The following is a 64612-nucleotide window of genomic DNA, read 5'->3' as shown; positions in this document are numbered from 1 at the left end:
CCAGTCCACAAGCCTGGGGTACATCATCACCATAGTTTTACCCCGAAAGAATAACAGTGCTTTTATCACATTAAAGGGACAGGTCACCCAAATTAAATGCAACTCATTTAATGGGTACAAAGATTATAATTGTTTTACCTAGTTAGTTACAGTTGAACATTGACAGAACCGCTGTTAGCGTAACTAGTCGAATTTGTTTGGAGCGTTTTTCCTGTTTAGTTTGGACCAATGTTGAACACTATCCGCACTCTGGAGCACACTAAACAATGCGCCGTGGTTCGCTCAAAAGGTGTGGTCTGCCGTGGTTCGCTCAAAAGGTGTGGTCTCGGTCAGCGGTGAGGTTCACTGCAGGTGAGAATGCAGTCCGGACCAGAACACAGGAAAATAACCAAAGGCATGCAATATTATTGGTTGCTTGACAGCGAGCGTTTGATGAGAGCATCTGATGCAGATTAGGGGAGACAGGGTCTATACCGGGATAGGCCACTGAATACAGGCTATTGACGTGGCAGTAGAGTTTCCTCCCGGATGTTGTTGTTAGACCAAATCCACAATAAACAGAACACGTGGTTATGTTTAGGCATTTTCGTTCCTTTGACATGTGGCAACGTGAAACCAACCAGACCAAATGAAAAAAATACAATGTGACAAATAATCAAACTCTGATTTGAACTATAGCTCAGAAATGTGTGTGAAAGTCTCAGGCAGAGTTACCTCATCACGAGAGTGAGTCCAACTCACCTCTGAACATTAGCATCAGAGTTACCTCATCAGGAGAGTCATTAACCTGCCCTTAAAAACAAGCCTCCTTCCCTTTATGGACTACTTTCCTGAGTGTGTGACATGCATCACTGTCATACTATAAATCAAGTTTTATAATACACTCATGAGAACAGATCTCACACACACACTCCTCCCAATAGTGGTCACAGTTACAGTGGGGAAAAAAAGTATTGTGCAAGTTCTCCCACTTAAAAAGATGAGAGAGGCCTGTAATTTTCATCATAGGTACACGTCAACTATGACAGACAAAATGAGAAAAAAATATCCAGAATATCACATTGTAGGATTTTTAATGAATTTATTTGCAAATTATGGTGGAAAATAAGTATTTGGTCAATAACAAAAGTTTCTCAATACTTTGTTATATACCCTTTGTTGGCAATGACACAGGGCAAACGTTTTCTGTAAGTCTTCACAAGGTTTTCACACACTGTTGCTGGTATGTTGGCCCATTCCTCCATGCAGATCTCCTCTAGAGCAGTGATGTTTTGGGGCTGTCGCTGGGCAACACAGACTTTCAACTCCCTCCAAAGATTTTCTATGGGGTTGAGATCTGGAGACTGGCTAGGCCACTCCAGGACCTTGAAATGCTTCTTACGAAGCCACTCCTTCGTTGCCCGGGCGGTGTGTTTGGGATCATTGTCATGCTGAAAGACTCAGCCACATTTCATCTTCAATGCCCTTGCTGATGGAAGGAGGTTTTCACTCAAAATCTCACGATACATGGCCCCATTCATTCTTTCCTTTACACGGATCAGTCGTCCTGGTTCCTTTGCAGAAAAACAGCCCCAAAGCATGATGTTTCCACCCCCATGCTTCACAGTAGGTATGGTGTTCTTTGGATGCAACTCAGCATTCTTTGTCCTCCAAACACGACGAGTTGAGTTTTTACCAAAAAGTTCTATTTTGGTTTCATCTGACCATATGACATTCTCCCAATCCTCTTCTGGATCATCCAAATGCACTCTAGCAAACTTCAGACGGGCCTGGACATGTACTGGCTTAAGCAGGGGGACACGTCTGGCACTGCAGGATTTGAGTCCCTGGCGACGTAGTGTGTTACTGATGGTAGGCTTTGTTACTTTGGTCCCAGCTCTCTGCAGGTCATTCACTAGGTCCCCCTGTGTGGTTCTGGGATTTTTGCTCACCGTTCTTGTGATAATTTTGACCCCACGGGGTGAGATCTTGCGTCGAGGGATCGAGGGAGGGAGGGAGATTATCAGTGGTCTTGTATGTCTTCCATTTCCTAATAATTGCTCCCACAGTTGATTTCTTCAAACCAAGCTGCTTACCTATTGCAGATTCAGTCTTCCCAGCCTGGTGCAGGTCTACAATTTTGTTTCTGGTGTCCTTTGACAGCTCTTTGGTCTTGGCCATAGTGGAGTTTGGAGTGTGACTGTTTGAGGTTGTGGACAGGTGTCTTTTATACTGATAACAAGTTCAAACAGGTGCCATTAATACAGGTAACGAGTGGAGGACAGAGGAGCCTCTTAAAGAAGATGTTACAGGTCTGTGAGAGCCAGAAATCTTGCTTGTTTGTAGGTGACCAAATACTTATTTTCCACCATAATTTGCAAATAAATTCATAAAAAATCCTACAATGTGATTTTCTGGATATTTTTTTCTCAATTTGTCTGTCATAGCTGACGTGTACCTATGATGAAAATTACAGGCCTCTCTCATCTTTTTAAGTGGGAGAACTTGCACAATTGGTGGCTGACTAAATACTTTTTTTCCCCACTGTACCTCTGAGCCATGGAGTAGGCTGACTCCACTGGGAGAGCGCAGGGCATCAGCATGTAGGAGGACACACGCACTGGAAGCAGCTCAGTCACCTGGGAAAAACAGACTGCCTGCATGTCTCTCCCTGCATGCCTCACACAACATTACCACACGCACACGCACACACTAAACACTCACACGCACACACTAAACACCAAACGGATAACAGACAACCTGCTAACATAGGACTTCAAAAGTACCCCAGACCAGATTAAAGGTTCCGTATCCAGTACTATACTACATTTAAATGTTCCGTATCCAGTACTATACTACATTTAAATGTTCCGTATCCAGTACTATACTACATTTAAAGGTTCCGTATCCAGTACTATACTACATTTAAATGTTCCGTATCCAGTACTATACTACATTTAAATGTTCCGTATCCAGTACTATACTACATTTAAAGGTTCCGTATCCAGTACTATACTACATTTAAAGGTTCCGTATCCAGTACTATACTACATTTAAAGGTTCAGTACCCAGTACTAAACTACATTTAAAAGGTTCAGTACCCAGTACTATACTACATTTAAAGGTTCAGTACCCAGTACGATACTACATTTAAATGTTCCGTATCCAGTACTATACTACATTTAAATGTTCCGTATCCAGTACTATACTACATTTAAAGGTTTCGTATCCAGTACTATACTACATTTAAAGGTTCAGTACCCAGTACTATACTACATTTAAAGGTTCAGTACCCAGTACTAAACTACATTTAAAGGTTCAGTACCCGGTACTATACTACATTTAAAGGTTCAGTACCCAGTACTATACTACATTTAAAGGTTCAGTACCCAGTACTATACTACATTTAAATGTTCAGTATCCAGCACTATGCTACATTTAAAGGTTCAGTACCCAGTACTAAACTACATTTAAAGGTTCAGTATCCAGTACTATACTACATTTAAAGGTTCAGTATCCAGTACTATACTACATTTAAAGGTTCAGTACCCAGTACTATACTACATTTAAAGGTTCAGTATCCAGCACTATGCTACATTTAAAGGTTCAGTATCCAGTACTATACTACATTTAAAGGTTCAGTATCCAGCACTATGCTACATTTAAAGGTTCAGTATCCAGTACTATACTACATTTAAAGGTTCAGTATCCAGTACTATACTACATTTAAAGGTTCAGTATCCAGTACTATACTACATTTAAAGGTTCAGTATCCAGTACTATACTACATTTAAAGGTTCAGTATCCAGTACTATACTACATTTAAAGGTTCAGTACCCAGTACTATACTACATTTAAAGGTTCAGTATACAGTACTATACTACATTTAAAGGTTCAGTATCCAGTACTATACTACATTTAAACATTCAGTATCCAGTACTATACCACATTTAAAGGTTCAGTATCCAGTACAATACTACATTTAAAGGTTCAGTATCCAGTACAATACTACATTTAAAGGTTCAGTATCCAGTACTATACTACATTTAAAGGTTCAGTACCCAGTACTATACTACATTTAAAGGTTCAGTACCCAGTACTAAACTACATTTAAAGGTTCAGTACCCGGTACTATACTACATTTAAAGGTTCAGTACCCAGTACTATACTACATTTAAAGGTTCAGTACCCAGTACTATACTACATTTAAATGTTCAGTATCCAGCACTATGCTACATTTAAAGGTTCAGTACCCAGTACTAAACTACATTTAAAGGTTCAGTATCCAGTACTATACTACATTTAAAGGTTCAGTATCCAGTACTATACTACATTTAAAGGTTCAGTACCCAGTACTATACTACATTTAAAGGTTCAGTATCCAGCACTATGCTACATTTAAAGGTTCAGTATCCAGTACTATACTACATTTAAAGGTTCAGTATCCAGCACTATGCTACATTTAAAGGTTCAGTATCCAGTACTATACTACATTTAAAGGTTCAGTATCCAGTACTATACTACATTTAAAGGTTCAGTATCCAGCACTATGCTACATTTAAAGGTTCAGTATCCAGTACTATACTACATTTAAAGGTTCAGTATCCAGCACTATGCTACATTTAAAGGTTCAGTACCCAGTACTAAACTACATTTAAAGGTTCAGTATCCAGTACTATACTACATTTAAAGGTTCAGTATCCAGTACTATACTACATTTAAAGGTTCAGTACCCAGTACTATACTACATTTAAAGGTTCAGTATCCAGCACTATGCTACATTTAAAGGTTCAGTATCCAGTACAATACTACATTTAAAGGTTCAGTATCCAGTACTATACTACATTTAAAGGTTCAGTACCCAGTACTATACTACATTTAAAGGTTCAGTACCCAGCACTATACTACATTTAAAGGTTCAGTATCCAGTACTATACTACATTTAAAGGTTCAGTATCCAGTACTATACTACATCTAAAGGTTCAGTACACAGTACTATACTACATTTAAAGGTTCAGTACCCAGCACTATACTACATTTAAAGGTTCAGTATCCAGTACTATACTACATTTAAAGGTTCAGTATCCAGTACTATACTACATTTAAAGGTTCAGTATCCAGTACTATACTACATTTAAAGGTTCAGTATCCAGTACTATACTACATTTAAAGGTTCAGTACCCAGTACTATACTACATTTAAAGGTTCAGTATACAGTACTATACTACATTTAAAGGTTCAGTACCCAGTACTATACTACATTTAAAGGTTCAGGATCAAGTACTATACTACATTTAAAAGTTCAGTACCCAGTACTATACTACATTTAAAGGTTCAGTACCCAGTACTATGCTACATTTAAAGGTTCCGTACCCAATACTATACTACATTTAAAGGTTCAGTATACAGTACTATACTACATTTAAAAGTTCAGTATCCAGTACTATACTACATTTAAACATTCAGTATCCAGAACTATACTACATTTAAAGGTTCAGTATCCAGTACTATACCACATTTAAAGGTTCAGTATCCAGTACAATACTACATTTAAAGGTTCAGTATCCAGTACAATACTACATTTAAAGGTTCAGTATCCAGTACTATACTACATTTAAAGGTTCAGTACCCAGTACTATACTACATTTAAAGGTTCAGTACCCAGCACTATACTACATTTAAAGGTTCAGTATCCAGTACTATACTACATTTAAAGGTTCAGTATCCAGTACTATACTACATTTAAAGGTTCAGTACACAGTACTATACTACATTTAAAGGTTCAGTACCCAGCACTATTCTACATTTAAAGGTTCAGTATCCAGTACTATACTACATTTAAAGGTTCAGTATCCAGTACTATACTACATTTAAAGGTTCAGTATACAGTACTATACTACATTTAAAGGTTCAGTATACAGTACTATACTACATTTAAAGGTTCAGTACCCAGTACTATACTACATTTACAGGTTCAGTATACAGTACTATACTACATTTAAAGGTTCAGTACCCAGTACTATACTACATTTAAAGGTTCAGGATCAAGTACTATACTACATTTAAAAGTTCAGTACCCAGTACTATACTACATTTAAAGGTTCAGTACCCAGCACTATGCTACATTTAAAGGTTCCGTACCCAATACTATACTACATTTAAAGGTTCAGTATACAGTACTATACTACATTTAAACATTCAGTATCCAGTACTATACTACATTTAAACATTCAGTATCCAGTTATATACTACATTTAAAGGTTCAGTATCCAGTACTATACTACATTTAAAGGTTCAGTATCCAGTACTAAACTACATTTAAAGGTTCAGTACACTATACTACATTTAAAGGTTCAGTATCCAGTACTATACTACATTTAAAGGTTCAGTATCCAGTACTAAACTACATTTAAAGGTTCAGTACACAGCACTATACTACATTTAAAGGTTCAGTATCCAGTACTATACTACATTTAAAGGTTCAGTATCCAGTACTATACTACATTTAAAGGTTTAGCATACAGTACTATACTACATTTAAAGGTTCAGTACCCAGTACTATACTACATTTAAAGGTTCAGTACCCAGCACTATACTACATTTAAAGGTTCAGTATCCAGTACTATACTACATTTAAAGGTTCAGTATCCAGTACTATACTACATTTAAAGGTTCAGTACACAGTACTATACTACATTTAAAGGTTCAGTACCCAGCACTATTCTACATTTAAAGGTTCAGTATCCAGTACTATACTACATTTAAAGGTTCAGTATCCAGTACTATACTACATTTAAAGGTTCAGTATACAGTACTATACTACATTTAAAGGTTCAGTATACAGTACTATACTACATTTAAAGGTTCAGTACCCAGTACTATACTACATTTACAGGTTCAGTATACAGTACTATACTACATTTAAAGGTTCAGTACCCAGTACTATACTACATTTAAAGGTTCAGGATCAAGTACTATACTACATTTAAAAGTTCAGTACCCAGTACTATACTACATTTAAAGGTTCAGTACCCAGCACTATGCTACATTTAAAGGTTCCGTACCCAATACTATACTACATTTAAAGGTTCAGTATACAGTACTATACTACATTTAAACATTCAGTATCCAGTACTATACTACATTTAAACATTCAGTATCCAGTACTATACTACATTTAAAGGTTCAGTATCCAGTTATATACTACATTTAAAGGTTCAGTATCCAGTACTATACTACATTTAAAGGTTCAGTATCCAGTACTAAACTACATTTAAAGGTTCAGTACACAGCACTATACTACATTTAAAGGTTCAGTATCCAGTACTATACTACATTTAAAGGTTCAGTATCCAGTACTAAACTACATTTAAAGGTTCAGTACACAGCACTATACTACATTTAAAGGTTCAGTACCCAGTACTATACTACATTTAAAGGTTCAGTATCCAGTACTATACTACATTTAAAGGTTTAGCATACAGTACTATACTACATTTAAAGGTTCAGTACACAGTACTATACTACATTTAAAGGTTCAGTACCCAGTACTATACTACATTTAAAGGTTTAGCATACAGTACTATACTACATTTAAAGGTTAAGTATCCAGTACTATACTACATTTAAAGGTTTAGCATACAGTACTATACTACATTTAAAGGTTAAGTATCCAGTACTATACTACATTTATATACACATAGGTCAACAGATACAGCCTTGACTTTAGTACAGAAAACATTGATATGAGCAAACGCAGACAAAAATACTGATTGTTCTGTGAGTGTATCACATCTGACCTTTTTTAAATACGTACTGGTAGGTTTTCAATGCTGTGTTCATCCAGCCACCAGTGATGTTTGCGCGGATGTTTCAGTCACCATCACACCGGCAGATCGGAAGAGATCGGAAATATGATCACATCAATGAATGGAGACATTTTCAAATATACATAACCTGAATAAACAAACATTGATGCGAAATACATGTTCATTACGTGAGACTGAAAGTAATAGCAAGTAAAAGAGCTCACTGTTTTCTTGAAGGAATCGAAGTGCATCCATGTATTAATTGATGCATATCTCAGACATTATCTGTTCAACAGAAATCACAGATTAAGACTAGTCCTGAAGTAAAAGCATGTTCAATAGAGATTTCCCATATAAAGTTTTTTAAATACTTACCAGCCCTAAGAGTTTAAAGCTGGAATCCGTACTTCGTGAAAATGCCACGTCCGTTTGTGATATTACAACAACAAAGTTTTTTCATTTAACACTTATTTTACCAGGAACACTTTCTCATTTACAGCACCAACCTGGGGAATAGTTACACGGGAGAGGAGGGGGGATGAATGAGCCAATTGGAAGCTGGGGATGATTAGGTGGCCATGATGGTATGAGGGCCAGATTGGGAATTTAGCCAGTACGCCGGGGTTAAAACCCCTACTCTTACGAAAAGTGCCATGGGATCTTTAGTGACCACAGAGAGTCAAAACACCCATTTAACGTTCCAACCCAAAGACGGCACCCTACACAGGGCAATGTCCCTAATCACTGCATTGGGATATTTTTTAGAACAGAGGAAAGAGTGCCTCCTACTGGCCCTCCAACACCACTTCCAGCAGCATCTGGTCTCCCATCCAGGGACCGACCAGGACCAACCCTGCTTAGGGTGAAGTTACTTCAAACAACAAACACTTTTTTCTCTCCCCTTATGCATCATTGACCATCATTGACCATCATTGACCATCATTGCACATCATTGACCATCATTGCACATCATTGCACATCATTGACCATCATTGACCATCATTGCACATCATTGACCATCATTGCACATCATTGACCATTATTGCACATCATTGCACATCATTGACCATCATTGCACACCATTGCACATCATTGACCATCATTGCACATCATTGACCATCATTTAAAGAATCTCCAATCCAAAGTTAAATCTAGAATCGGCTTCCTATTTCGCAACAAAGCCTCCTTCACTCATGCTGCCAAACATGCCCTCGTAAAACTGACTATCCTACCGATCCTTGACTTCGGCGATGTCATTTACAAAATAGCCTCCAACACTCTACTCAGCAAATTGGATGTAGTCTATCACAGTGCCATCCGTTTTGTCTCCAAAGCCCCATACACTACCCACCACTGTGACCTGTACGCTCTTGTTGGCTGGTCCTCACTACATGTTCGTCGTCAAACCCACTGGCTCCAGGCCATCTATAAATCACTGCTAGGCAAATCCCCGCCTTATCTTAGCTCATTGGTCACCATAGCAGCACCCACCCGTAGTCTGCGCTCCAGCAGGTATATCTCACTGGTCATTCCCAAAGCCAACACCTCCTTTGGCCGCAGGTAGCTTAGTGGGTAAGAGCGTTGTGCCAGTAACCGAAAGGTCGCTGGTTCTAATCCCCGAGCCGACTAGGTGAAAAATCTGTCGATGTGCCCTTGAGCAAGGCACTTAACCCTAATTGCTCCTGTAAGTCGCTCTGGATAAGAGCGTCTGCTAAATGACAAAAAAAACAAAAAAAACAAAAACATCATTGACCATCATTGCACATCATTGACCACCATTGCACATCACTGACCATCATTGCACTTAATTGACCATCATTGCACATCATTGCACATCATTGACCATCATTGCACATAATTGACCATCATTGACCATCATTGCACATCATTGACCATCATTGCACATCATTGACCATCATTGCACATCATTGACCATCATTGCACATCATTGCACATCATTGACCATCATTGCACATCATTGCACATCATTGACAATCATTGACCATCAGTGCACATCATTGACCACCATTGCACATCATTGACCATCATTGCACAACATTGTACATCATTGACCATCATTGCACATCACTGACCATCATTGCACTTCATTGACCATCATTGCACATCATTGACCATCATTGCACATCATTGACCATCATTTTATTTTGTATTTTATTTATTTCACCTTTATTTAACCAGGTAAGCCAGTTGAGAACAGGTTCTCATTTACAACTGCGACCTGGCCAAGATAAAGCATAGTAGTGCAATAAAACAACAACACAGAGTTACATATGGGGTAAAAAACATAAAGTCAGAAATACAACAGAAAATATATATACAGTGTGTGCAAATGTAGCAAGTTATGGAGGTAAGGCAATAAATAGGCTATAGTGCAGAATAATTACAATAGTATTAACACTGGAATGCTAGATGTGCAAGAGATTATGTGCAAATAGAGATACTGGGGTGCAAATGAGCAAAATAAATAACAATATAGGGATGAGGTAGTTGGGTGGGCTAATTTCAGATGGGCTGTGTACAGGTGCAGTGATCGGTAAGGTGCTCTGACAACTGATGCTTAAAGTTATTGAGGGAGATAAGAGTCTCCAGCTTCAGAGATTTTTGCAATTCGTTCCAGTCATTGGCAGCAGAGAACTGGAAGGAATGGCGGCCAAAGGAGGTGTTGGCTTTGGGAATGACCAGTGAGATATACCTGCTGGAGCGCAGACTACGGGTGGGTGCTGCTATGGTGACCAATGAGCTAAGATAAGGCGGGGATTTGCCTAGCAGTGATTTATAGATGGCCTGGAGCCAGTGGGTTTGACGACGAACATGTAGTGAGGACCAGCCAACAAGAGCGTACAGGTCACAGTGGTGGGTAGTGTATGGGGCTTTGGAGACAAAACGGATGGCACTGTGATAGACTACATCCAATTTGCTGAGTAGAGTGTTGGAGGCTATTTTGTAAATGACATCGCCGAAGTCAAGGATCGGTAGGATAGTCAGTTTTACGAGGGCATGTTTGGCAGCATGAGTGAAGGAGGCTTTGTTGCGAAATAGGAAGCCGATTCTAGATTTAACTTTGGATTGGAGATTCTTTATGTGAGTCTGGAAGTTGAGTTTACAGTCTAACCAGACACCTAGGTATTTGTAGTTGTCCACATACTCTAGGTCAGACCCGTCGAGAGTGGTGATTCTAGTCGGGTGGGCGGGTGCCAGCAGCGTTCGATTGAAAAGCATGCATTTAGTTTTACTAGTGTTTAAGAGCAGTTGGAGGCTACTGAAGGATTGTTGTATGGCATTGAAGCTCGTTTGGAGGTTTGTTAACACAGTGTCCAATGAAGGGCCAGATGTATACAAAATGGTGTCGTCTGCGTAGAGGTGGACCATCATTGACCATCATTGCACATCATTGACCATCATTGCACATCATTGCACATCATTGACCATCATTGCACTTCATTGACCATCATTGACCATCATTGCACTTCATTGACCATCATTGCACATCATTGCACATCATTGACCATCATTGCACATCATTGACCATCATTGCACATCATTGACCATCATTGCACATCATTGACCATCATTTCACATCATTGCACATCATTGACCATCATTGCACATCATTGACCATCATTGCACATCACTGACCATCATTGCACTTCATTGACCATCATTGCACATCATTGACCATCATTGCACATCATTGCACATCATTGACCATCATTGCACATCATTGCACATCATTGCACATCATTGACCATCATTGACCATCATTGCATGCGTGATAGAACAGTAACTGCTTATTGTTTTCCCCACTCCTCTCATCCGTTTCATTAACCAAAAAACAAAAACTATAACAAATGCGCTGGGGCGAACAGTGGCGCTGTTTCACCTTATTTCTGAATTTCAGCTTTAAAGGATTTCCTGACATAACAATCAAATTTTCATGGATATGTTTTTTTGAATTGTTAGTCTTTACATTAAATGAATGAATACAGTGGCTCACCTCAAACTCCGGAGGGAAAAATGTGCTGGTCACCCGGTACATGTTATCAATGTTCACCTGGATACTGACGTTATTGTTGTTGTCAATGTTCACCTGGATACTGACATTATTGTTGTTGTCACCTCGTGGAAGTCGAGTCCCGGGGACAGACATCAATCTCCCTGGAGAATGGGGAAACGGTGATGATGTCCTTCAGATCAAAATGGGGCAGGTTGTTACTTATTGCACATCATTGACCATCATTGCACATAATTGACCATCATTGACCATCATTGACTATCATTGCACATCATTGACCATCATTGCACATCATTGACCATCATTGCACATCATTGACCATCATTGCACATCATTGACCATCATTGCACATCATTGCACATCATTGCACATCATTGACAATCATTGACCATCAGTGCACATCATTGACCACCATTGCACATCATTGACCATCATTGCACAACATTGTACATCATTGACCATCATTGCACATCACTGACCATCATTGCACTTCATTGACCATCATTGCACATCATTGACCATCATTGCACATCATTGACCATCATTGCACATCATTGACCATCATTGACCATCATTGCACATCATTGACCATCATTGCACATCATTGACCATCATTGCACTTCATTGACCATCATTGACCATCATTGCACTTCATTGACCATCATTGCACATCATTGCACATCATTGACCATCATTGCACATCATTGACCATCATTGCACATCATTGACCATCATTGCACATCATTGACCATCATTTCACATCATTGCACATCATTGACCATCATTGCACAACATTGCACATCATTGACCATCATTGCACATCACTGACCATCATTGCACTTCATTGACCATCATTGCACATCATTGACCATCATTGCACATCATTGACCATCATTGCACATCATTGCACATCATTGACCATCATTGACCATCATTGCATGCGTGATAGAACAGTAACTGCTTATTGTTTTCCCCACTCCTCTCATCCGTTTCATTAACCAAAAAACAAAAACTATAACAAATGCGCTGGGGCGAACAGTGGCGCTGTTTCACCTTATTTCTGAATTTCAGCTTTAAAGGATTTCCTGACATAACAATCAAATTTTCATGGATATGTTTTTTTGAATTGTTAGTCTTTACATTAAATGAATGAATACAGTGGCTCACCTCAAACTCCGGAGGGAAAAATGTGCTGGTCACCCGGTACATGTTATCAATGTTCACCTGGATACTGACGTTATTGTTGTTGTCAATGTTCACCTGGATACTGACATTATTGTTGTTGTCACCTCGTGGAAGTCGAGTCCCGGGGACAGACATCAATCTCCCTGGAGAACGGGGAAACGGTGATGATGTCCTTCAGATCAAAATGGGGCAGGTTGTTACTTAAGGCACCGTCAACGTAGCGCTGAACGGACAGGCATAAAAGGCTATAAGACTCCTATGACTCATAATAGTGACAAATTATTCAGTCAATGGAATATCATCAATGCTGAGTAGGTATAACAATGTTACAGGGAATGCAGGTAATTGGAATGGCAGAGGAGAGCGCAAAAAAAGTCAAGTTTGGCGGCAGAGTGTCATGAGATATTTACTCACCACTCCACTCCCTAGCACTTTCAACACCATTATCCCAGAAACCCTAGACCCACTCCAATTTACATATCACCCCAACAGATCCACAGATGATGCAATCTCTATTGCGCTCCACACTGCCTTTTACACCTGGACAAAAGGAACACCTATGTGAGAATGCTATTCATTGACTACAGCTCAGCGTTCAACACCATAGTGCCCTAAGCTAAGGACCCTGGAATTAAACACCTCCCTCTGCAACTGGATCCTGGACTTCCTGACGGGCCGCCCCCAGGTGCTAAGGGTAGGTAACAACACATCCGCCACGCTGATCCTCAACATAGGGGCCCCTCAGGGGTGCGTGCTCAGTCCCCTCCTGTACTCCCTGTTCACTCATGACTGCATGGCCAGGCACGACTCCAACACCATCATTAAGTTTGCCGATGACACAACAGTGGTAGGCCTGATCACCGACCATGACGAGACAGCCTTTAGGGAGGAGGTCAGAGACCTGGCCGTGTGGTGCCAGGACAACAACCTCTCCCTCAACGTGATCAAGACAAAGGAGATGATTGTGGACTACAGGAAAAAGAAGAGGACCGAGCACGTCCCCATTCTTATCAACGGGGCTGTAGTGGAGCAGGTTGAGAGCTTCAAGTTCCTTGGTGTCCACATCACCAACAAACTAACATGGTCCAAGCACACCAAGACAGTCGTGAAGAGGGCACGACAAAACCTATTCCCCCTAAGGAGACTGAAAAGATTTGGCATGGGTCCTCAGATCCTCAAAAGGTTCTACAGCTGCACCATCGAGAGCATCCTGACTGGTTGCATCACTGCCTGGTATGGCAACTGCTCGGCCTCCGACCGCAAGGCACTACAGAGGGTAGTGCGTACGGCCCAGTACATCACTGGGGCCAAGCTTCCTGCCATCCAGGACCTCTATACCAGGCGGTGTCAGAGGAAGACCCTAAAATTGTCAAAGACTCCAGCCACCCTAGTCATAGACTGTTCTCTCTGCTACCGCACGGCAAGCGGTACCGGAGCACCAAGTCTAGGTCCAAGACGCTTCTAAACAGCTTCTACCCCCAAGCCATTAGACCTGAATCTAGTTGATGACCCCTGACCTAGGGCCTCATTTATCAAAGGTTTGTGTTTGATACTGTAGCAACCTGAATCTAGTTGATGACCCCTGACCTAGGGCCTTATTTATCAAAGGTTTGTGTTTGATACTGTAGCAACCTGAATCTAGTTGATGACCCCTGACCTAGGGCCTTATTTATCAAAGGTTTGTGTTTGATACTGTAGCAACCTGAATCTAGTTGATGACCCCTGACCTAGGGCCTCATTTATCAAAGGTGCGTGCACATAAAAAAGACTAAACATTGCTTGCGGCATTCTTCCCACAAAGGTTGGTATTTATAAATTCTGAACTTGACGGGAAAGTGTGGGTATCTCCACGCACAGCTCAGAACATGCATACGCACAACTTCTAGTGGTTGAAGAATTGTATTACAAGCATTATAGTTATATTGGGTGAAATGGAGGCGTTTGACGAGCGGGAATTATAATAATGGTAGGCTAATAAAAATGTAATGATAAAAGAGTTGCATTTGCCGTTGGTAAGGAGATCGCATAGCAGCGTGTAGCCTCATATGTTTCTTTGACTTGTATTATATAGGCCTAAATCATAATCATATTTTCTGACATGACTGGTTTATTCCCACTGCACAACAAAAATTAGGCTACCATTTATCTATCGCTCCTTCAACAGCCAAGCAGGCTTGAAAGTAAAGTAGACCGGTAGCCTAGGGTCATTTCCATTTAAAAGGACCCACGAGCACCAACATGTGAAGTTCATAGAAGCAGGTCAAATTGGGGGTCAAATGAAAACTAAGAGTCTATATTTTTGAGAAATTAAGGCATATATACATTTTTCAACCATTCTCCATCCGAAAAATTTGGAATAAGCAAAGGCTTTGATTTCTTGTCAATCAGATGGGAAATGGGTGTTTTGAAAATATCTATTGGAAAAAAAGTCCTAAAAGGTATTCAAAATACATTAAAATGTTGAAGTAAAGACCCCTGACAACTCATATCAACACATGTTTAGTTCAGGAGATTTCTTTCTGCCTTCTGTAAGTTTAAGAAACATTTCCTTGTGCCCTGAAATTCCGTTACCAAAACCCCATATATCTTTAAGATATTTTCAAATTTCTCTCCCTCATGAGGAGGGTGGATGAAACTTTACATAAGTAACAAGGTCGACCTATCAATTAGTTAGTGTTTTTACGGATATAAATGTTGTTTAAGTGATTAAAACTTTAAATTATTTTAAGTCTGTAACAGAATTTCAGAAAAGTCGTAAAACAGATTTTCTGCAATTGAATTGAAATCATAGTAGTCACAAAATCACAGTTGGGTCACCTCCTAAAGTATTCTCTTCCACTAGCATCCTGTTATGTTCAGCTGATAACGGTCACCTCCTACAGTCTTCTCTTCCACTAGCATCCTGTTATGTTCAGCTGATAACGGTCACCTCCTACAGTCTTCTCTTCCACTAGCATCCTGTTATGTTCAGCTGATAACGGTCAACTCCTACAGTCTTCTCTTCCACTAGCATCCTGTTATGTTCAGCTGATAACGGTCACCTCCTACAGTCTTCTCTTCCACTAGCATCCTGTTATGTTCAGCTGATAACGGTCAACTCCTACAGTCTTCTCTTCCACTAGCATCCTGTTATGTTCAGCTGATAACGGTCACCTCCTACAGTCTTCTCTTCCACTAGCATACTGTTATGTTCAGCTGATAACGGTCACCTCCTACAGACTTCTCTTCCACTAGCATCCTGTTATGTTCAGCTGATAACGGTCAACTCCTACAGTCTTCTCTTCCACTAGCATACTGTTATGTTCAGCTGATAACGGTCACCTCCTACAGTCTTCTCTTCCACTAGCATACTGTTATGTTCAGCTGATAACGGTCACCTCCTACAGTCTTCTCTTCCACTAGCATCCTGTTATGTTCAGCTGATAACGGTCACCTCCTACAGTCTTCTCTTCCACTAGCATACTGTTATGTTCAGCTGATAACAGTTTTCTTTATATTTCTGTCGTCTGGTGGTCAAAGCAAGAGCGTGAAAGTCTGGACAACCCCTCACTCTCTATCTCTCTTCTCTCTCTCCATTTGATGTCACCTCTCCCGGCTCTTACTGACACCTACCCATTAACCCCCTCTCTTTCCATTTACTGTAACCAGCATCCTTATCCTCTGAGCACCGAGCAACACCGGACGTCCATGGACGTTGAAAAGTAGTTGAAATTTGGTCAGTCCGCCCTGGCCTTAATTTCAACGTCCACAAACATTGTTTTTTGGTCCGGTCCGGATCCGCCTTGATTTCAACGTCCAAAGGCCTCTGGACCATTATTAATTTGTCCCAAACATAGACATCCATGATTGGTTCAAATTTGGCCTGGTCCGGACCAAATCTGAACTAATCATAGACGTCTATATTTCACAAGTTGACAGCACAGTAAAAAAAAGTAGAGTATAGTAGAGGATAGTTCAGTACAGTAGAGTACAGTTCAGTACAGTACAATATAGTATAGTACAGTACAGTACAGCACAGTACCGTACAGTACAGTAGAGCACAGTACAGTCAAGTGGTGGAAAAAGTACCCAATTGTCATACTTGAGTAAAAGTAAAGATACCTTAATGGAAATTGACTAATGTAAAAGTGAAAGCTACCCAGTAAAATATTTACTTAAGTACTTTACACCACAGAGTACAGTAGAGTATAGTTCAGTACAGTACAGTATAGTATAGTATAGTTCAGTACAGTACAGTACAGTACAGTATAGTATAGTATAGTATAGTTCAGTACAGTTCAGTACAGTTCAGTTCAGTACAGTAGAGTACAGTATAGTATAGTTCAGTACAGCACAGCACAGCACAGTAGAGTACAGTATAGTATAGTTCAGTTCAGTTCAGTACAGTAGAGTACAGTACAGTACAGTATAGTATAGTATAGTACAGTACTGTAGAGTACAGTAGAGTATAGTCAAGGCAAGTTAGTAGTGAGACATTTACACACGATTGAAAAGGTCTAGTGGTCCTATATGCCTAATCATTATGTACTAAATAGAATAAATATTGACTATATAATAATTAAGAAGTCATTATTTCATGTATGTTATATTTATTCTGTTCGTTTCAAGAGTTTCGGCCAACTACCAATGTACAGTATTCAACATACCAATGGTGAGCACCGCTGCCATCAATGCACCTGCCGAGGCTCCAAAGATTTTGGATGCACCATGAACGAGGTGGGGGACTTGCTCAAGGATACAGCTAGAGGCTCCTATGTAGTAAATGCCCATCAACCCACAACCTGCAAAATAAATATTCTATCCTCCTTTCAAGTCGAGCATCTTTATTTTGATAAAACCACACCGACTTTAATGGTCAACAACACTTTAAAACTGTTTATGTTTGGTGTCATTCAATGACAAAATCTGTCACTCAAATGTACCAACTTTGTAAAAAGTGATAATTCAGTATTTGAGGGCTAATAAACTTGACAAAAAAACGTATTTCTCCTTCGTGAGTCAAACAAACATGAGGCGATAGCAAACTTCATATCAGACAATTAACAACATCCAAAGCTGAAATAAGAGGACTGCACAATGTGTGAAAGGGTCGCTTTCCTATTGGCTCACAGTTGTCACATGGTTCACGCACACTGAGAAAAGGGAATATGTTAAAATTCGCTCACTTAACTGGGGTGTAATCATTAGTCCAAACAGTTGCAAAAAGTGTTGCAAATAAATGAAATCAGGTAGGTCCCTCCCCGTACCTGTCCATTAGTTTCCATTTAGAAACGTTTTGCAACAGAATCGGCATAATGAATACACCCCCGGCGATCCACGGTCTGGGTGCAATCTGCTATGCATAACTCCAAACCTCGGGACATATCCTGCTCACTGGTTCATTGTTTAGCCAGATCATTGTCCCAACTTCCAACATGAAGATTTTGGAGCGTACAAGTTAGGGGAAAACGATGTTTCGGGCGAGCAGTTAGAGATCCTGAGCAGGCAGTTGAAAACGGCTTTTACTGAAGTGGGATTTGTTTATTTGAAGAATACTGGGATAGTGCAACAAGAGGTGAGCTGAGCTTTTTAAAGCTGTAGTTAGATATATTGGGCATGTCAGTGCGAGTGCATTATGTGCTTTGGGTGACCAACCTTAGGCTATTCTTCATAGGTGGACGGGGTTATGAACATATCCAATAAATTATTTCTGCAACCAGATGAAATGAAACTGCCTTTCAGCAGGAAAAGCTTCGCAAATAATCCTAACCATGGCTGGGTGTCTTCAGAGACTGAGAGGTATAGAGACACACGGTCAAGTCAAAACATTTGGCTGTGCTTTCATGTCAAAACCATTATTCTATTCTAGAGCAGGGGTAGACAACCCTGGTGCTGGAGTGCCACAGGAACTTCATGTGTTTGATTTAACCGACCTGGAAGACCAGGTGTTTTGAATTTAGGCAATCACTGAACTGATCAATTAGCTCAGTTGGTCAGGTGTGGTGCCTAGTTGGAACAAAATCCTGCAGTACTTGCGGCACTCCAGGAACAGGGTTACTACCCGTAGTATAGAGACACACTGTCAAGTCAAAACATCTGGCTGTGCTTTCATGTCAAAACTGTTCTTCTATTATATTGTATTATATTCTATGATAATATATTATATCCATAGGCTACACTCAGTATAGTGTTAATGATGACTGTTTGTTCTGTACATTGATTGAATGGTTAGGACTATCTGTTATATCTAGCCTAGTTGTAAAAGAACGGACATCTGCACAGTTTCACATTGAACATCACTCTGTCGTTTAATGACATGTGCCACGCATTCTGACAACCCATTCATCCGTAACGCAGCACACTGTCGTAAACCATAACAACGTACAGTACGACGTACAGCACGTCGTACCATACATAACACTATCTCTCTGTATTCACTGTTTAAATCCCAAGAAACCAGGAGACCTAAAGGAAGCTTTCAACACTGCATCCCTTTATCAAGTCATAGTAAAGAACCTATCTGCCTGTCTGCGTCTCCATTGTGACAGATATAGACACAGCCAACTTCTCTGCTGTGGTTGTTGTTGCTATCAGTGTTAAGGTCAAGGTACAAAGTGATTGACCTCACTCTGACCCATTTACAGAGTTCAACCACTCTGATAGACCTCCATCTTGGAACAGAACTCACCAGTCCACCCATAGGAATACATTGACAGTTGTCACAACATGTCATCTTTTATATCCTATATTGTATGTAGCTCTGATTTCACTGTCCTTACACAACTCTTCCTGGTCTATAGAAATGGCCATCGTGGGAAGGAGTGAGTAGATTCTGTGAGATCCAGTCGTTGTTCTTCCTGCGCTGTAAGGACCTGAGTCTCCGGGTGCTCCATGTGATGGCCTACAGTCTGGGCCTGGAGGCTGAGGTCTTCCTGAGTGCAGACAGACACATAGGGAGTGAGTACAGCTCTCTCTCTCTCAGGGGGTTATCTATGTACAATCACACCTGGGTGAAGGGGTGCTCAGTCCTAGGAATGTAAAACTGAAGTTCCATGGTAATAGTCAGGGGCGGTGTGTTCATTAGGGCGATATGGGCGACGCACTGCCAAACGGGAAAAGGAAGGGATTTTTTTTCTAATCAATTATATCACGGCAACAGTAGTTATCAGTGTTCTAATCTAGACGTCTGATCTGCCACTAAATGTCCAATCAGGCTAAAGTCGTGCTTCAAATGGCCCCGCCCCTTTTGGGGCGATTTCAGTCAGGTTGAAAATCACCTCCAGAAGTCTATCATAGACTGTCATGTAAAATCATTTTTTTCAAATATCAGAGCTTTCAATACAATCTCTATGGGTTTCTGAGGGCTTGCACTTACGCGCTTTCGTCATACGTAACATAACCATGAACGTAACTAAGAAAAGAGCGGGTAGCAGCGTCAATCAATTCACGTACTACTATCAAGATGGCTATCGTTCAGTGCAACTCGATTGTCTCTTTGAAAGAAGTTCACATCAAAGACCATTCAAAACGAGCTACTGGAGTGTATGCTAGCGGTCATGAGGGAACATATTGTGGAGGAGGTGAAGTCGGCGAACTTCGTAGCTATCCAAGCTGACGAGACCACGGACGTTTCTACACAGACACAGCTGGTGCTTGTGCTGAGGTACATAGATAGCAACCACAAAGTGCAGGAGCGCTTTTTTTGAGTTCCTTCCCATCTCGAATCAACCTCAGTCTCAATCGCCAGTGTGCTTTTGGAGAGACTGAACGGTCTTTTTGCGGACGACGAGAAAGTCAAACTGTGGTGCACTGGCACTGTACCAGGTTCTCATGAGCTACAACCTCCAGGAGACGTTCTCTGAGACTGTGACTCTGTTGAACATCCTCATAACTACTCCCATGACAACAGCTGAAGCTGAGAGATGTTTCTCAACTTTGACACGAGTTAAGACATTCCTGCGAAATTCAATGGGCCAGGAACGTCTGAATGCACTGGCCATGCTTTCCATGGAGAGGGAACTAGTCCTCAGCATGCCTGATTTCAATGAGAAAGTCATTGACCGCTTTGCTGCATTGAAAGAGAGAAGAGAACAGTTTCAGTACAAGTAATGTAGCCTCTCTCTCTCTTTGTCCCTCCCTGTGTCTCTTTAACACACACACGCCCAAATCAGTTCACAGTTGATGTTGTTTAAAATAGTTATTTTTCATTTTAAAAAAAGTAAAAAAAAAATAAATCTGTTCATGTTCATTTTTACAAATCTATACAATTGGCCAGAATATGGTTGTTCATTTTTACAAAGCCATACAGATAGCTGTGTTTACCTTTTCTATAAATTATTTTCAAATTCTGTTTTCAGGCAAAATGTCTATCACTGTTCATTTTCACAAATCTATACAAGAGGGCAGAATATGGAAGTCTATAAAAATGTATTATTACCAATAACTTGCATCAATGTTTTCAGTAGCCTCTATCAAAAGCTCCTGCTTGCTTGTTGTGAATTATGCTCAGGTGCACATATTTCCAATTCAACCATGAGGCAAAAAATGTGGTAAAAGCTCTTGTTGATCCTGCAATCTGAACAAATACCAAGATGCTGTATTTTCAGCTGATATTTCATTTGTTTATGGAAATGCATATTGTTTATGCAGTGTTGAGGAATGTGAAAGAACACCCTTGATTATTTTTACTGTGATAACTTATTTTGCTTTTGTAAGCCAACACTTTTGAGATCAGTCAATAAATGCTTCTGGCATTGACTTATATGCTGCCCCTGTCTTCATGTTGTTGCTGGACATATCTTTTTTAAAATGTGTGTAGGTCACCTAAATCATCAGAAAAATTGCCCCCCCTGAGAGTTTTTTCAGGAGCCGCCACTGGTAATAGTGTGACACTGACACTAAGATTTCTCACTTTAAAATGTATGTCAAACAAAAACTAATGATTGCAAAGTTAAACAAACCTTACAACTTTATGCACAAGGACTACTTTTAACAATATACCAAAAAAAAGCACTATTGCAACACAGTCTCAGAATGTTACAAATACACATTAATCATGGTTCCCTTTCAATGTCAATGTGGATTTGTAACATTCTGACACTGTGTTGCAAAAGTGCTGGAACCATCTTTGAAAGGACAATGTGAAATGAAAATACAGTTGGGGCTCTATTATGTGAATCAGGCTTGATTGTTGTTGTCTCCTGCAGGTGATGAGAACGGCAGTACCCTGAGGTCTCTGTATTACCCCGCGGTGAGGAGTGACAGGGTAAAGGAGGGCCAGCTGCGCTGTGGAGAACACTCTGACTACGGCAGCATCACCCTGGTCTTCCAGAGCCAAGAGGGTGGCCTGCAGGTAAACAAGACACCACTGAATCCTCTGGTCTTCCAGAACCAAGAGGGTGGCCTGCAGGTAAACAAGACACCACTGAATCCTCTGGTCTTCCAGAACCAAGAGGGTGGCCTGCAGGTAAACAAGACACCACTGAATCCTCTGGTCTTCTAGAACCAAGAGGGTGGCCTGCAGGTAAACAAGACCCCACTGAATCCTCTGGTCTTCTAGAACCAAGAGGGTGGCCTGCAGGTAAACAAGACCCCACTGAATCCTCTGGTCTTCTAGAACCAAGAGGGTGGCCTGCAGGTAAACAAGACACCACTGAATCCTCTGGTCTTCTAAAACCAAGAGGGTGACCTGCAGGTAAACAAGACCCCACTGAATCCTCTGGTCTTCTAGAACCAAGAGGGTGGCCTGCAGGTCAACAAGACACCACTGAATCCTATGGTCTTCTAGAACCAAGAGGGTGGCCTGCAGGTAAACAAGACACCACTGAATCCTCTGCAGCTTCTATTAGGGGCAGGAGTTTTCCTGGCTACGTAACCTGGCAGGAAAAACTTTGTCTCTAGTTATATTGTTGCTCATAGAGTGAGTCCATGCAACTTATGTGACTTGTTAAGCACATTTTTACTGGACTAAGTATGTTAACGTTATTTTGTTCACCCCAATTGCAAAGTTTATTCTCCATACCTCTAAACACCATCGTATTAGATGGTGCCATTTCCCCCCATTAGTTTGGGATTGAGAACTGCAGTCATCTTGATTTAAGACCACTTTTGAGAAGTGTTCCACAGGCAGTAAATCCATTGTAGAATAAATGGAACCTGGATCCATTTCATTCTATTAACATGGCTTATGTGTGTTATAGCAGTAATGGGGTTAAACTGATATTAAAATGACAACTCCATAGGTGGGTACCAGGTCAGGGGAGTTAATCTCTGCTCCCAGCATCCCTGGGACAGTACTGATCAACATAGCTGACCTGATGCAGAGGTGGACCAGTGATGTTTTCCTCTCAGTGGTGAGACTTGCCCTTCCATTTGACACACTGTTACCTCATAAGATCATACAAGATGTTACAGGCTTATTGCATGTGGAAACAGACTTGCGTTCAATTACTATTTTAAATAATTTTGAATACTTAATAAGCAGTGCTTGATTGAGTTTGCCTGTTGTAATGGAACCAATAGAAAAGTCCTAAAAGTACAAACATCTAAAACCTTTCTTGTTCAGTTAGTCCCTCCCTGTTTCAGCAAATTTTCTTCAGTTTGGTGCCTAGTGAATACAACTCAGGTCTCTATGGAAACATCAATGTAAATTCACCTTAGATTTTTACTCCTCACTTTCCCTTTCAGGTCCATAGGGTTTTGCTGCCCCTGCTGGAGACTGGAGCACAAGGCAGTCCCTGGCTTTCTTTGTGCAGCTGGAGGATGAGGCCCTCCTCACCTGTTGTGATGGGTCCAACAAATATCCCCTGGTGAAGGCAGGGTCCTATCTCATCCAACGCTTCAATGACTCTTATGGGAGGCAGTGAGCATTTCCCATGTTAAGCTATGGAATTAATTGTACAGCATTGGATTGGTGTTGGCATGGGGTAGAGGGAGTTTACATATACCAGTCATTTCCTTTTAAATCCATGAAGGAAAGTGGACAAGTTCAAACTTAGAAAGGAGATAATAGTTACACACCCCATGTGTCCTGATAACTACAGGAATGAAACCATATTGAGGTTGTCTGCTTTCTATACAGTTTGAGGGGAGAGAGAGACAGACAGACAGACAGACAGACATCCAGACATCCATCCAAGTTCTGGAGATGAGGGAATATGTGTCCAGAAACCCTCCAGTATGGTTAACCCCAGTTAGGCCCAGTATGGACTATCAATACAAGTGACCATTTAGAATGTGACCCAGTTCAATGGGTCTTAACAGAACTGGGGGATGTCAGCCATGAAGTTGTCTAAACACAACTGGAATATAATTTGTTTGTGATTCATTGTTAATGGATTTTCAATTAGGAACACATGGGGAAAACCTAACACAACAACACACAACACACAACCAATAAAAACACAAAGGGGGAGGAAACCACTAAAGTCATTACCATATTGTCATTTTCTAATGACAGGGAGAAAACCTGTAAAATCTAGAAGACTACTTTAGATCTGGTCAGAAGTAGCCTAGTGCACTACGTAGGGAACAGGGTGTCATTTGGGCCAGAGTCAGTAACTCCCCTGGGTATGAATTCTCTCTCTATCTTATCTGTCTTCTATATTATGTTCTCCTCTCCTCCTCTCTTCTCTCCTCTATTCACTCTATTCTATCATCCACACCACATGCCAGCTTCAACACAATCCATTTACAAGTTAAAGACACACCTTGGAATAAATAGCAAAGGAAAACTACTACTAGATGTATTTTTTATTTCCCATCACCATGAATCATATTTAATAACTGAACAGTAGCAGACCTAACTTCATCTGTTCCTAACTCTGGGTAGTGGACTAAAAAGACCATCAATCTCCAATGATATTAAAGTACAATTCTGAACATTACTGATATACTGAGTGACAAGTCAAGATATCTGACGTTTTTATTGTTGGGTTAATAGCACCACCTGCTGGACAGGTTTAATGTTGCTTGACTGAGCAGTATGGGAGAATAGAAGATGCCAAATTTAGGGTCAGATTCCCAGACATCTCCATTGAACATGCTTTTTAGTCTAGGACTAGGCTTAATCTGTGTCTGGGAAACCGGCCCATATAGTTTAAGTAGAAAGTAAGTGATTCCAGCTTGTAGTGGGCTGACTAGTCCTTGGGAATTGTCCTTTTGTTCCTGGACTATTTTCCATGCAGCTCCAGGTGACAGAGAACACATCAATTAGGGCCGAGACTACAAGATGTTCAATGATACTGAGGGAAATTACATAGAGACAGAGCACCTATTGAGAAAACATATTAATGGTTCTGAATGCCAACCAATATACATCAAAAGCGTACATCATGATTAATATGAATGTACACAATAAAAACATTGCACTTAAAAAAAATATGAATGCATTACATTTTAATTCATAACATCTTCTGAAGATCAAATTAGTCAAATCATTGTACATAAAAACAGAGCAGAATGAATCATCACATCTGGGGACCATCACCACCAGCATGACTAGTATCTATGTGGACCCTACTACAGTTTAACCAGCTCAGCTATAGACTACACCAGCATGACTAGTATCTATGTGGACCCTACTACAGTTTAACCAGCTCAGCTATAGACTACACCAGCATGACTAGTATCTATGTGGACCCTACTACAGTTTAACCAGCTCAGCTATAGACTACACCAGCATGACTAGTATCTATGTGGACCCTACTACAGTTTAACCAGCTCAGCTATAGACTACACCAGCATGACTAGTATCTATGTGGACCCTACTACAGTTTAACCAGCTCAGCTATAGACTACACCAGCATGACAAGTATCTATGTGGACCCTACTACATTTACATTTACGTCATTTAGCAGACGCTCTTATCCAGAGCGACTTACAGTTAGTGAATACATATATATATTTTTTATACTGGCCCCCCGTGGGAATCGAACCCACAACCCTGGCGTTGCAAACGCCATGCTCTATCAACTGAGCTACATCCCTGCTGGCCATTCCCTCCCCTACCCTGGACGACGCTGGGCCAATTGTGCGCCGCCCATGAGTCTCCCGGTCGCGGCCGGCTGCGACAGAGCCTGGATTCGAACCAGGATCTCTAGTGGCACAGTTAGCACTGCGATGCAGTGCCTTAGACCACTGCGCCACTCAGGAGACATACTACAGTTTAACCAGCTCAGCTATAGACTACACCAGCATGACTAGTATCTATGTGGACTCTACTACAGCTTAACCAGCTCAGCTATAGACTACACCAGCATGACTAGTATCTATGTGGACCCTACTACAGTTTAACCAGCTCAGCAGTACCAGAGAGATAAAACCCAGGATAGAGGGGCTGAGTGAATGTGGTCTGGACTCTGTGGAGGAGGGTCATTGTGTCAGAGACACTGTAGAAGGACAGAGTACCTGCCTTGTGATCCAGGTACACTCCTACTCTGGAGGACTGAGGGCCTGATACTTTAGTCTCAACATTATTGTGTCTGAAATAATAACCACCTCCAGAGCACTGTAAACTCCAGGACTTGTCATTCTCTCCAAATGCACCATATGTCTCTGTTCTGCTGATGTCTTTATATGAGACTGCTGTAACACACTCCCCACTCCACTCCACCTCCCAGTAACAGCATCCAGACAGACCCTCTCTACATAGCACTATACAGTAGTTTGTGAATCTGTCTGGATGATCAGGATATGGTTGGTCTTGGCCTTTATAGGTCACCTTTCTGTTCCCTTCAGACAGAGAGAGGTATGTGTTCACTGTGTTTGGGTCCAGTGTGAGCTGACAGGAATCTGGGAGAAGAGCAGAGCAGAGACCAATGAGGGGAGTTAGAACAATAAGTTAAGTCAGATACTGTATCTACCCTGTCTTTGATTAGAGCACAGCAGAGATCAAATCAGAGAAATATGAAGAGTCAGATGGATACCCAGTCTTTGATTAGATCTACTATTGCTATATATTTCTAGAGGGATTGTTAGGAGTGTCAGTAAAAAGAGACTGTTAGTTACTTCAGAATAAAGAGACTCACATTGTAAGAACTGTTCTCTGGTCTTGGGCTCTGGAGGCAGTACAACATCCACTACAGACACACAAACACATTCACAGAGAGAGGGAATGTTATCATCATACCATATTCCACATGTATATGACTAGTAGGGAACTTTCAATGGTCTAAAGTTGATGTTCTTATTATTTTCAACACACCTGTAGTGGAGATCTTGGTCCATTCTCCTTTAAGGAAGTCTTCTAGTTTCTCTCTCAGTTCAGACACAGTCTTACTCACATCTCCAAAGTACTGAAGAGGACGGACAACGATGCTGGGTAAGTCTGAAGATACACTGATACTGGAGAGAGACTGATAACTCTGGAGAGTGAGAAACAGAACAGAACCAAATGATTGAGAGTTTACATTTTCATATCACATGTAACAAGGCAGTTTAGTTACCTGGAGGAAATGGATGTGATCCTCTGTGTGTGAGAGCTGCTCCAGCTCAGCGCTTCTCTTCCTCAGCTCAGCTATCTCTTGCTCCAGTTGCTCCAGGAGTCCTTCAGCTTGACTCACTTGAGCCTTCTCTTGGGCTCTGATCAGCTCCTTCACCTCAGAGCGCCTTCTCTCAATGGAGCGGATCAGCTCAGTAAAGATCTCATCACTGTCTTCCACTGCTGCCTGTGCAGAGCTCTGTTGAGAGAGAGAGAGATCTTTTACTTTTTGTCTTTTTCTTTAATGGTACATCCTCATTTCATTAAAACCCCACAATACAATAACACCACACATCACAATAACCCAAACCTCACCACCTCTACAACCGTATATCCAGACCATCTTCCCCAGCTATACAGACAGCCCCCCCCAACACACCATATCTCTTGAAACATCTCCACACTTTTTATCATTTTATAAAACTCAAATTCCACCCTAAGGCACGCAGAGACCATCCCATGAAATAATAGTAAAGGGTCTGTTATCCCCCCACCTTTGACCCTGTTCCTCCTTGTTATCCAAATAGCTAACTTTGACTGAGCAAACAGAAAATTCAACAACACACATTTTTCCTTTTCCTTATTTGAATACCTGTACCCCATTATAAACATCCCGACAGTAAAACCCACCCCCAACATCTCACACAGACATTCCAACTGAGACATTAAAAGGCATTAACCTGGCGTACACAGAAAACACATGAATCACAGTTTCATTCATGACACAGAAAGGACACCCCTGTCCGACTCCTGGTTCAACCCATGCTAACCAGCTGTTAGTGGCCAGGGCTCCATGTAAAACCCTCCACTGGAGGTCCCCTGACCTCTTTGGTACTGGGAGTTTGTAGAGCCCCCTCCATCTAAAACCCAGAATACTCTCCGCCCCACATACCCCCTGCCACTGATGTGCCTTCACTCCTGTTAGGCTCCTGATGTTCCTTACCTTAATACAGAGGTTGTAAAGGGCTTTACCTCCCACCCCTTCAAACTCCCCCAGACTCGGAGTGTTAAAATCTAACAAGTCCTCCAGACCCCCTTGCCAGTCCCCAGTCTCTGCCATCACGTGCAGTGGCGGAAACATTGGTGGCCCCTCCCCCTTTGGCCGCTCAAACACCCCCTTTACCGGCTCAGACAGTGCCTCCTGGACTTCCCCCAGGAATCTCTCCAGCAGCCTAAGAAATGTTAGTCCTGTTTGTTGTTCTAGGACTTCTAGGGGTTTCCACCCCTCCTCTCCCAGCAGTCGCAGGTCACCCAGCCTTAGTAATCAAATCAAATCAAATTGTATTGGCCACATGCGCCGAATACAACAGGTGCAGACATTACAGTGAAATGCTTACTTACAGCCCTTAACCAACAGTGCATTTCTTTTTAATAAAAAAGTAAAATAAAACAACAACAAAAAGTGTTGAGAAAAAAAGAGCCGAAGTAAAATAAAATAACAGTAGGGAGGCTATATATACAGGGGGGTACCGGTGCAGAGTCAATGTGCGGGGGCACCGGCTAGTAAGTAATATGTACATGTGGGTAATCCCGCTGTCATCAGTCGCCTCTTCAGGGTGGCTGACTGAACCGATCTAAAAAGGATGACTGGGTTGTGGAAGATAGGCTCCTCCCACACCCACAGCCCAGGCTCCACACCCCCTTCTTGTGTGGGCCTTAGTAGCTGCCAGGCCCTCAGCACCGCAGAGTAAAAATTAGAGTCCTGCTGTACTCAGCCCCTCCAGCCTCATGAGGAATAGCTGCCGGTCCAACCCTAATCCGCCAGCTCTCCTCAGCAGCGCGCATGCTGGCTCCCTCCATCCGACATCAGTATGGTACAGCAGTCTCTGTGCCGCCTTTAGTCGGCATGCAGCCACCCTGCTCTCCAGTTCCACCAGGCCCTGTCCTCCTTCATTTACGGACATATACAGTGGGGGAAAAAAGTATTTAGTCAGCCACCAATTGTGCAAGTTCTCCCACTTACAAAGATGAGAGAGGCCTGTAATTTTCATCATAGGTACACGTCAACTATGACAGACAAAATGAGAAAAAAAATCCAGAAAATCACATTGTAGGATTTTTTATGAATTTATTTGCAAATTATGGTGGAAAATAAGTATTTGGTCAATAACAAAAGTTTCTCAATACTTTGTTATATACCCTTTGTTGGCAATGACACAGGTCAAACGTTTTCTGTAAGTCTTCACAAGGTTTTCACACACTGTTGCTGGTATTTTGGCCCATTCCTCCATGCAGATCTCCTCTAGAGCAGTGATGTTTTGGGGCTGTCGCTGGGCACCACGGACTTTCAACTCCCTCCAAAGATTTTCTATGGGGTTGAGATCTGGAGACTGGCTAGGCCACTCCAGGACCTTGAAATGCTTCTTACGAAGCCACTCCTTCATTGCCCGGGCGGTGTGTTTGGGATCAGTCATGCTGAAAGACCCAGCCACGTTTCATCTTCAATGCCCTTGCTGATGGAAGGAGGTTTTCACTCAAAATCTCACGATACATGGCCCCATTCATTCTTTCCTTTACACGGATCAGTCGTCCTTGTCCCTTTGCAGAAAAACAGCCCCAAAGCATGATGTTTCCACCCCCATGCTTCACAGTAGGTATGGTGTTCTTTGGATGCAACTCAGCATTCTTTGTCCTCCAAACACGACGAGTTGAGTTTTTACCAAAAAGTTATATTTTGGTTTCATCTGACCATATGACATTCTCCCAATCCTCTTCTGGATCATCCAAATGCACTCTAGCAAACTTCAGACGGGCCTGGACATGTACTGGCTTAAGCAGGGGGGACACGTCTGGCACTGCAGGATTTGAGTCCCTGGCGGCGTAGTGTGTTACTGATGGTAGGCTTTGTTACTTTGGTCCCAGCTCTCTGCAGGTCATTCACTAGGTCCCCCGTGTGGTTCTGGGATTTTTGCTCACCGTTCTTGTGATCATTTTGATCCCACGGGGTGAGATCTTGCGTGGAGCCCCAGATCGAGGGAGATTATCAGTGGTCTTGTATGTCTTCCATTTCCTAATAATTGCTCCCACAGTTGATTTCTTCAAACCAAGCTGCTTACCTATTGCAGATTCAGTCTTCCCAGCCTGGTGCAGGTCTACAATTTTGTTTCTGGTGTCCTTTGACAGCTCTTTGGTCTTGGCCATAGTGGAGTTTGGAGTGTGACTGTTTGAGGTTGTGGACAGGTGTCTTTTATACTGATAACAAGTTCAAACAGGTGCCATTAATACAGGTAACGAGTGGAGGACAGAGGAGCCTCTTAAAGAAGAAGTTACAGGTCTGTGAGAGCCAGAAATCTTGCTTGTTTGTAGGTGACCAAATACTTATTTTCCACCATAATTTGTAAATAAATTCATAAAAAATCCTACAATGTGATTTTCTGGATTTTGTTTCTCAATTTGTCTGTCGTAGTTGACGTGTACCTATGATGAAAATTACAGGCCTCTCTCATCTTTTTAAGTGGGAGAACTTGCACAATTGGTGGCTGACTAAATACTTATTTTTCCCCACTGTACAACACTGCCGCCCTCAGCCAGTGATGGCCCAACCAGAAAAAATCCACCAGCTTGCGTTGCAGGTCTGCGAGCAGACCGGTGGGGGGGTTGAGGACAGCCAGTTTATGCCACAGGGAAGATGCCACCAGGTTGTTGATTATCAGCACCCTCCCTCTATATGACACTTGGGACCGAAGCCACTTCCACCTGGCCAGTCTTGACACCACTGCCTGTGACAGCCCCTCCCAGTTCTTCCTGACCCACCTCTCCGAGCCCAGGTACACCCCCAATATTTTAAGCCCTTCACAACCCCACTGCAACCCTCCTGGAAGCAGAGGGGCCATATCCCCCCATGCCCCACATCACAGAGCTTTGCTCTTTCCCCAGTTTACCTTAGCTGACGAAGCTCCCTCGTACACCTTCAGACTATTCTCTAGTGCCTGCATATCCTGACCATCACAGAAACGTCATCTGCATACGCTGACACTGCTATGCCTGTCCAGCACACTCCCTGCAGTCTCCTGCGTAGCAGGCCCAAAAAAGGCTCAATGGCTAGTGTATATAACTGCCCTGATAGAGGGCATCCTTGTCTAATGCCCCGCCTCACCCAGACTGACCTATTGAGCCCCCCTCCCACCTTAACCATATATGATGCCCCAGCATACAACATCTTCAAATAAGCCAAAAACCTTTCCCCAAACTCAAACACAGACATCACATTAAACAGATACTCATGGTCCACTCTATCAAAAGCCTTCTCTTGATCTAAAGAGACCAGACCAAAGTTCACATTAGAACTTCTCGACAAGTCCAACATGTCCCTGATTAAGAACAAGTTGTCCGTGATTAAGCGTCCTGGTACGCAATATGTCTGGTCCTTGTGTACTATAGAGTCCAGATGGGACTTTAGTCTGTTAGCGAGGACCTTGGCAAATATATTGTAGTCCGCACAGAGCAATGCCACAGGCCTCCAGTTCTTAAGTTCACACAAGTCCCCTTTTTTGGGCAGGAGAGTCAGAGCCGCCCGCCGGCAGCTCATCGGCAACTCTCCTACCCCGACGCATTCACGCAACATGCAAAAGAAGTCCAGTCCAATTATTCCCCAGAATCTTTTATACAACTCCACTGGGAGTCCATCGACCCCCGGTGCACGGCGGGTGCCATCTGGGTTACGGCCTCTGCCAGTTCATGGGTCAACAGGGGAATGTCAATTTCATCCCTCTGTACTAAAGAGAGCTTAGGGAGTTCGGCAAACAAAACCCGAGCACACATAGGATCACACAGTTCTGCCCTATACAATTCAGTATAAAACTCCACAGTCCGCTCCCGCATCTCCCCCACCACAGAGGTCATCCGCCCATCCAAAAGCCGTAGACAATGCATACCCTTAGCTTCACTGCTCTGTCTTTCCAAACCAAAGAAGGAGGAGCTGGGAGCATCCATCTCCTTGAGCATGGAGAACCTAGCTCTTACAAGTGCTCCCTTTGCTTTAACCTGGAAAAAACTGCCCAGGTCCCTACGTAGTTCAGCTAGATTAGCCTGGAGGCCTACATTGCCTTGCCCCACCAGCTCTACCTCCATCTCACTAATACTACGCTTGAGTTCCCCCAATACTCTCCTAGCCTCTGAGGATGAGAGCTGTATACTGTTGGCAGAAAAGCCGAAGTTGGACTTTTCCCACATCCCACCATTGACTCAGAGACTCATACTCCTCTCTTCGCTGCCCCCACCTTTCCCAAAAAGTCTAGAAACCTGAGCAAAAAGTGGCATCTTGTAAGAGCTTTACATTAAACTTCCAATAGGATGCCTGCCGAGGCCCTGGTGAAATAGACAGCCGAACCATGGTTATGTGATGATCCGAAAAACCCACCGGGAGAATGGTAGCGCCCAACAGCCTATTGCTCTGATTCCTGGACATGTACAATCGATCAAGCCGGGCTGCATTCACCCTAGCCCCAAAGACCTTCACCCATGTATATTGTCTTGTGTTGGGATGTCTAGTTCTCCACACATCAACTAGGTCAAATTGATTAATAATGTCCCTTAACACCCCCACTGAGCCTGAATGAGGCTCCTCCCCATTTCTGTCTTTCGTAAAATCCATCGTACAGTTCCAGTCCCCGCCGGCCACCAGCGTCTCCTCAGGCAATACCTGTGAGAGTTCCTTTCTAAGACACCCAAATAGAAGCCCCCTCTCTCTCCCTGTGTTGGGCGCATACACATTTATAAAGACAAAACCCCTGTTGTTAATTTCTGCCTTTACTACAAGCAGTCTACCTGTACACACCTCTTTTGAGGAGCACATTTTTACAGACAGACCCGGTACAAAAAGGACTGCCACCCCTGCACTAACATTTGTCCCATGGCTCAGCACACTTGCCCCTTTCCACCAGAGCCCCCAATCAACTTCATTCACCACATCGCTATGCGTCTCCTGCATAAACAACACTTGTACTTTTTTTTGTTTTACATATTCACCCAACACACTCCTCTTTCCCCAATCTCTGGCGCCATTAATATTAAGCGAGCCTACCCAAAGAGTCTCCATAAGAAGTGGGAGAAAAGCCAGCAAAGAAAGAGACCAATAGCAAAGCTCAAAAAGCCCCAGTGCCAGAAAGAAAACTTTCATCTAAACAGTGTCTGAAGGTAGACATTTACGCACAGTTGTGACCCACTTCCTTAACTGTTTCCTGGGTGAGAGGACACCATGCCCCTCATTTTTCATTGCATGTTGCACTGATCTTACAAACTTTCCCGGATCGCAAAAAAAAGCCTCAAGATATACTTTTCCCCCCTTAGTCTCCTTCAGGAACCTTGACAGTTCCGTCACTGTGTACTTTGACCCCTCTGACTGACTGGCTGTCAGCTCTGGACCCATTGAGGAGGAGTCTGAAAAGAAATCCTCCTCATCGGCTTCTTCCTTCCTTCTCCTCATCTCCATACGTGACCACCTGCCCTTCTTATCTAGTCAGGCCCCCCCAGCACCAGGCAAAGGTTCCTTGGTGCCTTTCACCACACCAGCCTCTGCCCTCCCACCTCCTTTCTTCTCCCCCTTTTTCCTCTTCCGCTTGACACCCTCCTCCACCACTCCTAGTCGCTTCCCCTTCCCCACTATACTCTCCTCATCCACTAGCATAACCTGACTGGGCCCAGCCTCATCTACACCACCATCCATGACATGACTAGACCCAGTCTCATCTACACCACCATCCATACCATGACTAGACCCAGCCTCATCTACCCCACCATCTGTCGCATGACTAGGCCCAGCCTCTGCTGCCTGTGTCTCATGGCCCCCTGCACGTTGACCTCAATTTCGCCCACTGGTGCTTGAACCCTTACCTTGTCTACAGCCTTTATGTGGGCACGCAAAGTTCTTATGCCCCAAATCCCCACACTCAAAGCACCGTAGACTATCTGTGCTGGCAAAACCTGCGTAGAGCCCCTCCCCATGCCTAACTTTAAAGTGCACATTTAACTATTGCTCATTGTTGTTCAGAAACATGAACACTTGCCTCCGGAATGAAACAATGTGCTTGACGGCATCTGCCTGAAAACCTGCCGACAGTACACGAAAACCACTAGCAAACTTACCAAAACGACTCAACTCCTTCCTGATTTGATCATCCGTAATAAACAGAGGCAAATTTGCAATTACCACCCTGGTCGAAGGGGTAGAAAGAGGAGAAATTGGCACCAACACACCCCTTACAAATATACTACTAGAAATGAGCCTACCCACCAAATTTGCTCTTTTCATGAACACAACCACAGCTTTGTTCATTCTGAATGTATAAGTTGAGCTCATACCTGTTCGCCGACCGCGAGCAGAACCTCCTCCACCTTAATTCCATTCTCGGGAACACACCTGAATCCATGCCATAACGACAGCGTCTCCTCCGCGCTAGGCTGCGAAGCCATCGCTCACACCTCACCGTTCAAAACCCCAGGAAACTAAACCTCTGTCCTCTTCCTCTCTAACTTTGAAAATAAAAACAGTGGGTACCACTAAAACAAACAGTGCATTAACCCTCCACCATAGAAAAGAGAAACCAAGGAAAGAAACAAGAAAGGCCCTCCACACCAAACACTCAAACTCCAAAAAACTCCCAGCATGCACACACACAGAGAGAGAGAGAGAGAGAGAGAGAGAGAGAGAGAGAGAGAGAGAGAGAGAGAGAGAGAGAGAGAGAGAGAGAGAGAGAGAGAGAGAGAGAGAGAGAGAGAGAGAGAGAGAGAGAGAGAGAGAGAGACTGACTTGTCTTAGTGTAATGAGGATGGGTCATTAAAGTAACACCCCCCCCTCCTAAAAACACATTGCGTGCCACCACAACTTCCACACAATCACATTATACAGTACCCAACACCACAGTACAATACACCATCCAGCACCACATTCCAACCGTACATCCAACCCCTCCTCTCCAGCCATACAGACAGCCCCCCTGAGCCCCCATACCTCCTGAAACATCTCCACACTGTTGATCATTTCGTGCAACTCAAACTCAACCCTAAGGCGGCAACAGTAATGATAAACAGTCTGTAATTGCAGAAAACGGACACCCCTCCCCAACTCCCAGGTCAACCCGAGCCAACCAGCTATTGGTGTCCAGGGCTCCATGTAATACCCTCCACTGGAGGACCCCTGACCTTTCCAGCACTGGGAGCTTATAGAGCACCCTCCACCTATACCCTGCCATGCTCTCATCCCCCACAACCCCCTGCCACTGATGCCCCTTCACTCCCGCTAAGCTCCTGATGTGTCTAACCTTGACACTGAGGGTGTACAGCACCTTACCCCCCACCTCCTCAAACTCCCCCAGGCTCAGAGTGTTAAAGTCAGTAAGTCCTCCGGACTCTCCTGCCAGTCCCCAGTCTCTGCTGTCACTTGCAGTGGTGGAAACGGTGGTGGCCCCTCCTCAGACTGCTCCAGCCCTAAGTACTGCAGCATAGAAATCAGAGACCCCTGCTGTATTGAGTCTCTCCTGCCGCATGATGAAGAGCTGCTGATCCAGCCCCAAACCACCAGCCCTCCTCAACAGAGCACATGCTGGTTCCCTCCAGCCCACCTCCGTACGGTACAGTAGCCTCTGTGCTGCTGAGTCAGAACGCTGCCACCCTGACCAGAAGGAAATCACTAACTTGCGCTGCAGGTCCGCAAGCAGAACGCCGGGGGGGTTTGGGAATGGCCAATTTATGCCATAGGGAGGATGCCACCAAGTTGTTGATGATCAACACCGTCCCTCTGTATGACACTAGGGAGATGAGCCACCTCCACTTCGTCAGCCTCGACACCACCGCTTGTGACACTCCTTCCCAGTTCTTCCTAACCCACCTCTCCGAGCCCAGATACACACGTAAGCATCTTGAGCCACTCACAGCCCCACTGCAACCCCCCTGGAAGCTGCGGAGGTGCCCTGTCCCTCCATGCCCCACATAACAAAGCCTCACTCTTGCCCCAGTTTACCTAAGCAAAAGAAGCCCCCTCGTACACCCTCAAACTATTCTCCAGGGCCTGTAGGTTCTGCTCATCCCTAACCAACACAGACATCATCAGCGTATGCTGACACTGCTATGCCTGTCCCCAACCCTATGCCTGGCTCCCACACTCCCTGTAGCCTCCTGCGTAGCAGGCCCAGAAAGGGCTCAATAACAAGAGTGTATAGCTGCCCTGACAGAGGGCATCCCTGGTGAATGCCCCTCCCTACCCAGACTGGCCTACTGAGCCCTCCCCCCACCTTGACCATACATTAAGCCCCAGCATACAACATTTGAACACAGGCCACAAAATTCTCCCGACAACCAAAACAACACATTGAACAGATATTCATGGTCCACCCTATCAAAGGCTTTCTCCTGATTATGAACAGATTGTCTGTGATTGAGCATCCTGGTACACAGTACGTTTGGTCCTTGTGTACAATAGAGTCCAGGTGGGACTTGAGTCTTTTAGCGAGGACCTTGGCAAAGCCCTTATCGTCCACACAGAGCAATGCCACAGGCCTCCAGTTCTTTAAGCTGCTCAAATCCCCTTTTTTGGGCAGGAGAGTCAAAGCCTCCTGTCTACAGCTTAGCGACAGCTCCCCCACCCCGACGCACTCACGCAACACACGTCCTGTCCAATAATTCCCCAGAATTGTTTAGAAAAATCCACATGCAGACCGTCTGAGAGACAGCAGCTGAGAGTTTTTGAAAGGCCAGGGAAATGTCCATTTGATTTCTCTGTGACAGAGAGAGTTTGGAAAGGTCTGTGAGCAGAACCTGAGAAGGCCCAGGATCACAGAGTTCTGCCCTCTATAAATCAGAGTACAACTCCACAGCCCGCTGCCTCATCTCCCCACAACAGAAGTTACCCACCCATCAGGTTCCCTCATCTCCCCACAACAGAAGTTACCCACCCATCAGGCTGCCTCATCTCCCCACAACAGAAGTTACCCACCCATCAGGCTCCCTCATCTCCCCACAACAGAAGTTACCCACCCATCAGGCTCCCTCATCTCCCCCACAACAGAAGTTACCCACCCATCAGGCTCCCTCATCTCCCCACAACAGAAGTTACCCACCCATCAGGCTCCCTCATCTCCCCCACAACAGAAGTTACCCACCCATCAGGCTCCCTCATCTACCACACAGAAGTTACCCACCCATCAGGCTCCCTCATCTCCCCACAACAGAAGTTACCCACCCATCAGGCTCCCTCATCTCCCCCACAACAGAAGTTACCCACCCATCAGGCTCCCTCATCTCCCCCACAACAGAAGTTACACGCCCATCAGACAAACGTAAACAATGGATTTTCTTGGTTTCCCCACTCTGTTTTTCCAACCCAAAAGAGCTGGGAGCATCCATCTCTCTCAACATGGAAAATCTAGCTCTTACAAGTGACCCCTTTGCTTTCATCTGAAAAGAAAGCCCATAGGTCCCTGCGTAGTTCAGATAGATTATCTTGTAGCCCCACTTTGCCCCACCAGCTCAGCCTCCACCTCACTTATGAACCACTCAAGCTCCCCCAGTACTCTCCTGGCCTCTGAAGAGGAAAAATATGTATACTGCTGACAGAACCAGAATCTGGGCTTTCCCTACGTCCCACCACTGACTGAGAGACTCAAACTCCCCCCTTCTGCTGTCCCCACCTCTCCCAAAAGCCTTGGAAGTTTGAGCAAAAAGTGGCACCTTGTAAGAGCTTTTCATGGAATTTCCAATAGGACACCTGCCTGGGCCCTGGTGAAACAGAGAACTGAGCCCTGTACTAGGTACAGACACATTAGAAACAATAGAACACTATGGAAAATATGGGAAACCAGGCCTGCTATTCATAGCAGACTTCGAAAAGGCATTTGATAAAGTTCGACTGGAATTTATATATAAATGCCTGGAGCATTTCAATTTTGGAGAATCTCTTATAAAATGGGTCAAAATCATGTATAGTAACCCTAGGTGTAAAATAGTAAATAATGGCTATTTCTCAGAAAGTTTCAAACTGTCAAGAGGAGTGAAACAAGGTTGTCCACTATCGGCATATCTATTTATTGTGGCCATCGAGATGTTAGCTATTAAAATCAGATCCAATAATAATATCAGAGGATTAGAAATACAGGGCTTAAAAACAAAGGTGTCATTGTACGCAGATGATTCATGTTTTCTTTTAGATCCACAACTAGAATCCCTCCACAGCCTCATAGAGGATCTAGATACATTTTCTAACCTCTCTGGATTAAAACCAAATTATGACAAATGTACTATATTACGTATTGGATCACTAAAAATACAATTTTACATTACCATGTAGTTTACCAATAAAATGGTCTGATGGTGATGTGGATATACTCGGAATACATATCCCAAAGGAAATAAATGATCTCACTTCAATAAATTTTAATAGAAAGTTAGCAAAAATAGATAAGATCTTACTACCATGGAAAGGAAAATACCTGTCAATTTGTGGAAAAATCACCCTGATTAACTCTTTAGTATTATCCCCAGTTTACCTATTTGCTTATGGTCTTGCCTACGCCTAGCAAACAGTTTTTAAATTATATGAGAAAAAAATATTCAATTTTATTTGGAACGGCAAGCCAGACAAAATTAAAAGAGCATATTTATATAATGAATATGAATTCGGAGGACAGAAATTATTAAATATTAAAGCATTAGACCTATCACTAAAATCTTCAGTCATCCAAAAGTTATACTTAAATCCGAACTGGTTCTCAAGCAAATTAGTAAGATTGTCTCACCCACTGTTCAAGAAAGGCCTTTTTCCCTTTATTCAGATTACAACCTCTCACTTTCAGTTATTTGAAAAGGAAATAATCTCCCAAATGTCACTATTTCTAAAACAAGCCATAGAAAGTTGGTTGCAATTTCAATTTAATCCTCCAGAAATCGACAGAACAAATAATGCAACAAATATTGTGGTTAAATTCAAATATACTAATTGACAAAAAACCTTTATTTTTGACAGAATGTTTAAAAAAGGTATAATCTTCGTAAATGATATCATCGGTAGGACTGGTGGAGTTATGTCGCACATGCAGCTAACAAAAACATATGGAAATGTCTGCTCTACCCAAAATTACAACCAAATAATTGCAGCCTTACCTCAAAAGTGGAAGAGGAAAGTTGAAGGGGGAGAAAGTAAAGGAACTTGTCTGTCGGCCTTGCATTAAAGAACATAATTGGTTAAGGAAAACTGCGATAAATAAAAAAGTATATCAGTTTCACTTAAGGACCAAAGGATTGACAGCAGTCCCATATAGATTGCAAAATAGTTGGGAAGAGATCTTTGACGTACCGATCCCATGGCATAGTGTTTATGAACTGACACGCAAAAGCGACACGGATTCAAAAATTAGAATCTTTCAATTTAAATTATTATATAAAATTATTGCTACCAATAGAATGTTATTTATATGGGGATACAATCTTCCCAGCTCTGCAGATTTTGCTGTGAAGAGATAGAATCATTAGATCATTTGTTTTGGTTCTGTCCATTTGTAGCTTGTTTTTGGACACAGGTCCAGGAATGGCTAAAGGATTGCAATATTTACCTGGAACTAACCTTGCAGATAGCATTACTGGGTGATCTGAAAAGTCATAGTCAATCAATCAATAATATAATAATACTTTTAGCAAAAATGTTTATTTTTAATTCACAATCTGTAGAAGCAATGAGAATAGAAAGGTTCAGAACTTTTGTAAAACATCACAGTATGGTTGAAATATATATGGCAAATAGAAATCCTATATGGATGGTGTTAAGAGATAGATGGGAGGTATTGAATAGAGTTGAAGGATGGGACTAATAACAAATAACAACAAATAATAACAAAGATAGCTAATAATGTAAGCATACTGTGTCCATAATAAGTATATAGGTTGTATGTTGGGAGCTTTTGGGAAAGAGCACAGTTAGAAAGATATGGCATTTAGAAGCAAACCGGATGGACATCATGAAAATGATCGGAGAGGTTGAGAGTAGAAGAAGTTCAGGAGCAAAAAAATAAATAAATATATATATATATATATATATATATATATATATAGATATAGAATTATTGTAAAATTAACTCTGTCCATAAGGTGTAGATAGTAAGTATAGACCGGAAGTAGAGGCCTGGGCGTTGTTGTTCACTAATTTACTCCAAGTAGGGAAAGGATGGTGGGGTTGAAAAGTAATAAAGGGGAATATATATATAAAAAAAAAAAAAAAAACATGGGGGATTGGAAGTGATGCAGACAATTACATTGATAGAAGATACAATCTATCTGCAATATTAAGCTGATCCATCCCCCCGAGAAAAAAAAAAAAAAAAAAAAGGTACAGACACATTTATGAAAGCAAAGACAAGGTCATTGATTTAGGCTCTAACCACTAACAACCTACCCTTACACACCTCTTTTGCTACCCCTGCACTAAGATTTGTGCCATGGCTCAGCACCTGCGGCCCCTTCCACCAGACCCCCCAATACACTTCATTAATCATATCACTGTGTGTCTATTGCAAAAAACAATATCACACATTGTTTTTGTTTGACATATTCCCCCAGTCTCTGCCGCCGTTCATGTTAAGGAAGTCTAACTGTGAAATCTCCATAAGAGGTGGGAGGGAAATCACCACAATCAGAATCCAGTAGAGAAGCCCATAAAGCCGCCATGCCAGAAAAAACCATCCATTTAAGCAGATTCTGAAGACATGCCCTTAAGAACTCATGACCCATTTTCTCAGCCTATACCGCTTCCTGGGTGAGAGGACACTAAACCCCTCATTCTTCATCACGTGTTGTACTGACCTTACAAACCTTCCAGGATCAATCAAATAAGACTCCAGCAGAACCTTATTTTTCCCCTTTAGTCTCTATCAGGAACCTAGAAAGTTCTCTCACCGTATATACTGGGCCCTCAGCCTGACTGGCTGTCAGCTCTGGATCCAATGAGCCGTCTGAAAACGAGGCCTCTTCCTCCGCTCCCTCAGACTCACCTCACCCCTCTTCCTCCTACATTGTCACTGTACCGTCCTCCTCCTCCCCAGTCTCTGCCCCCCTGCACTTCCCCCCTGATCAGAGCCTCTTCCCCAATGACAGCCAATATTTCCTGGGATGTGCCGACCAAGCCTTTGTCGACCGGAGTCTACTGCAACCTGCCTCTGCTCACGAAGCCATAGCAATTGAATTGAAACGAACCATCGCTGAGCCTCTTCTGACTGGAATGATCTATAGAATTCAATTTTCCCTAAATGGCACCAAAACATATCTACCTTTTTATTTTACCACTAAAATCTGTTCTTAGGACGAAACTGAAAAAAATAAGTAATAAATAACAACTGGTGTAGAAAGTAAACATCCGCACCTCGATGGTGCCAAGTGTGCTTATGTCTGCATTATCAGGAAGTAGGAAAAAAATGGCAACTTCTGACAATATCTGGTCTAGCGATCGATGACAGCAGAGTACGCTGCCCAACCTGATGTCATTAGAAAGAGGAGATTATTCTGATTAAAATGGTGTTTGACTTAACAAAAATCTAAACATACACATAGAGATATTTTGTGAAATAAACAGACATACCTATTTTTCACCTATAAGAAACAATGGGATGACCTCAAAGTTCCAGGAGTACATGTTTTTATTTTTTATTTTAACTACCAGCAATACGCTGCCCAAACTTACATCATTAGAAATAATAGGTTATCCTGATTAAAATGGTGTAGAACTTCAAACCATTAAAATTAACACATCTATTTGAGATAATTGGTGAAATAGACAGACGTCCCTATTTCCCCAAAACAATGGCAGTCTGAAAGTTCTAAGATCAGTCTTTTATTTAACCAGTTTACAATTTATCTATGACCATTTGCCTTTTCGTGTTGAACATTTTATGATTTGTAATCTAGCGGTTAAGAGCGTTGGGCAGTAACCGAAAAGTGGCTGGTTCGAATCCCCGAGCCGACTAGGTGAAAAATCTGTCGATGTACCCTTGTACAGATTTAGGCACTTAACCCTAGTCGCTCTGGATAACAGCGTCTGCTAAATGACTCACATGTAAATGTAAACTAGGCCTCTGTGAAAGCGTGGCAATAACTTAACTTTTCATTTTACACATACTCTTTTGAAGGTAGGCAGGCAGCACACTCCTGAAAATGAACTGCTCAGCAAAGCAAAGGCTCTTGAGAGCTACCAGTTTTATATAGAAAGCTCATTTTCAGTGTCTGTATCCAGTGTCTGTGTTTATGTTAAGGGGGTGATAATGACAACCATCTAAATATATACAGTGGGGCAAAAAAGTATTTAGTCAGCCACCAATTGTGCAAGTTCTCCCACTTAAAAAGATGAGAGAGGCCTGTAATTTGCATCATAGGTACACGTCAACTATGACAGACAAATTGAGAATTTATTTCTCCAGAATATCACGTTGTAGGATTTTTTATGAATTTATTTGCAAATTATGGTGGAAAATAAGTATTTGGTCACCTACAAACAAGCAAGATTTCTGGCTCTCACAGACCTGTAACTTCTTCTTTAAGAGGCTCCTCTGTCCTCCACTCGTTACCTGTATTAATGGCACCTGTTTGAACTTGTTATCAGTATAAAAGACACCTGTCCACAACCTCAAACAGTCACACTCCAAACTCCACTATGGCCAAGACCAAAGAGCTGTCAAATTACACCAGAAACAAAATTGTAGACCTGCACCAGGCTGGGAAGACGGAATCTGCAATAGGTAAGCAGCTTGGTTTGAAGAAATCAACTGTGGGAGCAATTATTAGGAAATGGAAGACATACAAGACCACTGATAATCTCCCTCGATCTGGGGCTCCACACAAGATCTCACCCCGTGGGGTCAAAATTATCACAAGAACGGTGAGCAAAAATCCCAGAACCACACGGGGAGACCTAGTGAATGACCTGCAGAGAGCTGGGACCAAAGTAACAAAGCCTACCATCAGTAACACACTACGCCGCCAGGGACTCAAATCCTGCAGTGCCAGACGTGTCCCCCTGCTTAAGCCAGTACAAGAATGCTGAGTTGCATCCAAAGAACACCATACCTACTGTGAAGCATGGGGGTGGAAACATCATGTTTTGGGGCTGTTTTTCTGCAAAGGGACCAGGACGACTGATCCGTGTAAAGGAAAGAATGAATGGGGCCATGTATTGTGAGATTTTGAGTGAAAACCTCCTTCCATCAGCAAGGGCATTGAAGATGAAACGTGGCTGGGTCTTTCAGCATGACAATGATCCCAAACACACCGCCCGGGCAACGAAGGAGTGGCTTCGTAAGAAGCATTTCAAGGTCCTGGAGTGGCCTAGCCAGTCTCCAGATCTCAACCCCATAGAAAATCTTTGGAAGGAGTTGAAAGTCCGTGTTGCCCAGCGACAGCCCCAAAACATCACTGCTCTAGAGGAGATATGCATGGAGGAATGGGCCAAAATACCAGCAACAGTGTGTGAAAACCTTGTGAAGACTTACAGAAAACGTTTGACCTGTGTCATTGCCAACAAAGGGTATATAACAAAGTATTGAGAAACTTTTGTTGTTGACAAAATACTTATTTTCCACCATAATTTGCAAATAAATTCATTAAAAATCCTACAATGTGATTTTCTTTTCTCATTTTGTCTGTCATAGTTGACGTGTACCTATGATGAAAATTACAGGCCTCTCTCATCTTTTTAAGTGGGAGAACTTGCACAATTGGTGGCTGACTAAATGCTTTTTTTCCCCACTGTATATATTTTGTATATATAATTAACTAAATGTATGGTGTCTTTGGTTAATGTCAGTTTCATTGTTTGTTATGCTATAAATTGTTATTTTATGGTTGTAAGTGATAAAATGAACTAGAACATCTTATATTTTGCAATTTCAAGTAATTACTACTTTAGTAAGTATATACACTTTATTCAGTACTATGTCGCTCTTGCTGCTGGTGACTCTCAGATCCACCTCTACGCAGACGACACCATTTTGTATACATCTGACCCTTCTTTGGACACTGTGTTAACAAACCTCCAAACGAGCTTCAATACCATACAACACTCCTTCCGTAGCCTCCATCTGCTCTTAAACGCTAGTAAAACTAAATGCATGCTCTTCAATCGAACGCTGCTTGCACCCGCCCGCCCGACTAGAATCACTACTCTCGGCGGGTCTGACTTAGAATATGTGGACAACTACAAATACCTAGGTGTCTGGTTAGATTGTAAACTCTCCTTCCAAGCTCACATTAAGCATCTCCAATCCAAAGTCAAATCTAGAATCAGCTTCCTATTTCGCAACAAAGCCTCCTTCACTCATGCTGCTAAACATGCCCTCGTAAAACTGACTATCCTACCGATCCTTGACTTCGGCGATGTCATTTACAAAATAACCTCCAACACTACTCAGCAAATTGGACGTAGTCTATCACAGTGCCATCCGTTTTGTCACCAAAGCCCCATATACTATCCACCATTGTGACCTGTACGCTCTCGTTGGCTGGCCCTCACTACATATTCGTCGCCAAACCCACTGGCTCCAGGTCATCTATAAATCACTGCTAGGCAAATCCCCGCCTTATCTTAGCTCATTGGTCACCATAGCAACACTCACCCGTAGTATGCGCTCCAGCAGGTATATCTCACTGGTCATCCCCAAAGCCAACACCTCCTTTGGCCGCCATTCCTTCCAGTTCTCTGCTGCCAATGACTGGAACGAACTGCAAAAATCTCTGAAGCTGGAGACTCTTATCTCCCTCACTAACTTTAAGCATCAGTTGTCAGAGCAGCTTACCGATCACTGCACCTGTACACAGCCCATCTGTAATTAGCCCACCCAACTACCTCATCCCCATATTGTTATTTATTTTGCTCATTTGCACACCAGTTTCTGTATTTACACATAATCTTTTGCACATCTATCACTCCAGTGTTTATACTAAATTGTAATTATTTTGCACTATGGCCTATTTATTGCCTTACCTCCATATCTTACTACATTTGCACACACTGTATATAGATTTTCTATTGTGTTTTTGACTGTAAATTTTGTTTATCCCATATGTAACTCTGTGTTGTTGTTGTTTTTAATCGCACTGATTTGCTTTATCTTGGCCAGGTCGCAGTTGTAAATGAGAACTTGTTCTCAACTGGCTTACCTGGTTAAATAAAGGTGAAATAAAAAATAAAATATAATTCAGTACTACTGCAATTGCTAAATAATTCCAATAGATAGCAGCATAAGACCACAAATGAAATTTCAGAAGCTTAGTTTAGTTCTCTCCCTGGATATACCACTCCCCCTCACAGGAAAACTCCTGCCAAGCGAGGGGCATGTTGAGGTAAATTTGCTAACCGCGAGGGTTGCATGATGTAATTGATTGTTGGGCTGGAAGATGCAGTGTTTTGTCTTTTCTATTCCGAGACTGTTTACTCCCAATATGAGATATTAAGAAGGTTATTATAATGCATGTTTACTAGGGTTGAGGTTTGCGCATCTGACTAGGGATTATTTGGCCGGTGTTCAATACCTGCTATAGTTAATATTTTGTTGCTCTCCCAAAAGCAACACAGGCCTAATACGAGGTATATAGCTAACTGTAAAGTAATGAGTGACCATTTTAGAAAATTATGGCACATATAGTTTTTGGTTGCATGCTATTTTATATCAATCATATTGCTGCTTGTAGCCTATAAATGATGCTTCGTGGTCTTATGCTGCAATCTATTGGAAATATTTAGCAATTAAAAGCGACTAATTCACGTAGACATTGGTGAGGCAGCTGAGAAATCAAGCGTATTTTTCTTATTTTCTTTAACCTTTATTTAACTAGGCAAGTCAGTTAAGAACAAATTCTTATTTACAATGAAGGCCTACACCGGCCAAACCCGGGCCAATTGTGCGCCACCCAATGGGACTCCCAATCACGGCCGGTTGTGATACAGCCTGGATTCGAACCAGGGGGTCTGTAGTGACGCCTCAAGCACTGAGATGCAGTGCCTTAGACCACTGAGCCACTCTGGAGCATTAATTCCAGAGATCAGTCTCAAACCTGCCCCACCTATCCCACGCCAATTGCTGGACTTTCACATAGAGGTTACTAGGTCACAACCAGTTCAAACCACATTTGAAAAATAAAACAAACGTGTCTTGTTTATCAAGTGTTCTGCATTGCAATACTAATTATAATAAAATGACTAATAAAAATAAAAAGTTTAATATGGGATTTATTTTAAAATAATAATAATAAATGCTATTTAGTACTGAAATAGGTTATATGTAGGGTTAGAGTTTCTGTAAAGCACTTTGTGACATCTGCTGATGTAAAAAGGGCTTTATAAATACATTTGATTGATTGTTAGGTTTAGGGTATTTAAAGCAAAAAACTGTATAGCTCTCTTGCTCCTCCCTGTGGCCTTCTGTGGGTACTACATACCTCATTCACAACACTTGCTAGGCTCTAATCTGAGGTAGCAACTGTGTCAGATCTATAAATCAATGAGCTACACCTATCCATTTAGTTTACAACTCAGTGAACCTGCGCAGCATTCGCTCAATTCGATGCCTACTAACTAACAAATTACCCAGCAACAATTTATTAACAATAAAACATTTTTTTTTAAGGTTATTTCTTCATTTAAAAAATGTCTGGCTGTTTAAATCGGCCACATCTTGAAAAGGAGGACAGGGACATGCGTTCTGTTTAGGTTTTACACCTTTATCTGAAATGCATATGGTTAACCATCTCTAGCACTGTGGGTCACCACAACGTGTTCCCAGGTGAACAGTGAGTTTGCTCACCAAGTAGTCATAACCTTGTTAATAATAAGTTACCTGAGGTAAAGCTACAATGTTAATACGGGCTGGTCTCAATACCAACAATAGTGAAGCTGGCATTGTGACGCAGAACAATGGGCTGGGAATAGAACTTTCATTAGGCGAGTTGGTGCCACAGAGCTCAATACAACTAATAGGAGCTGGCAGGGTGAAACATGCCCTATTATTTCTAAACTACGGCAAGCATCTGGGACATATGGTAATATTATGAAACTGGGCTCCATGGCGGATGCAATGACGTAGTTCTCAGAAAAAGGCGTTAAAAATATATTGTGTCCAGCCTAGTCCTAGCCCACCCTGCCGGCTGGTCGTGCTTGTCTGCACTAGCATTATGTCCTACATCCCCACACTAGAAACACTGACAACTATCTGTGCTAGCAAACCCTGCGTTCCACCCCTCCCCTGCGTAACCTTGAAGTTTGTTAAGAAACAAACACTTGTCTACAAAAAGAGACAACATGTTTAACGGACTGCGCTTGGCACCCAGCCGAGCACACGAAAACCACTTGCACATTAACCAAAACGAACCAACTACTTGCGGTCTGTTCGTAGTAATAAACGGAGGCGAAATCTGCACCAACACACCCTCACAAAAATCCCACTAGCAACAAAACAAACCTTTTTCATTAACACAACCACCGCCTTGTTCATTCTGGATGCAGAGTGCAGATGTTCCACACAACCTGTTCGCCGACCATGAGCAAAACTTCCTCCACACCTTTCTCCGGAACGCACCCGAAGCAACAGCGTTTCTTCTCCACTCGGTTGAGGCCATCACGCCGCCCTAACAAACTACCCCTACTCCCCCCCTAACTCTAAACGATAAACAGTGGAAACCAATAAACAAACCCTCCACCTTGAGAAAATTAATTCAGAAAATACGCAAGAACCAAAAGAAAAAAGAATAGATGCCCACCTCACGAACCACAAAACTATCACGCGACCAACTTCTTCTTCTATGAAATAATGGCGGTCCACAAACCAACGTTAAAGGTGCATGCCGCAACCTACTGTGCTGGAGTGTGTGGTCAATCATGGTTTCCAACATTTCTAAATCCTCCTACCTAACTCAGTACTTCTGAGAAAATAAAAAAGAGCCCTACTAACTACTAATATACCCTCCCCCATCCCCAAAATCCCTTCCAACCCCCCCAACCCAGTCCAACCTCAATGACCCTACACTTCAATCTTTCCCTCTCTTCAACATACTTACAACAATATAACTACACATGCTCCACCGTTTCATCGACCATACCCTCCAGACACAAACCATTCCCATGCTTGCCAACCAGATGTAATGACGAGTTCAATGTACAATGTCCTAAGCGCAATCGAGTAAACACCACCTCTTCCTTCCTAATCTGACCTTTGAATCTTGGTCCATCGACCTTTTTTGGAGGGCATATTAATGCCGGCCCTTGTGCTCAGAGTTCCATCTCTTCTGCCACACATCTATCAAAATGTCTCTGATCTTACATTTGGCCTCACCTCTACTCAGTGGAACATTAATATAAATTATATCTAGTTTCAAAGCTCTTTTAGCTAACTGGTCTACAATTTAATTCCTTTCCACACCCGAATGTGCTGGGACCCAGAAGAATCTCACTACTACACCCATTCTCTCAATTCTCCATAATAACATTAATACCTCCAATAGTAGGTCACTCCTATTAGATTTACCAGATGATAAACTATTCAATACAGACAGAGAATCTGAGCATACTATAATTCTAACAGGTTGTACGTCCTCCACCCACTGGAGGGCAACTATTATCGCCAACAGTTCACCTGAGTATACTGACAGTTCATCTGTTAGTCTTCTACATATCTGCACATCAGATTCAGGAATGTAAACGCCTGCTCCTGTGAGCCCACTATCTGGGTCCTTGGATCCATCTGTGAAAAGCCGTAAATGTAACAATGTAATTGTCAACCATTTTCCCTATATCACTGACTTCTGACCAATCTTTCCTTTTCTCTACCAAGGTTAGATCAACAACAGGGTCTGGGAGTAACCATGGAGGAACATCCCCTATCACCACAGAAGGGCCAACCTCCAACTCCCTCAAACCACTCTCATCAGCAAGCTTTCCAACTGTCCAACCAAAACCACTGCCTTGTCTACTAGTATATTCCCAACAGTCATCTAGAACAGTAGCAGTGGGATGCTCAACTTCACAGCCTTTCAACCTAACCCAATAAGATATTGACCATTTTTTACGCTGTATATCCAAAGGCATTTCACCTGCCTCCACTAGTAAGGCACATACAGATGTTGATTTAAATGCACCAATACATATCCTTAAAGCTAAATACTGTATTCTGTCCAGGTTCTGAAGGCAAGTCTTTGCCTCTGCTCCATAAACGACACACCTGTAATCAATTGTCGTCCTGATCAGAGCTCTATAAATATCCATCAACGTTTGTCTGTCAGCACCCCATTCATAACCAGAGACTCACAAAACCAACTACCATAAAAGTGATGGAATGAGAGAGACAGAGACATCGTTACAACTCTGTACACAGCCATAATATAACGGTTCTTCTTCTTTGGAGTTTAACGGTGGTTGGTATCCAATATGTTGCATTACCGCCCCCAACTGGACTATAATATCAATCCATTATACTTTGTAATAATACAAAAAACACCCTTCCAACTAACCCTACACTCATTAAATACCCACTACCCCATTCCACTACTTTGACCCTATCTGCTCCTGCACCATGCCAACGGCCTGGGAGGACGGGACACCACCACTCAACACACCCTGTAACTCTTCTGAAGTCAAATCTCGTATGCCCAAATACTTCTCTGCAGCTGCCACCACAACATATATTTTCTGTGATTTACATTCCATTTCTGCAGTCCAGTTAATAAATATTGCTATGAATGGTAAGAAGCTAACTTTACTGAAGCTTATATCACTCGTTGGCCTATCCCTCTGTGCTGGCACAGATCTACTACTCACAGGGATCCTCTCAGGATCTCTCACCCTTGACAATCCGCCTCTACTTTCTTCACTGTCTCAGCATACGACACCTTCTGCACTACTCTGACTCAAGCCACCTCAACCTACCTCTCTCGCAACCGGACACTTCAGATCCCCAGCAACATGGGCATCCCTACAGTTGACACACACAACTTTATCCACCGAAACTACACAATCCTCTATCCCATGCCCTCCTGCACAATTCCCACATCTTGGAATCCCCCTCCTACAAACTGCTGCAACATGACCATAAACGTTGCACCTGAAACAGTGCAGTGGATTCGGCACAAAAGCTCTAACAGGATAACTGATATATCCTAACATGACTGTCACACCAATCGGCAGGCATCACAAACACCAGGAATCTTCAACTTGAATTGCTCCACCTCCACACTTACCGCTACCCCAGAAATCACTCCTTTCAATGGTGCCCTGTTCCTAACATATATTACCCATGCCAATAAAGCCCTTTTGAATTGAATTGAATTGAATTGAGAGCTCCACGTATGAAAAAAATAATAATGTATGCACTCACTAAATTTAAGTCGCTCTGGATAAGAGCGTCTGCTAAATGACTAAAATGTATAAAATGTTAATGTATAGGGGACATGAGTCAGTCATGGTTACTCAAGGTTATGTGACGATTTAGCCCCGCCTTTGACTAAAATATTAGTGTTGGCCCACAGCCCAATAGGGAATGGTAAAGATGTTGGTTTCTCCCATGGTAGACCTGGGTTCATATTCCGCTGGTTATATTAAGTAGTCTATTCTCTGAAAGGGGTCCAGACAGCCTGTTCCCAACAGTGGGCTCAGTGGGATAGGAGACGGGCCCCTCTCCCTCTCTCTCTGACTGTAGGAGAGAAGTGAAATGGTGTGTCTCCTCTGGTCAACAATACTCACCTTGAGAGACTCCACAGCCTGTTGGAGCTCCTTCAGCTCCTTCTCTCTCTCCTGGAATCTCTGCTGGATCTTCTGCTGACTCATCCCCAGCTGCCTCTGTGGAGAATCACTCTTCAATGAGCTATCAAGCTTTATTTGTCCAGTAGATCAATAGTATAGTAATGTGACATAGGGCACATAGGGAGAAAGGTCTAAATTCTTGAGGAAGTCCCTTTCCAACATTATATATTTTTATGTTGCTATGTGAATGATTATAGATATGGTAGACGTACATGTATCAGGGGGTTGAGACTTTACTTTGGACTCATAAAATGGCATTCAGAATGATAATAAGGTTTGATTTTAGATAATGGTGATACATTTAGAGCAAACTCAATATACTCAAGGTTTGTGTTCATATTTGTTCTGCTGAGGATCAATTTGATTTGAATTCTCTCATATTGAAACAGCCTTAGTTCCTACTGTATCTTTAATTCTTTGTTTATCAGAAAGTCACCAACAAGTAGTTCTGGTCTTACCTGTTTCTCAGTCCTCTCTGCTGCAGCTGACACTGCATCATGGCCTTTATGTTTATCCATTGTACACAGCATACAGATACACTGTTGATCGGTACGACAGAAAACCTCCAGCAGTTTGTCATGATCAGAGCAGATCTTCTCCTGTAGTTGTGCGGTGGCTCTGACTAGCTTGTGCTTCTTGAAAGCAGGAAATTCATAGTGAGGTTGGAGGTGAGTCTCACAGTAAGAGGCCAGACACGCCAGACAAGACATGAGGGCTTTCTGCTTTCTGGTCCCAGTGCAGAAATCACACACCACATCTCCAGGTCCAGCATAGCACAGAGCAGGAGGGGGAGCAGCCTGGAGTCCTGTCTTCTTCAGTTTCTCCACCACTTCAGCCAACATGTTATTTTTCCTCAGAGTAGGCCTTGGAGTGAAGGTCTGTCTGCACTGAGGACAGCTATAGACCCCTTTCAGAACATCCTGATCCCAGCAGCCCTCAATACAGCGCCTACAGTAACTGTGTCCACAGGCAGTAGTGACCGGCTCCTTCAGTAGATCCAGACAGACAGAACAACAGAACTGGTCCTGGTCCAGCAGAACATCCTGATGAGCCATTTGGACGGTTGTTCACTCTCACACAGACAGACGACACAGAGACTCAGATCAGTTTTGTTTCCACAGAAGAGAGTTTGTGGAGAGGGATGGACTTCCTGGTTGTGCCAGAGGGGTGGGGTTTTAAGGAGGGAGGGAGGGAGGGAGGGAGAGGTTTGAGGAATGGAAGAAGAGAGAGAGGGACTGCATGCAACAGCAAGAGGGAGACAAATAGTTTTGTTCCTGTGGTGAATTAGTATTAATAAATTGTAGAGTTTGATGGACTATGAGGTAGAACTGGGTTAATCAAGAGCATAAAGTTAGAATTCTTTGTTACTGGGCCAGGAATTGTATTGGGTCATTTAATTTCACTGTGTGGGTGAGTAGAGCGGGAATCTGCCCTAGGGTCAGAGTGCTTGCTCTTACTTAAATCCATGGCTGTCTTATCTGATGAGAGACTGAAACTAGCTTGGGGCCATTTGTTTTTGTCTTCAAACACAGTGAAAAGAGCCAGGGTTGAACAGAGTTTAAACTAAACATGAGTGTTTTTGCAAGATAAGGATTGATTGATTGTAGTACTCTGAATTTAATGAAAGTTGAGTTTAGCCGCTCTCAGAGACAAAGGAAGTGGGCGGGGCAACAAAAGAGCGGGAAAACTGGACACAAACCCCCCTTGGTTTGTGCTGTGGTGGAGACCTCTGTGGGCTATACTCGGCCTTGTCTCAGGATTGTAAGTTGGTGGTTGAGGATATCCCTCTGGTGGTGCGGGGGCTGTGCTTTGGCAGAGTGGGTGGGGTTATATCCTTCCTGTTTGGCCCTGTCCGGGGGTTTCTTCGGATGGGGCCACAGTGTCTCCGGACCGCTCCTGTCTCAGCCTCCAGTATTTATGCTGCAGTAGTTTATGTGTCGGGGGGCTGGGGTTAGTTGGTTATACCTGGAGTACTTCTCCTGTCTTATCCAGTGTCCTGTGTGAATTTAAGTATGCTCTCTCTAATTCTCTCGTTCTCTCTTTCTCTCTGAGAACCTGAGCCCTAGGACCATACGTCAGGACTACCGGGCATGCTGACACCTTGCTGTCCCCAGTCCGCCTGGCCTTGCTGCTATTCCAGTTTCAACTGTTCTGCCTGCGGTTACGAAACCCCTACCTGTCCCAGACCTGCTGTTTTCAACTCTTAATGATCGGCTATGAAAAGCCAACTGAGAGACCTGAGCCCTAGGACCATACGTCGGGACTACCGGCCGTGGTGACTCCTTGCTGTCCCCAGTCCGCCTGGCCTTGCTGCTATTCCAGTTTCAACTGTTCTGCCTGCGGTTATGGAACCCCTACCTGTCCCAGACCTGCTGTTTTCAACTCTTAATGATCGGCTATGAAAAGCCAACTGAGATTTATTCCTGATTATTATTTGACCATGCTTGTCACTTATGAACATTTTTGAACATCTTGGCATGGTTCTGTTATAATCCACCCGGCACAGCCAGAAGAGGACTGGCCACCCCTCATAGCCTGGTTCCTCTCTAGGTTTCTTCCTAGGTTTTGGCCTTTCTAGGGAGTTTTTCCTAGCCACCGTGCTTCTACACCTGCATTACTAGCTGTTTGGGGTTTTAGGCTGGGTTTCTGTAAAGCACTTCGAGATATTAGCTGATGTAAGAAGGGCTATATAAAATAAAATTGATTGATTGATTGATATAAGATGGAGGGAGACCGCAAGAACGGTGTGCCACTCTGCAGACTGGTATCGGCTTTGTTGAAAACTTGAATAAAGTCATTTCTTGATGCAACAAAAACTCTGTAAGACCTTATTTGTAATAAAGTATAGTGGTTATTTTCCACAACATTCCTAGGTTAGAGCCCTTAACATGGAACAAATGAAATAATGAATCATAAAATGTGAGTTGTTAGAATATATAAAGGATAACAGTTTCTATGAACTACATATGTGTAATTATTTTAATGATCTTTATAATGCCTTATAATACACTTACTTGTTTAAATTAAGCAATAAGGCCTGAGGAGGTGTGGTATATAGCCAATTTACAGTTAAGAGCTGTTCTTAGGCAAGACGCAACGTGGATTGAGGATTATGGAACACTTTCAAAAATCAAATCACATTTTATTGGTCGCATACACATATTTAGCAGATGTTATTGCGGGTGTAGCGAAATGCTTGTGTTCCTGGCTCCAACAGTGCAGTAATAACTTACAATACACAACAATGCACACTAATCTAAAAAGTAAAGGAATGGAATTAAGAAATTTAAAAAGATTGGGACGAGCAATGTTAGAGTCCGGAGTGTGTGTGTGTATATATACACTGCTCAAAAAAATTAAGGGAACACAAAATAACACATCCTAGATCTGAATGAATGAAATAATCTTATTAAATACTTTTTTCTTTACATAGTTGAATGTGCTGACAACAAAATCACACAAAAATTATCAATGGAAATCAAATGTATCAACCCATGGAGGTCTGGATTTGGAGTCGCCCTCAAAATTAAAGTGGAAAACCACACTACAGGCTGATCCAACTTTGATGTAATGTCCTTAAAACAAGTCAAAATTAGGCTCAGTAGTGTGTGACCTCCACGTGCCTGTATGACCTCCCTACAACGCCTGGGCATGCTCCTGATGAGGTGGCGGATGGTCTCCTGAGGGATCTCCTCCCAGACCTGGACTAAAGCATCCGCCAACTCCTGGACAGTCTGTGGTGCAACGTGGCATTGGTGGATGGAGCGAGACATGATGTCCCAGATGTGCTCAATTGGATTCAGGTCTGGGGAACGGGCGGGCCAGTCCATAGCATCAATGCCTTCCTCTTGCAGGAACTGCTGACACACTCCAGCCACATGAGGTCTGGCATTGTCTTGCATTAGGAGGAACCCAGGGCCAACCGCACCAGCATATGGTCTCACAAGGGGTCTGAGGATCTCATCTCGGTACCTAATGGCAGTCAGGCTACCTTTGGCGAGCACATGGAGGGCTGTGCGGCCCCCCAAAGAAATGCCACCCCACACCATGACTGACCCACCGCCAAACCGGTCATGCTGGAGGATGTTGCAGGCAGCAGAACGTTCTCCACGGCGTCTCCAGACTCTGTCACATCTGTCACATGTGCTCAGTGTGAACCTGCTTTCATCTGTGAAGAGCACAGGGGGCCAGTGGCGAATTTGCCAATCTTGGTGTTCTCTGGCAAATGCCAAACGTCCTGCACGGTGTTGGGCTGTAAGCACAACCCCCATCTGTGGATGTCGGGCCCTCATACCACCCTCTTGGAGTCTGTTTCTGATCGTTTGAGCAGACACATGCACATTTGTGGCCTGCTGGAGGTCATTTTGCAGGGCTCTGGCAGTGCTCCTCCTGCTCCTCCTTGCACAAAGGCGGAGGTAGCAGTCCTGCTGCTGGGTTGTTGCCCTCCTACGGCCTCCTCCACGTCTCCTGATGTACTGGCCTGTCTCCTGGTATTGCCTCCATGCTCTGGACACTACGCTGACAGACACAGCAAACCTTCTTGCCACAGCTCGCATTGATGTGCCATCCTGGATGAGCTGCACTACCTGAGCCACTTGTGTGGGTTGTAGACTCCGTCTCATGCTACCACTAGAGTGAAAGCACCGCCAGCATTCAAAAGTGACCAAAACATCAGCCAGGAAGCATAGGAACTGAGAAGTGGTCTGTGGTCACCACCTGCAAAACCAGTCCTTTATTGGGGGTGTCTTGCTAACTGCCTATAATTTCCACCTGTTGTCTATTCCATTTGCACAACAGCATGTGACATTTATTGTCAATCAGTGTTGCTTCCTAAGTGGACAGTTTGATTTCACAGAAGTGTGATTGACTTGGAGTTACATTGTGTTGTTTAAGTGTTCCCTTTATTTTTTTGAGCAGTGTATATATATATATATATATATATATATATATATATATATATATATATATATATTGATCAGTGTGTTTTTCTGTAACACACTTGGTATCACAATTCTTGAACCCTTAAACAGAATTCCATCAAGTCCAGATAGCTCATCCCTGTATTGACCATAAGGGTATGGTATAGCTTATACAGACTACCTGCATGTTATGGCTTGTATCACCTTTTGCAAACACTCATCTTCTGCAGCAGCACGTGAAATAACTGTCCACATTTCATCTGAGACTGGGCAACTCTTTCTGATAAGGTTTACATGTATGGTCTCCTCCTGCTCTTATATCTGGTTTGGTTCTGAGCTGTCAAAAGCTCTGGACAATGTGTCTGCCACTAACAATTCTTTCCCTGGCCTGTACTCGAGTTGCAAGTCATATTTCTGAAGTTTTAGAAACAGTCTCTGTTCCCTTGGTGGTGTGTGTGATAGACCCTTCTTTGCAATAGTAACTTAAGGTTTATTATCTGTTTCAGCCCACACTGTTTTACCATAGATAAACACACTGAATTTCTCACATGCATATGACAGTGCCAATGCCTCTTTCTCAATCTGAGCATAGTTACACTCAGAAGTTGTCAGAGCCCTCGAGGCATATGCAACTGGGCGCCATCTAGTGCCATACTGCTGTAACAACACTGCACCTAAACCTGCTTTAGAGACATCTGCTGAGATTTAGGTTTTGAGCTTTTTATCATAGAACCTCAGTAGTGGAGCATGCATGATGTAGTGGACATTCTAATCAATAATGAGGAGAGACAGGGTCAATCACCAATCAGGATATTACTTTATTCAAAACTTATCAAAAGGTAATAAGTGAGGCTGTTCATGATCAATGCCTTGAGCTCCTCAAAACTCTTTCTGGTGATTACTGTTCCAATACCACTCTGTAGTTTTACACAGTAGACTTCTCATCTGACTAGTGTGAGTTGCCAGATTAGGTACAAATTAGCCCACATAGTTAACCAGCCCTTAGAACCTTTGTACGTCCTCTTGATCAGTAGGCAGTGGCATGTTCTTGATGGCTGTCACTTTGCTCTGGTCTATCTGAACACCTTCACATGTTAGTTTTTCACCCAAGAAGGTTATTTCTGTCTTTCTGAACTCCCATTTGTCTGCGTTTAGCTTTAGCCCATTATCTCTGGCTAGATCAAGTGCTGCTTTCAACCTGGTGTTGTGCTCTTCAAAAGTCTGACCCCATATTAGCACATCATCAATGGACACTGTGGTGCCTGACACCCTCTCAGATATCTGTTGGACTGTCCTGTGGAATACTTCTGGTGCTGAAGTGAGACCAAACGGGAGCCTTTTAAACGACTACCTTCCAAAAGGAGGATTGAAAGTACAAAGCCTTGTACTCTCCTTGTCGAGACTGATCTGCCAAAACCCTGATGAGGCGTCTAGCTTTGAGAAGTATTTAGCCCCTGCTATGTCACCGAATATCTCCCCTCTGGTAGGCAGCTGAAAGTGTTCCCTTTTTACATGCTTGTTTAGCTCTTTTGGATCCATACACAGTCTGAGCGAGCCGTCTTCCTTCTCAACTATTACTAGTGAGTAGGCTCTTCTACTTTGTCTAGGATATCTAAGGACTCTAGCCTCAGCAGCTCTGCTTTTAGCTAGTCTCTTGGTGATAATGGTACCTTTCTAGGTGCATGGATCACTGGTCTATTTGGCTGATCTAACTCCATTTTGTACTGCACCTTGAGTTTTCCTATTCCCTGAAAAACATCAGCATATGCATCCTCAACATTAGTCATTTCACCATATGAACCCATTTCACTAGACCCAGTAAGTCACATGACTTTAACCCAATGATGGGTGTTGTTTCTCCCTTTTACTATGACAAACAGAACCTTGTGAGATTTATCATCTACCTCCAGCACCAACCTGCATGTCCCTGAAGACCACTGGTTTTACCTGTAACCGTAACAATTCAGTCTCTTGAACGATGTTGACCTGTGCTCCAGTGTCAATTTTGAACACAATATCAGTTCAATTAGTCTTGTAGGTAGCAGTCCAGTCCTCGTCTGGTCCTGCAAGTGCGACTGTTCCCACAAAGAGGTCACCCAAAGACCCCTCACTGTACTCGTTGTCACCGCTGTTGTCCTGGTTCTCGTTGACACAGTGTACTGTATTTTGTTGTCTCCGCTGCCTGCAGTTGAGTGAGAAGGGGTTCTTCATGCCACAGTTGTAACACTCTTTTCTATATGCTGGGCACTGGCAAGGTCTGTGCTCTCCTCCGCAGTCGTTACAGGAGCGCTGGTTCCCCGAAGTGCGCTGCTGTCCTTTGAAGTTAGTCGTTTAGCTGTAGCTCTTCCTTTGCTATCATACTCCACTTTGCATACTGTGTCACTAAGACATTACATTTACATTTACATTTACGTCATTTAGCAGACGCTCTTATCCAGAGCGACTTACAAATTGGTGCATTCACCTTATAGCCAGTGGGATAACCACTTTACAATGTGTTTTTTTTTTTGTGTTTTTTTTGGGGAGGGTAGAAGGATTACTTTATCCTATCCCAGGTATTCCTTAAAGAGGTGGGTTTTTTTCCATTGACCGTATGCGACTCTGAGTCACCTCTGTAGCTTGACACATTTATATTGCTCTTTCTAGTGTCAATTCATTCTCACCAAATAACTTTTATCTCAGCCCCTTGTCTCTCACCCCACGACAATTATATCTCATATCAGCGAGTCTGCAATTTGACCGAAATTACACGACTGACTTTTCAGTTTCAAGTCCATAATAAATTCCTCAACAGTCTCTGTTTCATTCTAACATCTACTGTTGAAAACATACCTCGTTTCTTCTGGGAGTACAAAAAGACAGAAATGTGGCTAACACCAGATCATAATCTGCTTGCTCTTCATCCATTAGCTGAAAGCTGTTGTAGACATCAATGGTGTCCTAGACTGTGAGAAACACTGCGACACTCTGTGCGTCGTCTTTTCCAGCCGCTCCTATCGCCGTCAGATAGAGGGTGAAATGCTGCTTGAACTGCTTCCATCGCTCTTCAACATTGCCGTTCAGTTTCAGTTCTGTTGGAGGCTTTAGCTGCTCCATGTCCTTAGCCAGCTAGCACTGCAAAACGACTAGCTACATGCACTTCACGCTCCATTAGCTCCGGTGTGGTTATTTTTTACCTCAGTCTCATTAGCCCAGTGGCTAGTTAGCTAACGTTAGTCAAGTTTGCTAGTTGACGTGAAGCCTCTTGGCGCCGTTCAGCATTTTCGACCAAAACTCGATGATTGATGAGTCAAAGGCGAGTTATTTCACTCCTGGTACCATGTTGTATCTTCTTGTCTAAGAAATACAAAAGAAAACAACTGTTCTTTAAAACATAAGTCCTTCTTTAGTCAAGTTAACCGGAGCCGTACAAGTATAGTACTGTAGCGACCCGCACAGACAGCTGTGTGTTATGTGTTAGGCTAGTAGATGGTTGTGTTGTACCTACCAGTACCCAGTGTTCGCGGGGTCCGACACGTCAATCAACCTGCTATCTGCCAATCACGGGAATGCCTGGAATGTTCTGATGCCGGGCATCCTGGCGGTTGGCGGAGTGGCGTGGAGGGGGGTTGGGCAGGGGGATGGAGCATTGGAAGTTAAGACCAGGTTTAGCTTTTGTTCTCTCTCTTTACGTCTGGGCTTCACGAGAGAAGGTCACGATTGGCTTGTGGGTTATCTTTCATTTATTTGGCGTGGGCTACGGCCAAACAGTAGCCTGTGTAAAGTTGGTTTAATAAACCGTCCATTCGTAAACTCAATCCTCTGTCTGGACAGTTGTTCTTTTATGATCTAGTCAGGTCATTACATTGGTGTCAGAAGTAAAAACGTTGATAAAAGTTAGCCAGCTAGCTAGCTGACTTCTGTGGCTAGCTACCGTAGGTGAGAACGGGGGTTGAAGATGCTTCGAGGGAATCCGAAAGTGAAGGTGGAGGTAGGGGACGATTATGGCCAAGGAGGTGCGTGTGCATGGACGTCGGGGGTTCTGGCTGAGGAGATCGCCAGGGCATCGGAGCCCAGAGGCCGCTTGAGGGAGGACGTTAGAGTGATGGCGGCTGAAGCGGGCATGAGTGCTTCGTCGACTGTGTTTCGCGCTGATTCTGGTGGGCGGACCGAAGGGGTGACGCCGACGCGGCAGGACGAGGAATCTGGGGCTCAGGATGTAAACAAACATGGCGGCGCCCAGTTCCCGGCTGCGTCCGTATCCGTTAAGACCCCAAGTATTCCGGTAAGGCGGATTGGGAAGCTTTTCATGCTCAGTTTGAACTGTTAGCTCATTTTAGGGGGTGGTCGGATGAAGATAGGGCACTGCAGTTGGCTTTATGCCTCACGGATGAAGCTCTGGCCTGTTTGATATTGATTAGCCCCGAGGACAGACGTGATTATGGTGCTTTAGTGGGAGCACTGAGGAGGCGCTATGGACAGTGTGTACAGCCCGGCTACTGCGCTCCGAACTGAGTAATAGACGCAGGCAGCCTGGAGAGCCTCTACGGGTGCTAGCTAATGACATTGAGAGCCTCTCTCGGCGGGCATATGCTCACATGCCCCCTCCGTGCAGAGCGAGCTAGCACGGGACCAGTTCATACAGGCGCTCTCCTACGGAGCTGCGCATACAGACCCAGCTGGCTCATCCTGAGTCATTGCAGGTAGCCTTGGAGATGGCTTTGGAGAGGGAGCTGGTGTGGGCTGGGGCTTCAGCTGGGGCTTTGGTGGGGGTGCAGGGAGACAGACCCTCTGTGCGAGCTGGGGGGCAGAGCAGCCCGGAGCCGGAAAAGCCTGCATGGGTGGCTGAAATGACAGAACTCATTCGTGCTGTGTCGCTACAGGCGGCACGAAACACACGCCCTGGTCCCAGGGTCTGCTGGGGGTTGTGGCCAGCCAGGCCATCTGCGCCGAGATTGCCCCATGTCCCCCAGAGCTCAGGGAAACGGCTCGGGGTCCGCATAGACCGGGTAGTGCGGACCCCTGGCTTTCTATCCCAACCACCATCTTCTTCAGGGAGGAGCCCACCGGCACAGACGGGAAGCAAGGCTCCACTTCCCCCAGAAGCAGACGAGGGCAAGCGGATGGAGCCTGTTGTTGTGGTGGGCCGGACCTGTGTTGGGGACTTTTGTCATGTCCCTGTCACTGTGGAGGGGGTGCCCTGCTCCGCCCTGGTGGACACTGGGTCCACAGTAACCCTGGTGAGGCCAGATATTGTGCCAGGTTGGACTCAGTGTGAGCCTACAACTGTGCAGCTCCGCACAGTCACAGGTGAGCTGGCACCCATGAAAGGGAAGGGAATAATGACTCTGACAGTAGGGGGCAGGACTGTGCGTCATCCTGTGTGGGTGGCGGCTGTGCAGGACCCTTGTATCCTGGGGTTGGACTTTCTTAGGAGCACAGGCTGCCAGTTAGACCTAAATAGGGGCACACTGAGCTTCCAGGGAGGGCCGGAGGTCACCATGGCCCCTAATGTCACATTCACTCAACCCAACAAACCCTTTACTCCAACAGTTAAAGCAGCAGAGACTCATGGCTGCCCCCTCCCCCCACATCTGGGTGTGACTTTTCCCCAGCCCCCTGTCACCTACGGCGTTGTGTTACATTCCCCAGCTACCTCCACGACACAGCCCTCTGTGAGCCCGGGGCCGCTCCCCAGCCCAGCTACCCCCAGATGGGAGGGGAGAGGACACTGTCTGCAGTGAGGGAGATATGGGGGAGGAACTGTGTTGGTCTTGACCCCGAGCAGCAGGAACGGTTGAGGCAGTTGCTGTTTGAATTCAGAGACAGCTTTGCGCTGAGTGAGGAAGAGGTGGGTCAGACTCATCTGGTGCAGCATGAGATCGACACAGGTGATGCTCGACCTATCAAGATGCGTCCCCGCCGTATCCCGCTGGCACGCCAGGAGGCGGCAGACAAGGCTGTGTTGGAGATGCAGCGGGCAGACTTCATTGAGCCCTCAGACAGCCCCTGGGCGGCGCCAGTCGTCATGGTTCCGAAGAAGGGGGGCAAGCTGAGGTTCTGTGCGGACTACAGGCGGCTGAATGAGGTAACCAGGAAGGACTCATACCCCATACCACGTATCGATGAGTCGCTGGACCTGGTTAGGGGGTCCTCCTGGTTCTCCTCACTAGACCTCCGCAGTGGCTACTGGCAGGTGCCCCTCTCCCCAGAGGCCAGAGCCAAAACTGCGTTCTCCACTAACAGAGGACACTGGCAGTTCAAGGTCCTGTGCTTTGGCCTGTGCAACGCTCCAGCTACTTTTGAGCGTTTGATGGACAGGGTGCTGGATGGCATCCCCCGACAGCAGTGTCTGGTATACCTCGATGACATCCTGGCCCATGGCAGCTCCTTCCAGTCAGCCCTGGGGGCGCTACGGTGTGTGCTGGAGAGGGTGGCTGCCGCAGGTCTGAAGCTCCACCCCGAGAAGTGCCACTTCATGAGGAGAGAGGTGTCCTTCTTGGGCCACCGAGTGGGGAAGGAGGGGATCAGCACCATGGAGGACAAGGTAGCGGCTGTCAGAGACTGGCCCACCCCCACCGACCAGCGTCAGCTGAAGAGCTTCCTGGGCCTGGCCTCGTACTACAGGAGGTTTGTACGGGGCTTCTCAAGCGTTGCTGCTCCACTGAACCGCCTGCTGCCGAAGGACAAGGCTTTCACTTGGACAGTGGAGTGTGAGGAGGCGTTCAACACCCTCAAACGTGCACTGATCGAGGCCCCCGTGCTCGCCCCCCCTGACCTCACATTGCCCTTTATCCTGGACACAGACGCGAGCAATGTGGGCATGGGCATGGGTGCTGGCCCAGGTGGGGCCAGAGGGGGAGAGAGCGGTGGCGTACTTCAGCAAAACATTTGACAAGCATGAGCGCCGCTACTGTGTCACCCGGCGGGAGCTCTTGGCTGTTGTGGCTTCCGTCAAACACTTCAAGTACTACCTGGGTGGTCTGCCCTTTACTGTAAGGACTGACCACTCTGCTCTCCAGTGGCTCATGTCTTTCAGAGAGCCAGAGGGGCAGGTGGCACGCTGGTTGGAGGAGCTTCAGCCGTATGACTTCACGGTGGTGCACAGGGCAGGGGCACGCCACTCCAACACCGACGCCATGTCCCGTCGGCCCTGTACTGCAGACGGCTGCCGCCACTGTGAACGGAGAGAGGGACGGGAGAGAGAGCTGTGTGCAGAGGAGGGGGTCTGTGCCACAGTGTGTCGGGCGAGCGGGCCTGTCTGCTGTGAGCTGCAGACTGTCGATGTGGCTGAATGGGGGCAGCAGCAGGGACGGGACACAGACCTACAGCCAGTGCTACAGTGGGTAGAGGCGCAGGTGAGGCCACCATGGGAAGAGGGTGACAGCGCTCTCACTCGCGACCAAAGGGTTGTGGTCAAAGTTTGAGCGACTGCGGCTAGCTGATGGCGTGTTACAGCGGGCATGGAAGGAGTCAGCTACGGGGAGGAGAGGTGGCAGGTGGTGGTCCCAAAAGCATTGCGGGAGGCTGTGCTCCAGAGTACTCATGGGGGGTGGGGACTGGACACTTTGGGGTCACAAAAACACTGCGCGCCTCCGTCAGGGCTTTTACTGGGGGCAGCACAAGAGGGATGTGGAAGACTTTGCCGCCGCTGTGACAACTGCACAGCGAGAAAGGGCCCCAGGCCGCTCTCATGCTCAGCTCCAACAGTTCCCAGTGGGGGCTCCCATGGAGAGGGTGGGAGTGGATGTAGTTGGGCCGTTCCCCACCACAGACAGTGGAAACCGCTGGGTGCTCACGGCCATGGACTATTTCACAAAATGGCCCGAGGCCTATGCTCTGCCTGACCAGGAGGCAGAGACCATCGTCGACGCCCTGACAGCGGGGATGTTCAGCAGGTTTGGAGCTGCAGAGTCCATCCACAGCGACCAAGGCAGAAACTTTGAGTCCCGTGTGTTCGCCACCATGTGTGAGAGGCTGGGTATGCACAAGACCCGCACTACTCCTCTCCATCCTCAAAGTGATGGCCTTCGTGGAGCGCTTCAACAAAACGCTTGGACAGCAGCTGGCCATCGTCTCTTCCAAACACCAGCGTGACTGGGACAAGCACCTGCCTATGGTCCTCATGGCATGCCGCTCCGCTGTCCAAGACTCCACCTCCTGCACGCCTGCCCTCCTCATGCTGGGGAGAGATCCGTACCCCTGCGGAGATGGCGTTTGGTCGGCCCCCTGGATAGCCCTCATGTTTCCCGGGGCCGGAGTATGCCCGGAGACTCCAGGACCGCCTGGAGACAGCCCACACCTTCGCCAGAGAGCAGCTGCTGAATGCAGGTGTGAGGCAGAAGAGGAACTATGATGTGCACACCCGGGGAAGGCACTTTGTGGCTGGGGAGCTGGTCTGGGTCTACAGCCCGCTAAGGAAAAAAGGCAGATGCCCCAAGTTGGACAGTCACTGGGTGGGACCCTGCAGTGTCCTGGAGAGGGTAGGGGAGGTTGTTT

General features: G+C 44.0%; 1 protein-coding gene and 1 pseudogene across 1 annotated transcript; one reads left to right on the top strand and one right to left on the bottom strand.

Moving 5' to 3' along the window:
* The first annotated feature begins 17712 nt into the window (after positions 1-17712).
* LOC123481932 lies at positions 17713-23949 on the top strand (annotated as a pseudogene).
* A 2317-nt stretch (positions 23950-26266) lies between these two features.
* Positions 26267-52359, bottom strand: LOC121540822 (tripartite motif-containing protein 16-like). The gene is made up of 6 exons (XM_045207685.1): positions 51674-52359; positions 51156-51251; positions 27429-27662; positions 27190-27347; positions 27012-27073; positions 26267-26775 (listed from the first exon to the last, which is right to left on the bottom strand). The coding sequence occupies exons 1-6, from the start codon at positions 52268-52270 to the stop codon at positions 26267-26269; spliced, it is 1656 nt and encodes a 551-aa protein (XP_045063620.1). The 5' UTR covers positions 52271-52359.
* Positions 52360-64612: the final 12253 nt, after the last annotated feature.

Source organism: Coregonus clupeaformis, chromosome 26, assembly GCF_020615455.1.
Source record: "Coregonus clupeaformis isolate EN_2021a chromosome 26, ASM2061545v1, whole genome shotgun sequence".
NCBI lineage: Eukaryota > Metazoa > Chordata > Actinopteri > Salmoniformes > Salmonidae > Coregonus > Coregonus clupeaformis.
The sequence above is the reverse complement of the archived record's forward strand: the minus strand, read 5'-3'. Positions and strand labels throughout refer to the sequence as shown.

Bases quoted from the DNA above. Each gene is read 5' to 3' on its own strand.
- LOC121540822 (XM_045207685.1), bottom strand. From the start codon at position 52,270: ATGGCTCATCAGGATGTTCTGCTGGACCAGGACCAGTTCTGTTGTTCT. The intron at 51,252-51,673 runs GTAAGACCAGAA...GATTCTCCACAG, and splicing joins CAGAGAGGACTGAGAAACAG to AGGCAGCTGGGGATGAGTCA. The intron at 27,663-51,155 runs GTGAGTATTGTT...CTCTCTCAACAG, and splicing joins AGGCTGTGGAGTCTCTCAAG to AGCTCTGCACAGGCAGCAGT.